Genomic DNA, 61,049 nt, shown 5'->3' with positions numbered 1-61,049 from the left:
CGATTTCCATGCATGCATATTAGATAACTTGCAGTCAGACAAATTGGTTTGATCTGTCAACAAGGAGCTTAATTAAGTATTAACGTTCATGACCAGAATTCAAGGAGATAAAAATGTATGATAAATATATACACCAGTGAACTGTACCAACGCAGAGGGTGAAACAGAACTGATTGTGTGTCTGTCTCCCAGTTATTTAGCTCCAGGCCTCATTGACCTCAAATCCAGTGAACAAGGGGCCTCTGGGCTGCCTAAACAAACACAGGAAATGATTCGACGATGAGCATTCAAAGATGTTCTCGAGTCCAATTCCCACTGACCTCTTGCTCTAATAAACATCTTTCCATATCTATTGGTCTGTGTGCTAGTGTGTCTTTTAATATCTCCCATCTCCAAATATTATCCTCCTCCCATATTATCCTCCCAGAGACAGCCGTTTTGAACATTTTGAACACTGTACCCGGTGTCACACACATTATAGGGTCCTCTTCTGACACCATCAGAGTGAGTGTATTACCTGGGTAGTCAGTAGGCTCATGGTGTGTCACCTCCATTGCCCCCTTCAGTTCAACCTCCTCCAGTGCAACGCGGCAATCTCTTCTGTGAAGGAAAGACCACACTTATTAGATGACATCGCTGACATTATAGTTTAATGTGTAGTGGAGTCCAAAACGTGATTTTCCTATGTTTAATATATATATATTTCCACACTATGCGATTGGAATAATAGTGTGAAAATTATGATAATGTCCTTTTAGTGTCCTGAGTGGCTCAGTTGGTAGAGTATGGAGCTTGCAATGCCAGGGTTGTGGGTTCAATGCTCACGGGGGACCAGTACGAAAATGTATGCACTCACTACTTTAAAACGCTATGGATAAGAGAATCTGTGAAATGACTCAAATGTAAATGTTATCACACGCTGATCTGTTTCACCTGTCTTTGTGATTGTCTCCACCCCCCTCCAGGTGTTGCCCATTATCTCGTGTATTTATACCTGTTTTGTCCTCCTGGTTTTTGACCCTTGCCTGTCCTGACCCTGTACCCACCCGCCTGACCTCTCTGCTGACCCTGGCTGCCGTCCTATACCTTTGCCCCACCTCTGGATTACCGATCTCTGCCTGACCTGACCCTGTGCCTGCTTGCCGTCCTGTACCTTTTCCTCTGTTGCTGTAATAAACATTGTTACTTCGACACAGTCTGCACCTGGGTCTTACCTTGATACCTGATAAATGTGTATGAGTGTATAAGCTGTTTGAAAAGACCGGTAGTGCTGCTGTCCTTGGACCACAACGGTTTGATCCCCCGTTACGCCAATAACTCTCTCGCCTGTATCCCCCAATAAACATTACCATCTCATATTCTGATATGCAACTGTCAATAAAATGTCAAAATACCCGAAATAAAGTATTTCAGGGAAACACATGACATGGACTAACCAGGTGAAATCTAGGATCCTTTATTGATGTCACTTGTTAAATCCACAATCAGTGTAGACGAAGTGGAGGAGACAAGTAAAGAAGGGTTTTTAAGCCTTGAGACAATTGAGACATGGATTGTGTATGTGTACCATTCAGAGGGTGAATGGGCAAGACAAAATATTTAAGTGCCTGTCACGACTTCTACCGAAGGTGGCTCCTCTCCCTGTTCGGGCGGCGCTCGGCGGTCGGCGTCGCCGGTCTACTAGCCATCACCGATCCCTTTTTCCTTTTCTGTTTGTTTTGTCTTTGGTTCTTTTCCACACCTGGTTTCATTTGCGTTAATTTCTGTGTGTATAATTGTAACCTGTTGCCTGCCTAGTTTGTGCGGGATTAGTCTTTCTTTGTGATGTGCTCGGTTGGATTTACCGTTATTTGTTTTCACGGTTACGTAAGTGTAGTGTCGGAACTGTGTTTGTTCCTCCGTGCGTTTGCACGGGTTCTCTGTTACGAGGGCGTCGTCCTTTTCCATTGTGCCATTCCAGTGTTGGTGGACTGTCTTATTAAAACACGCTTCTCAGACATCCCTGCTCTCCTGCGCCTGACTCCTACACCTGTCACCTAGACGCACCTCATCACAGTGCCTTTGAACGGGATATGGTAGTATATTGTGTCAAGAACTGCAACGCTGCTGGGTTTTTCACGCTCAACAGTTTCCCGTGTGCATCCAAAATGGTCCACCACCCAAAGGACATCCAGCCAACTTGACTCAACTAAGGGAAGCATTGGAGTCAACATGCACCAGCGTCCCTGTGGAATGCTTTCGACACCTTGTAGAGTCCATGCCCCGACCAATTGAGGCTGTTCTGAGGGCAAAAGGGAATATTACGAAGGTGTTCCTAATGTTTGGTATACTCAGTGTGGTGTGCAATATTGGTTATGAAGCCGGAAGTGTTCATAAGATCAGTAACTTATGGTGTTTTATCATCGTGCTCACCTCTTGGTGGAGTAAAATCTCCAAAATAAAAAGGCGGCAAAGGAGAGCACCAGCAACAGGGCTTCCCCAACTCCTACATAGAACAGGGACTGCTGGGCAGACATTTCACCTGCTATTGAAAAATCCACAAAGGGATCATTAGTCTTACTACTTGGAGCTTTCCAACGTTCTACATTCACATGAAATATCGTCTGGATTCATTCAAGCTCCGAAGGTACATTAGGGCAAGCCAGACGCTACAGTAGCAATACGATACGATAACACTCCAGCTTCATTTTCACTCTTGGAATTTATCTGACTTTCTTCACTACATTGTAGTGAATGTGGTATATCTTCTGCTTGATAAAGATGGCACATTTCACTATAAATACTGTCCTTTAGATATTGATTTCTTTAACAGTTTGCCAATTACCCTATGTCCTTCACTCAGATAAGGCCAAACTTACCACGAATGCTCATTGGTTGAATTGCAGAGGACGTCACCCATGTCATCACCCATGGGCCCAATGAGAATGGACCTCAGGATCCTCCAGTTGAGCAGGTCAGTGATGTTGTGAGTCTGATTGTCCTGGATGCTCCATGGTGTCCAAATGATCTTCGCCACAGGGTGAGAGTCCACCACACACTCACACCTCACCTACCCATCATTCACAGATCAGAAGGAGATGGGAGGTACATAGCCGGTGCATCTAAAAGAGAGGAAAATAAATGGAAAGAGAAAATGACAAAACGACTATGGCAAACGTCCATATATAACATGGTTTATAAAATGGTTACAGAAATGTATATGGCATAATGATACATACACTCAACATTCAGAGCCGTGATGTCTGAACTCCACTCTCCCATCTCGTTCAGAGCAGAACAGCGGAACTGCCCCACGTCTCTGGTCACAGAGAGACTCAAACTCCCAGAATCCTCTCTAAGCAGGACTGACTGCTCCCCGAACACACGGTACCACCTGTAAGAGCTGACTGGGAGGTGACCGTGACCCAGACAGGACAGAGTGACCTTTCTCCCACCAGAGGCCGGGCTGGGAGCAGGCTGATGGATACATTAGTGTGTGGTGCTGGTGAAGACAAAACATTGAGGAAAATACAGGCATGTTAAAAATGTATTCAATAGCTCTCACAGTGACATAATCTTCAAGTACATTTATGCCATGTGTGTTGTTGGCCAGACAGGTGACAGACACATTTTCATAGGTGCCCTCTGCAGCCCAGATATCCATCACCATGTGGTTCTGGGGGGAGGTGGTTGAGTCAGAGCCAGGAAACAGGGGTCATCCATCCACCATCCACAGCACTGTGGCCCTTGGTCAAACTCGGGCCTGAAACCTGCAGATGACTTGGCCAGTGTGGTAGGAGCAGCTGGAGTTTGCCAATATAGATGGCTTGTCTGGAGAATGAAAATATGTTCAGTGTTAATTCCATTAACTATGAATAAAAGTTCACATTTAGGCCTACTTCATATTAAACAAAATCTCAGTCCATATTTTGGCAGTAGTAGTCAATGCGCTCCCCTCCATGGTCTGCAATTTGTAGTGGTGGAATAATTCTGGACAAACACATTTTCTCTTTTTAATCCATTTTTTCCATTGGAATAGATTTGATTTCAAGACACTAAATCCACATATCCATTCAGTAAACCTCAGATCAACCTGAAACTCATACTCTGCAGTGACCACAAAACTAGAGGAGGGCTTGGACCTCCCCAGAGGGTTGATAGCTGTGCAGTGGAACGCATTCTCGTCTGGGTGCAGGTCTGTGACCGCAGTGGTCTCTGTGCTATGGTTCATTGGCATGACCAGGCCATCTCTCAGAAAGTACCACAGGTAGGAGCTGGCAGGAGGGTTGGCATCACTCACACAGAACAGGGACAGGTTAGTGCCAACCTGGACCACAGTGTTTCCCCCTGAGACACTCACAGACCTGGGGGCATCTGAGAGAGAAGAGGTACAAAGGAAAGATGCTGGAAATATCACAGTGAGCCTTTAAATGGAGTTCATCGTTCGTTATTGATGGGGGAATTGCTCCTAATTTTCAAATCTGATGTTCCTATGTCCCAAGTTGTATCACAGAATGTTCCCAGCCTAAAAAGCAAAGCTCCTACTGCGATACTGAAACATCTGCTGTGCAGATCTAGAACCTCACTCAAAGACCTCTGTTAGTTGATGTAATGCTACAATTTAAATGATAAGATACACAGTGAATAGAAACAAATTGAACAGTAAGAGTAGAGCTGAAACTCACAGCTCACGTCGAGCACCACCGCCCCTGCAGCTGTCTGGCCTCCTGGATGTGTCACGTTACACACCCATGATCCTCTGCTCGGGCCACAAACGAGATGGTGGAAAGGACGCGCAATCGACCCTGTTTCTCCTCGGTGTGGTACCCCTGGACCACCTCCCTCTGGTCCCCAAAAGAGAGGGAGGGGAGGAGGGGCAGGTGTGGAGGACAGTACAGGAAACAGTGATGTTGCCCCCCTCCTGCTCTTCACTGACTGACAGCTGTAGCCTTGGTGCTGTATCTGGATATAACAAGAGACACTAAGTCTAAGACACTAACAATGGGTTCACTCATTGTGTTATCGGTCATTCCTCGCAGCAGTCTGCTAACATCTACATAATGTAACCAACAAAAACTACATTAAGACACATTTTCTTTTGGATTCGTGTTTTTATAATATTTGGTTAATTTAAAAAATCTCAATCCATTTTCAAGAGCCCTTTGTCACGTTTTGCATAATTCATTACCTGGAACCTCCACTGAAAGAAGGCAAAGACAGACTTGTTGACCTCATCAACCCAGGGGTAAATGTCCTCTCCGTTATCTTCTAATATCATTCCATTGATCATCAGGCAGCAGTCTCCATCAGAGGCCCTTCCCACCAGTTCAGTTCTACCACTGTAGAGCTCTATGATATCCACTGGTTTGGTGTGGCTGAAGATGACTGGATATTTACCAGGCAGCTTGGAATACTGGTACCAGGTGACATTAGTGGGCATGTAAGAGTTGGGGTGTGTGAAGGAACAGGGGATGAGGATACAAGACCCCGTCAGGCCAGATATCTGATTAGGAATGGTCACGGTCCACTCCTCAGCCACTACCAACACACACCGCAACACTGGACAGAAAGAGAGAGGGTGAAAAGAAATGAGAGAAAGACAGACATTTAATGAGCATTGCTCGATAGCTGAATGCTGTCATATGTGGCAAAATAATAAAACAACTTCCAGAAAACATTTAATTTGTGGGCTCAAATGTATCAGCAATTTGTGGTGATATTGAGAATATAAAGATCCAATGTACATTTATCTTATCTTGTAACTCTATTACAAGGTATAATTTGACTTTTTACTAAGTTACAACAGCTTGACAGGCGTCCAAACATTTCACCATGTTCATTGTTGAACTTAGGAAGCTCTTTTCAAAGAGCAGAAGATAGAAATGGATTTGAAAGTGGTTGTCAGACATGACCATGTTTATATGTACCAGGGGCACAACCATAAGTAACCCTTAAAGACACTAAAACAGGCCCGTCTTTAAAACCAGAACAGAGTGGTTATATGAACTGTAATAATCCCCCAAGTTATGAAACTTGTAAATTGGTGGAAAAAGAATTTCTTAAAATATCAATTGTCAGGAGTTGCTTAAAAAGTGTTGAAAAAAAACTGGATATTGTGTAACTGACTGAACGGCATTGCAATCACATCGGACTGAACGTACAAACATTAATAACACCTTCCTAATATTGAGTTGCACCCCTTTTTCCCTCAGAACAGCCTCAATTCGTCGGGGCATGGACTCTCCGAGGTGTCGAATGCGTTCCACAGGGATGAAACTGGAAATAGGGATGAGTTGAAAGTAGTACAGAAGGAAATTAAAGGTCTGATCGGGAAAGGCAAACAAGAATACAAACTGAAGCTAGAACGCAAACTGCAAGGTGGGATGGTGTGAAGAAGATAACAGACTACAGCACCAGGGGACAACTACAGAGTGATGAGGGAAGGGACAGAGTCACTGAGTTTAACCAGTTTTTAACCAGATTTGATGAGAATGATTTTTCAGTAGAGCAACAGCAGATAGGGGGGGGGGGGGGGGGGCTGGATTCTGATCTGGGAAGCACTGAGCCCATGAGCATCTCGGAGGAACAAGAGGTGAAGCAGTTGAAAAGGATCAATCCCCGTAAGTCAGCAGGGTCTGATGGGGTTAAAGCCAGAGTACTTAACGTATGTGCTAATCAACTGGCGTTCAAACTGCAGTATATTTTCAACCTGTCCCAAATACTATCAGATATTCCTACTAAATAGAGAACAACCTGCATGGTGCCCATCTCAAAGAAATCAGGAGGCACTGCAATGAAATCATTTAGACCAGTGGCTTTGACATCACAAGTCCTGAAAACCTCTGAACTGTTTTTAATATCCTGAAAAAAGGTGACTGCTCCCGTACATATACATATCCGATCTGATACTGCCTGGTTCGGTCTTACAAACTGTCGTCAATTGGTCAGGTAGTTCACAATCCATTTGATTGTATGTGGATTTACGTGAATGTCCTTTAGCTTTTGGGCCAGCAGGTGGGGTTGTATGGTATTGAAAGCACTGGAGAAGTGGAAGAACATTGTTCTCACCACACAGCCTGGCTTCTCCAGGTGCTCATATACTCTGTGGAGGAGACCGAGCAGAGCATCTTCAACACCCGTTTTGGGGCGGTGGTCAAATTGCAAAGGTTCCAGATGGGCTGCCGCCTCAACTCATTTTTACTCTTTAGACAAATGACTTCACACACAATGAACTGAGCCACTTACAGAAATTCTCTGATGACTTTGCTATAGTAAACTGTGTCATGTGGGGGAGACGATGCTCATCATAGGGATATAACGGAGTCCTTTGTGAAATGGTGTGAGGCCAATTACTTGGACTTGAATGCACTGAAGACCAAGGAGCCAATGGTAGATTTTAGGAAAAAGAAAGATGTTTTTAATCCAATTTCTATTAATTGTGAAGAGATTGGCCCTGTTGACTCTTATAAGTACTTGGGTGTAATAGTGGACAACAAACTGAACTGGAAGGAGATTCCTCAGTGTCTACTAAAAAGCCCTAAGGATGCTTATATCTTTTAATGTATGTGACAAAATGCTTCAAATGTTCTATAGCAGTGTTGTGGCGAGTGTAGTGACCCATCCCATTGTTTGCTGAAAAGGGAATTTAGCTAAGGAAGACTTAAACAACCTTGACAAAATAAGTAACAAAGCCAGTGCTACAATTGGCTGCAGCCTGGAATCAATGCAAGACATGTTCTTAAAAAGGCTGCAAGTAAAAACACATGATCATGGACAATGACAAACACCCACTCCACAGCACTCTATTGCTACACAGGAGCAGCTTCAGTAGCAGGTTCATCCTGCCCAGATGTTCCAGAGGTTAAGACGGTCATGAGGCTTTTTAATGAGTGTAATGGAATAACTTTCTTATGCAGTCTTTCTATCAGAAAATGTTGTTGCCGGTTTTCCCAGAGTAGGATAGAAAACAGAATTTGAATCAGACTATTCTTTTAGGTATACTATCGTTGGTTCATGTGCCTTTGTCTTAATGTGTTTCTATTTTTGATCATGTGTTGGTCATGGTTGCAGGTTCTGTCATTGATGATGCATGCATGCTGTGATATAACAATTTCCCAAGTTGAGATTAATAAAGTAACTCTACTCATGCTGGCTCATGTTGACTCCAATGCTTCCCACAGTTGTGTCAAGTCGGCTGGATGTCCTTTAGTTGGTGGACCATTCTTGAAACACATGGGGCACTGTTGAGTTAAAACCCTAGCAGCGTTGCAGTTCTTGATACAAACCAGTGTGCCTGTCTCCTACTACCATGCACCGTTCAAAGGCACTTAAAGCTTTTGTTTTGCCATTCACCCTTTGAATGGCACACAGACACAATCCTTGTCTCAAGGCTTAAAAATCCTTCTTTAAACCAGCCTCCTCTCCTTCATCTACACTGATTTAAGTGGATTAAACAAGTGTTATCAATAAAGGATCATAGCTTTCACCTGGATTGACCTGGTCAGTCTGTCATGGAAAGAGCAGGTGTTCATTATGTTTTGTACACTCAGTGTATCTATACAATAGACACTGTCATTTTCATAAGATTTATTGAAAATAAATATCAGTACAAAGTTTGCTGATCACAGAGATTGGCGTTCGGATAGACATGTATATTCACTTTGGTTGAAGCAGAAACACAATTTTGATTAAGAAACACCATAGTCAATTCTGCAGTTACAGAGAGCAACATATCCCCATATTAAATCAACCTCACATACATAAGAGCTTTTCACATTAGTGATAAAATAATATTAAGAATATAAAATATGAAAACATTTATGACATAAAATATTGCACATCACAGTGAAAATAACAGTTTTATTCCGTTTACACAATTGTGGCAGTTCTCACAGGGGGAGGAGCGACAAACGTGGGGAGAGGGATTGACCGCTCAGCCGGAGCCTGGAAAAGATATCAGATACAAAGCATGGCTGGTAAATCATTTCTGAATAGACATCTTGTATGTCACTCTCCTACATTTCTATATAACAGTTCTAACCCAGTAGCAATTCCACAGGGCCCATATTCACAAAGCGTCTCAGAGTAGGAGTCATTCATTATGGTTTAAAAGGCTAAACTGATCCTGGATCAGCACTCCTACTCATCTATGTTTTGTGAATACGTGCCCCGATGTGTACTTCAGGTATTTTGTAAGTGTATGTCATGACATGTCAAGGCGGGGTGAATTACCGCCTGTGATGTTATTTTGTTGTAATCAGGCAGTGGTTTGAATCCTCCAGTCAGCAGGTGGTTGGGAGTGTTTACGTCTGGTTGGGTTGATGCCACCTGCATGGGGCAGGGGCGGGGAGAGTTCTACAGTACTGGTAGGAACATGACATTTGTGCAATAACACATTTTCCCAGTTACTGACATTACCTTCTCTACTGCTCTGGGTGTAGGATATCTGTTCTGTTGACCTATGAAACAGAAACACAATTTTAGAGTGAGAACCACTTGATTCCGGATATGATAATAAAAAAGGAAGGAAGATCAGGGGATTGAGTGTTGTGCTCCTACGTTTCTTCCTGCAGCAGTAGACACAGAGGTATATGAGGCCGATGAGGAGGAGGAGGAAGAGGAGGCCACAGGGAATCCCGACAGCGAGGCCTATAATCTGTGGTCTGCTCAGACCACCTGTCACACCAGCACAGACACAGTACAATCTGTTAGAGCAGCACTCACAGAGCCTACTCTCCAATGATGCGTCAAAGGCAACATGGAAGCATAATGTTTACTATAAGTTTGACTTTACCAGTATCATGTAGAAGTCTACTTTTATGTTAACATCCAGCTCATTCCCCAGTCTCTTGCAACAATACATCTTATAAAGAAATGAATTCATTGCTTCACATGGAACAACGCCAAGCCTACTAGTAAGTGGCAATCAGATTAGCACCCTCCAAACAATCTGAATAGGAATATTATCCAAGTCAGTTCAAATACCGGGTCCAATTCTCTGCACCGCTGATGGTTCCCCCTGAGTTCTGCCAGCAATGGGGATGACCCGGAAGTAGTATGTGGATTTGGGATCCAGAACAGAGATATCAGTGCTCCGGAAGGAACCGGACCTCTGCTGAATGCTCCGGAATCCCTCTGTGGCTCTTTTCCTTCGGTTGCCATTTTTAGTGACAGTCAGGAGGTCTGGTCCGCTCATCTGGATGTCAAAGCCTTCAAAGCAACGGAGGGACAGAAACCAGTGTTGAGCAGTACTTAAAGGGATGTTCCATATAATTTTACATTAACTACAGCCAAGATGCATGTAAAACCAGGTCAAATGTCAAATTGTATCCCAAAGCTGTCACTACAGAGTAGTATTATACAAGGTTCTCAGCCAACTGCTTGAAGACAGACTTATAGACCCAAAACGACATAAAAGGAAAATGGCAACAAGAAAGCAGGCTCATTTTAAAAAATTGGTTAAGGCCTATTAGGCTACAATATCAGTTTCTCACAGCAAAGCATTGTGCACTCTAGAACAAAGCTGGATAGTCCAGATGGTCTCAGAATTAAGCAATATTTACAGTACACCCCCATCTACTGTTTGGATTTGCATCTTTCCCCAGCAGCAGTATTGGTGAGGTCTAGCAATTCAGCAGTGAGATCAAAATAATTTTAACAAAAGGTTGGAAATTGGGGAGGTTCCCATGTTGTCAAATAACAATGCCTAAATTGTGGAAAACACTATTCTTAGGTTCTGACAATATTGTTTTTACAGGAACATTTGTGAGAATAGGTACGTCGGCAGCTTTACCTGTAATCACAGAGGTGGGAGGGACCTCCCAGGTCATTGTGATGATGGTTCCATTTTTATTAGGGAAAAGACTGGAATCTGAGATGGTGGGGCCTGGAGAGGGGTGAGAGGAATACTATGGAGCTTTGTGTAAAAAAAAAAAAAAAAAAATGTTTTTCTTTACACAGTCTAAGACCCCATTGTGCTGCTTCAGTCTAGTAACTCTAGTGCTCTAGAACTTTCAGGTAACATCTGATTCTCCAGTAATTTTAATACAGTACAACTCCTTCCCAGTGCTCAGCACAGAGATCACATGATGCATGTTTAACCACATTCTGTAACTACTGTAGAGCGTAAAACACTACTATAACAGTGGATCAAAATCTTACATAAAGTCTTTCAAATTTCACGGTGACCCACCAAGTAAACAAAACCATGTATTTCGCTCTAACTCTATCCATGACCCAAGAGAAACAGGCCGCTAACCACCACATGAGAAACTGGTCGATGACATACCCAGTAACTGAGTCTTTTTTCCATTGATGCCCAGTGGGTTGCTACAGTTACAGGTGTAAGTGTAGAGCTGAGCGGTGCTGGTGTTAAAATCATGGATGCTGAGATGCGCAGTGTCCACGCTGATCTGGTACTGCAACCCATTGGCTAAGAGCTCGGTACCTTTGGACCATGTGACCGTAGCCTTGGGTGTGGCCTGGCTGTTGCAGTGGATGGTGACCACTATTTTACCCTCTCGGTCCACTGTGGTCAAGACCATCGGTAAAAACTTTGCAGGACCAGCTAAGGAGTAATGAGACCACTAGTTATCCTGTGTGATCCTCAAACATTGTTTGTTGTGCAGACCTGCAAAATGCCTGGACCTTACATAGTCTAGTATGGAATAAGTAACTCACTGGCAGTAATATTGCACTGTGTCTGATGGAGGGGGTGATTGGCCCTACAGATGACCATTTTCCCATTGAGGTCCTGAGAGGCAGGCATGGTCAGGTTGAAGTCTCCAGCACCGCTGGTGGCGTTAGTCAAGGCAGGAAAGGACAGCAGGGCTTCTGGGGTGCCTCCTGGCCACCGGCAGTGGAACTGCAGGTCGACATTTCCGTTCACTGCATTGACCGAGCACAGTGGGCTGGCTGTCGGGCTCTCTGTGATGGTAGGAAGACAAGGGGCGGCGGGGTAATTAGAACACTTGCACGCTAAATAAATGCAAAAAGCTTATTGGTTTGGCGCACACACACAGGTTGTGTAGCACAGGCACAAGGATCCATCCAGATGTTTCAAGACCCCTTACGCTAAGATCAATGATATCAAACAACACAAAACATGTGTACCGTATTACCCCCTCAACAGACGCTAATACTCTACCATAAACGTTGACCGTCAAGTTCTTCTTGCGCTGCGCTCCAGTGTTCACATTGACCAGCACACAGGTGTATATGCCCCCCTGGCTAGTTTGGACATTGGTCAGATTGAGACTTCCGCCCTGGGAAACGGGCAGGGTCTGACCCCCAAACATCCAGGAGGCGGAGGGTTGGGGAACCCCCTCGGCCTGACAGGAGAGAGAGAGGGAATCTCCGGAAACAAAGAAGGCCTGGGACGGACTGGCTCCAAGCACGGGCTCGTCTGGTCCATCTACGGGAGACGACAGGTAGTGGAAAGGGAAGTCAGGTGACCATTTAAGGGCATATCGGTGTCATCAAATGGCTGGTTAAAGTGGATGTCATTTGTGGTAGCATTTTTTGTTCAGTGTAGAGTAGAAGAGTAAGAAAGTGAGGAGGACTATTGCCATTTCCACATGCGAGTTCCATATAGAGGAGTTGAAGGAAATAAAGACGTGCAGTGGCAATGTGGATTTGTGAGACAGGGAAACATGTTGTTGCTTTCAGTAAAGGATTAAGTTAAAGGATTCAACTACAAAACTAGAGACATGCAAGTAATTACGGGTGCACAAGACAGAAAATTGAGCTGTTAACTAATAAAGTAGAATAAAAAGTCATGTTCAGACTAATGCTTCGGACAAATAAGGCGAGATTCAAATACTCCTTCTTACAGAGAACAGTTATTTTCCTATGAAATGTGACATTGCTGAAAGGGTTGGTCAGGACCAAGGTGTATGGTCCTGTGTCGTTCCGGTTGGGCTGATGGATGACCAGGCTCTTCTGGCCCACTGTGTAGTGAGAGTTGTTCTGGATCTCCACACTGTTAAAGTACCACCTCGACTGGTCGGCCTCACCCTGCAGTGTGCTGTACTGCAAAGTGAACTTTTCGGCTCCCTCTTTGGCATCGGCAGGCTCTGTGTTCACAGACACGTTCTGGATGTAGTCTGAAAGCAGAAAGGAGAGCAACGGTTAGGGTAAAGGACACAGATGGATGGACAAACCATATTGCTTCTCCATGGTGAGGACAATGTAGCTGCATACTTCCTTGAACGGGTAAAAGAAACTTACACGTGATCCTAACATGACTAAACTCTACATGAAGTCTAATATTCAACTAAAATGTGTAATATTCAACTAGGTGTCCTCAAAACGAGAATATCTATTGAAACTGCTTTTTAGTAAAGGAATGTGATTAATCTGGGTCTGGGAAACTGGCACCAACTGCCCAATACTCACCATAGACCTTCAGCACAAATATGGCTGAGACAGTTTTTAATCCAGACTTGACTATCTCCACAGTGTAGGTGTTACTGTAAACAAATGACACATTTTGGAAGGTGAGGGACCCATCGGTCTTAATCTTCAGCACATCACGGTAAACGGTGGCTATGTCTGGTGCAACACTGGAGCCAAGGGTCCAGGTAACCACAGGTAAACTCCCCATCTTCCATGTGACCACAGCGTCAGGTGCACCACTGATGGTCACTACCAGAGTCACATTGCTGCCAACAGTGGCGTTGACAAGTGAGGGTCCCAGGGGAGAGATGGTCAAATCACAGTTTACACCTGTAGTTGATCATGATGAAGCAAAGAATGAATGGAAATGTAAACATTAATACAAAGTTGATTAAGGGTCACAAATTGTAACTAAATCCTACACAGAAATAGGATCTCAATCATCTCGTGATACATTCTATATGGTCACAATTTATTGGGTAGTTAATTAGGTGAATCAATAATTTGTTTATTGTATAATGTATAGGTTTACAATATGGTGTAGGCCTATTGAAAGCAGGCTAGTTTTGTTTATTGGCACGTGACATACAAAATTAAACAACATGATAAATTGAAACTTACCTCCAATCACAAATATCAATAGAGTTAACTTAAAAATGTGCCAATTGTGGACACCAAACTGGTGCGAGGACATATTTGTTTAACTTCAAAGAGAAATCCACGAAATCCGAAACCATAAATTGCCCACAGCGTTCACATAAAAATATTCCACATTTGAGCTTTTTAAGATACCACCAAAAAAAATCTGGGTAGAGTCCTTGTGAAAGTTCGATGGACAACTGATGTAATACAATCGCTCCTGCGTTGTGTCCTCTATTGCACTCAACCTTGCTTCACTGTCGAGCTGTCCGGGCTATCCGTCATCAAGATTCGAGAGCAATTCACCTGTGTCGATGTCAAAGCCTTGACTGGTAAAATATTGGTAAACGTGGGCTTTACTTTTACAGGCAAACTTTCAACAAACAATGCAAAGGTGACTGCTTGTTGAGCTTTGAGGTGTGACAGTAATTTACTATATCAATATCTACGGGTAAACTAGTCTAGAATGGCATATTCAACCAAACAGTAATGTGAGAAAGAGGAATATGATTTATTGCGCAGTCACCTAGACGTTGACACAAAATAAAAAGGTGTAGGCTGGTGATTTACCAGTGTTTCAGGTCTATTGTAACAGAATGATCTGATTAATGAAAGGTAACCGGTTGGACTGCATTCTTTCCATCGCCTATTGCACTTGTCTTCTGGGAGAAACCAAATATCTCCCCGCCTTAACAACCGGAGTTGTTGTTCACAAAGCAACACGGTTGGGCTGCCTAGCTCTCGCCTATCCTTTCTTTGGATTGGTGGACATCTCAATATTGTAATCTATTTTGAATATTCAAAGCGGGTTGTTGACGTCAACCGCCAGTATTTATTGTGGGCGTTATGCTACTAGCTTCATGCCATGAATAGCCAGCCATTGAGACAACTCCGATTGAAAGTGTTTTTTTTCTCAAAGTTGCCGGGATGTCACGTTTCCTACTTATCGGTACACTCGTAATTTCAGATTTAGTCATTTCTATTTGATCAAAAAAACATAATGTTTTTGTTGTTGACCAAATTCGACACTCATTAAACTCAATACAAAAACGCCACCTGCTGGAGGGAGAAATATTTCCTGCCGAGTTTGGACTCTTCCTCTCTGGAGAAACAACCTTGGTGTCTGGTCCCAATTAATGCGGAGTGGGACACTCACACACAGCTATTACAGTGATTGGTTACCACTGAAATAGTTTAGTTCCATTGAGGGAGTTCTATTAACCTGAGCTGCAGTGCACCCGTCAATGGCCCATGACTTGAACGGGCAAAAGCAGAGGGAGGAGCACCCTTCTCAAATCGAACAGTAATCTGTGCCACATTGTCAGGTTGTCAACAAGGCAGCACAGTGCATCATCTAGAAACATACATCTCTTTTCCATAAAATATGTTATGTTGGAATTTTCAAACAAGTTGTTTTCATTGAGAAGGCATTTTTTATCAAAGGTCATTACTCCCACGTGCCACTAGCCTAGGCTGCACAACTTTTGTCTTGAGCAGACTTCATCGTGGCTTTGAACAGCCCTCTGGCTCACGCCCGGGAGGCAGACCGGTTCCAAAAGAAATGCAATCACTTTTCACCTGGTGCAAACTCCTCCCACTGGCTAAACTGGGACAGATAAGCACATCCTCTCATTATAAAAGTACTTTTGCTACACAGTTAGGTACCATTTAACAGAGTACCATCTTTCTCAGGGATTTAGGGGGTTCGGAACATGCCCTCTAATGACTGGATGTTTGTTGCCAAGTACTAGCTACTCAAGAGACTATCTTAAAACCAAAACAATGATGTGGAAAGACAGAATACAACAACATAGAATGACAGTGGAAAACAGCAGATGTAGATATGAAAAAGATACCTTTAATGTTATGGTAGGATGCTGTACAATCTAAACAGAAGAGGCGCTTATGGTAAAAAGTCAACTTTGTGTGTTTTTTAAAATAATTTTCCCACATCTACTGAGAGACACTGTCCAACCGGAGCTGCCACCCAACTCAGAAATAATTATATTTATATAAACTTTATACAAACCAAGTCAGTAGACATATCACAAACCCTGAATACACATTCAGCTCTGCAACTTTGGGTTCTTATTTACACATAGTATCAAACTCAAACTGCATAGCCCAGATGTGTCAACGTAGGGTTTCGTGATAGGGTTTTCATAGGTCCATGTTACAGATGAAAATGTTATTGTGACACTCTTGAATGTACAGTGCAACACTTACAGAAACATGGGTGAAAGAAAGTTACTGACTTATATCACTGGCTTGGAAGTTGTGCATTTTTTTAGTCTAGGTCCTCCATACCTAGTTACCTATACTCACAGAGAAGATACATGAATTACAATACAGATGTACCATGTGAATTAAATTCCACAACAACAACAGACCCTCTTCTTCTTCACCCTCTGGGCTGTGTGGGTTCCTATAGGACAGTGTTTCTCAGTATCCCTTTATTCCAGGTCAGTAGGCTACTATCATGGAAGTCAGAGTTAAACAGAGGACCGGGTGGCGATGGGTTCTGCATTATGCAACCAGTCCTCCACGTTTGCTAAATTACTTTGTTCCATCTCTCAAACAGAGACCTGCAAAATGGAAGGGGAAAATTACATATTACAGCCAAATAGAGACAGAAACACTGAGCTTGGTCAAGTACGGCGCACTATGGCAAAGGTCTGCGTTTACAGTTGAGGCAATTTGGTGGAAGAAGCAGATGATTGTACAATCTTCACTATTCCTCAAAAATAAACATTTCTCTCACCATTCACAAGGGTAAGTTGTTACATGAACATGAAATTCATCAGTGCTCTGACATTTTCTAATGTGTTACAAATATTATCTCAAACAGTCATACTGTTTTTAGGTATTGAGACTCACCCCTCTGTGTGTCCACTGCACTCCCCCTTTGACTCCCACAGGGCCTCTAGATTGTTCCGTTAGCCTTGAGTTTGGCGACCAGGTCATCCACCGTCTCCACCTTCACTCCGGCCAGTCTCGTTGGGGGCTCGTCCACCCTCAACACCTCCAATCGCGACACCATGTCCACCCCCAGGTCTGCTGGTTTCATGTTGGCTATCTTCTTCTTCTTGGCTTTCTGGTAGGTGGAGGGAGAAGGAGATGAGAAATTAAAGTGCTATGTGTGTGTGTGTGTACACTTTGTGAGGAAATATACATTGTGTGTATTACCATGATGTTGGGCAGGGTGGCGTATCTGGGGGTGTTGAGTCGAAGGTCTGCTGTGAGGACGGCTGGCATGCTGATTTTGATGGTCTCTAGACCACCATCGATTTCCCTCACCACCTTCACCTTTTCCCCATCGATGGTCACCTCAGAGGCAAATGTGCCCTGCAGGAATGGGAGGTACTACATTTAGTAGATGTCATAATCCACATTGAGATGAAATATTATCTGAAATTATCAAATTAATTTACAACTAAAACATAGCCTTCTTTCCTATGTTACCTGACAACTGTAACCCCGTTGTAGGCCACGAGGCAATCCAAGTGTGACATCTGGTGGTTTAACCAAGTAAATACACCCTAATTTTGCCTTTCATTTGGCCTTTGGTCTACTTTCAGTGCAGACTGTTGACTGTAGTGACATAATCTAAGGCCTGATAGTTCAGCTGGTCTCTTCACCTGACATTACGTCAATATGCTAATGCTTATAAAGACCATGAGAAAAGGTCCTGATCTGGACTACAATGGTATCCAAGTCAGCACTTAACAGTAAGCAAGGCCTCTATGCTCTGAGATCAGTTTAGTGATTCCTGCTGAGAAAAAAGATTAGAACAAGAAGAAACCACTACTGACCTGAGGCCAGTCTAACAAGGCTGCCGTCATCTGACCTGTCTGGTTACAGTCATCGTCAATGGCCTGTCAAAAAATACCAACACAATCAGTGAGCATACATGAGATCATGAGGTTCGATTTCAAAGTCAACTGGCATTGGTGTGGCAGTAGCGCAATCTATTGCATCGGATGACCTGTTTGCCCAGGATGACGAGTGAGGCCTCCTCCTTCTTGGCTAGGGCAGCAAAGATCTTGGAGATCTGCAGGGGTCCCATGGCCTCGTAGTCTTTTCCTGAGACCTCCACGTGGATGCCGCGGTCACACCCCATGGCCAGTGCAGTACGGATGGTCTCCTACACACACACACAATACAAATGCTTGAGCGGTAGGGTTCTCAAAATTATATAAGAACACCATCTGAGAACAATGACAGAATATTACAATCATTAGCACAGTCAAGTTGGAGGTGACCATCTGAAGAATCCTTCTTACAATAGAATGAAAACATACTCATGAACACTATCCTAATGAAGAAACAAGATCCAAAGCTTCCCTCCAAATGTTAGCTATTGAAGGCCTGTTAAGGAGGATGTAGCCTAATGATACAGAACGTTCGGATAGAAATGAAGCCTAAAACTACAGGATGTTAAGATATAAATTAATTGAGTAGAACAGATATGTATAATGTCATGTAGAAGGAAAATGTTCTGCATCGTTGAATACACCCGACTCCAAAATGGTGTCGCCAGAGCATTCCGTCACTCTTACCGTTACTTGCGTGGGCCCACAGCTGACGGCCACCACCTCTTTGATGAACTTCTTCTCCTTGAGTTTGACGGCCTCCTCCACAGCGATCTCACAGAAGGGGTTCATGGAGTGCTTGACGCCATCTGTCACCACCCCGCTGTGGTCGGGCTTCACGCGGATCTAGGGGAGAGAGCAGGGTTGTCTTCATTAGGCACCAAACAGAAAAAAACGAACTGAAAAAGGGTGGGACTACCTGAACTCCAATAAGAAATGCTAATTCAGTTTCAAAGAACTTTGCCCTACTGAACATAAGTGAATACTGGATAGTCACTCAGAAGGGTCAGAGAGAGACAGACAAAGACAGAGGCTGGAGACATGAAGTGCATGCAGTCAATGTGCCGGAGTTAAGTGTGGGGACACTGTGCAGTCTGGGCACTTGGAAATAGTTGCTGTGGGCCCAATGTAGGTGTGCTCTCAGAGCTTTCCAATTGAATATGTGAGGCAGTCAACCCAATTCTGGAACACTTTTGAAAGCCTGCCACTAACCCAATAGTATTGAATAGCCATGGTAAATAAACCTTTTAAAAGGCCAAAATTCTGTCTTAAGTCGATCCCATATACATTAGTCACCTCATAAATATATGACTGGCCAAGACTGTGTCTCGCTCACACACACACCGCCCTCATGCCTCCCTGTCTGATAAGAGTTGAGGCAGCATTTGGGACTGGGGAGGGTACAAACATAGCTTAACCGAGTGCATCGAGAGACAGCTACAGGGATCTAGTTGGGTGCAGCTGAAGCAGGAGTGCTCAGACTAGTATGAAATAACTGGTAATAGATATGGTGTTAAGCTTCCTTTACAAAAAAATATTACCTTGGAACTATCTGATAGGAGTGGCTTGGATAGTGATAGCCTACTATCTAACTGTCCTGATGCTTTGACACCTAGTTGATTTTATGTTTTTAAATCCCTCTGATGAAGCCTGAATGATGATTATACATGTAGCTTAATATTTGCAATACATTGTCACAACACAGTGACAATGTATTGTTAGCTAGCTTTCTTTTTTAATGTTGACAGTCGTTTATCGTTTTACCAATTCTAGAAGTAACGTTAGCACGCTAGACAAATTAAACGTAACTGTTACCTAGACAACCCTGTAATGACCTTGGTATTTTCCTTGCAGTTATGGTTGTTAATTGACATTCAAACAATGAATGCTAGCTTGCTAAGCTAACCCTTCATCCATCTACCCACCTTACGTTAGCTAGCTACCATAGCCATAGGAAGTATCGAATGGAAATTCTGCACGTGAAATGTTGAATTGCTTTAAATTAGAAGACAGTGGGGAAGTAGCTACCTTGACAGCATAGTCAATTACACGTTTAACTCCAACAAGAACCCGCGACATTGTTAGCGATTCTTCGGTTCAGCAAATGTACAGTAGCTAGCTACCCAGTCACCACAACGAACCTGCAACCAAGAGACTAGTGTTCTGCTAGCAGCACAAATGATAACGTCACTTCGGTATGGTAATGATGAAACCTTTCAAATAAATGGTTAACTCATTCAAAAGACATTGAATTGTAATCAATAGCCACCTCCATTGTGACAACAAGAAAATGCAATGAGTAATTTATGAAAACAAATCCCAAAAATGTTTTTAAATTATTTATTTTTATACCAATAATGAAAAAAGACAACATGACACTGGGGGCTATTGTGTCCCCCCCCAATGCAAGACACCGTAATAGACTGTACATGGGTTACATATTGGCTCATAGAGATAACTTTTCTACCTGTTTCAGCTAAAGTGGGGTTGGAAATATTCAGTAGGGTCTCTACTAACCAAATATTATGGTTCGTTTTGGAGTGGGACAGTGTTGTACATACCCAGCAGGACTTCATTCTCAGCCAGCAGCAGTCCCCCTCCAAAACTACACATATTTGGTTGGTAGAGACCCTACTGAATATTTCCCACCCCCACTTTAGTTTAGACAGGTAGAAAGGTTTTCTCTCTACAAGCCAATAAGTATCCCATCTACCGTGCAGTGAAAGGAGTGTGTGGAGTAAGGAGTCACCAGTACTCTGTATTAAACCAGTTGCCCAGCACAAGACCAATTAAAGTTTTGCAGACTCTATTGAGTATTTCCAATAACATATATTTGTATTTTATTAAAAGTGTATTTCTTTAAATATAGCCTACACAATAAGTTTCAACATACTGGGATAAATAATTTAATATTGCAAATAAAATACGTCAAATTAGCAATACATTTTTTCAGAGTGGGTTGCAATGATGTGAAAAACCGTTGTACTATACTTGTGATTTAAAAAAAATGAAGTTTGCGTGTCTCTGCAGGGGGACTGTTATTTTGAAAAAGAAAACCGCGATCATACTGCCAGCATAATATCCTGCTGCTAGAAGAACGGTAACGCAGGAAAGGTCGGAAAGATTTTAGAGCGATTCCGTTGAAAAGAAGGCGGGTCTAAACGGGACCGCCCATTGTTGGAACCAATTAAAATTATGTGAAATTGAAGACTGTCAGCAAAAGTGACCTGTAACCAATCACAGAGAACAAGCTGGTGCTCCTACTATTTCAGTCGGACACAAAGCCCAGGAAATGTGTTCCACTCTTGGGTCAACTAGGGTAAAGGTCATGGTGTAATTAAAGGAATACAACAGGTATTCGGTGCAAATACAACAAGCCCTTAACCAACAATGCAGATTTTTTTTTAAAGTAAGTAACAATATATTTGCCAAAAAAGTTAAAATAAACGAAAGTTAGAAAAAAGTAACACAATAAAATAACAATAACGAGGCTATATACCAGGGGTGTCAAACTCATTCCACGGAGGGCCTAGTGTCTGCAGGTTTTTGGTTTTTCCTTTCAATAAAGCCCTAGACAACCAGGTGTGGGGAGTTCCTAACTAATTAGTGATGTTAATTCATCAATCAAGTATAAGGGAGGAGCGAAAACCCGCAGACACTCGGCCCCCCGTGGAATGAGTTTGACACCTGTGCTATATACTGTGGGTAACGGTACCGTGTCAATGTGCAGGGGTACAAGTTAGTTGAGGTAACTGAGGTAATATGCTACGCTACAGGACTGTTTTGCTAGCACAGACTGGAATGTGTTCAGGGATTCATCCAATGACATTGAGGAGTATACTACCTCAGTCACCGGCTTCATCAATAAGTGCATTGACGACGTCGTCCCCATATGACCTTACGTACATATTCCAACCAGAAGCCATGGATTACAGGCAACATCTGCACCTGGCTAAAGGAAAGAACTGCAGCTTTCAAGGAGTGGGACACTAATCCGGAGGCTTATAAGAAATCCAGCTATGACTCAGACGAACCATCAAACAGGCAAAGTGTCAATACAAGACTAATATTGAATCCTACTACACCACCTCTGACGCTCGTCGGATGTGGCAGGGCTTGCAAACTATTAGGGACTACAAAGGGAAACCCAGACGTGAGCTGCCCAGTGACGCGAGCCTACCAGATGAGCTAAATGCCTTTTATGCTCGCTTTGAGGCAAGCAACACTGAAGCATGCATGAGAGCACCAGCTGTTCCTGACGACTGTGTGATACCGCTCTCTGTAGCCGATGTGAGCAAGACATTTAAACAAGTCAACATACACAAGGCTGCAGGGCCCGATGGAATTCCAGGACGTGTACTCAGAGCACGAGCGGAACAACTGGCAAGTGTCTTCACTGACATTTTCAACCTCTCCCTTACCGAGTCTGTAATACCTACATGTTTGAAGCAGACCACCATAGTCCCTGTGCCCAAGAAAGCGAAGTTAACCTGCCTAAATGGCTACCACCCCGTAACACTCACGTCGGTAGACATGAAGTGCTTTGAAAGGCTGGTCATGGCTCACATCAACACCATCTTCGCGGAAACCCTAGACCCACTCAATTTCGCATACTGCCTCAACAGATCCACAGATGACACAATCTCAATCGCACTCCACAATGCCCTTTTCCACCTGGACAAAAGGAACACGTATGTGAGAACGTTGTTCATTGACTACAGCTCAGCATTCAACACCATAGTGCCCACAAAGCTCATCACTAAGCTAAGGACCCTGGGACTAAACAGCTCCCTCTGCAACTCGATCCTGGACTGCCTCACGGGCCGCCCCCAGTTGGTAAGGGTAGGCAACAACACATATGCCACGCTGATCCTCAACACTGGGGCCCCTCAGGGGTGCGTGCTTATTCCCCTCCTGTGAAGGCATGGCCAAGCATGACTCCAACACCATCATTAAGTTTGCTGACGACACAACAGTGGTAGGCCTGGTCAGCGACAACGATGAGACAGCCTATATATGGAGAAGGTCAGAGAACTAGCAGTGTGGTGCCAGGCCAACAACCCCTCCCTCAATGTGAGCAAGACAAAGGAGCTGATCGTGGACTACAGGAAAAGGAGGGCCGAAAAGACCCCCATTAATGACGGGGCTGCAGTGGAGCTGAGTTTCAAGTTCCTTGGTGTCCATGTCACCAACAAACTATCATGGTCCAAACACACCAAGACAGTCGTGAAGAGGGCACAACAACACCTTTTCCCCTCAGGAGACTGAAAAGATTTGGCATGGGTCCTCAGATCCTCAAAAAGTTCTACAGCTGCACCATCAAGAACATCCTGACCGGTTGCATCACTGTCTGGTATGGCAACCGCTTGGCATCCAATCGTAAGGCGCTACAAAGGGTAGTGCGTATGGCCTAGTACATCACTGGGGCCAAGCTTCTTGCCATCTAGGCCTTCCGTCAGAGGATGGCCACAAAAATTGTCAAAGATTTCAGTCACCCAAGTCATAGACTGTTCTCTCTGCTACCGCACGGCAAGCGGTAGCGGAGCATCAAGTCTAGGTCCAAAAGGCTCCTTAACAGTTTCTACCCCCAAGCCATAAGACTGCCGAACAATTAATCAAATGGCCACCCGGACTATTTACATTCAACCCCCGTTTGTTTTATCTATGCATAGCCTTTTTTGTTTTTGTTTGTTTATTTAGTAAATATTTTCTTAACTCTATTTCTTGAACTGCAATGTTGGTTTAAGAGCTTGTAAGTAAGCATTTCACGGTAAGGTGAAACCTTGTGGTATTCCGCGCATGTCACAAATAAAATGTGATTTGAATATATACATTTAGATAGGGATAAAGTGACTATGCATAGATATTAAACACAGAGTAGCAACAACTATGTAAGATTATGAATTGGCCAATATAACGTGGATAGGGTTCAATAACACTTCATAGTAAAACATTTTTTCATGGGAATAGAAGTCTGGTTCAAACATCGTAGGCAGGTAATCTAAAGATTGTCTGTAGCAGTGGAGGCTCCTCAGAGGAAGAAGAGGACCATTCTCCTCAGTGAATTTCATAAAATGTTAAATGTTCTAACATTTAAAAAGTTATAATTTTTAAATAAAATTATACTAAATATAATAACGTCACCAAATATTTGATTAAAACACACCATTTTGCAAAGATCTACATTAGCCTCAACATCCCACTCTAGGGTAGCACCATGGTGTAGCCGGAGGACAGCTAGCTTCCGCCCTCTGGGTACATTGACTTAAATGCAAAACCTAGGAGGCTCATGGTTCTCACCCCATTTCTGGAGGACGTCCTCCAGCCTATCGAGTTTTTGCAGCATGAACTGACATGATGTCCACCCAATCAAAGGATCAGAGAATGAATCTAGTACTGGAAGCATAAGCAACAGCTAGCTAGCACTGCGGTGTATAAAATGTGGTGAGTAGTTGACTCAAAGAGAAAGATAATAGTTAAACAGTTTTGAATTAATTAATTTCTTCCAAAATGAAGAGAGAATTTTTAATTTTGTATTATTACTTTCAGTTTCACTTACTTAGCTAGCAAATGCAGCTAACTAGTTTAGCCTACTGAAACACCCTGCTTAAACAGAAGGATGCTGTGTTAGCTAGCTGGCTATGACTTTCCAACACAGCACTGGAACTCTTCCAAGTTAAGGTAAGCTTTTGGTGTTACACATGTATTGCCACCGGTGTAACTGCTGACTGACTGTACACTGTAACGTTACTGCACGATTGTAGCGGGTTTACGAACGCCTTGGTTCTATTAGCTATGCTGACTATGACGTTACTTTAGCTAATATGGTGACAACGATGTAGAATGTGTGTAGCGGTTTGGCTTGGAAATGTTTTTTTCGCATGGTCACACAGCTGAGCTGATGTGTTGTGCATTGAAATCCACAAGCAAAGGGAAGAGGTGAGAGGAGAGCGCATAGATGCAAGAAGGAATACAACGTGTTTACACCTGATCAGGGGTGTATTCATTCCGCCGATTCTGTTGAAAAAAGTTTCTTAAAATATCTGACGTTGTCCAATAGAAACGTTCGTTTGCAACTGTTGGATTAATGATTACATCCTATATCCGCTAGATGCAGGCAAGAGTTTGCAAGGCGGTATTGAATGTCACTGTATGTTCGTGTCATTGTCTGTCAACTCAAATGTGTCTCTCGACTTGTGTGCACCTACTTTGTAAACGTTCATTCATAGGCTAGGTTGTAGCAACCTCATGATGGGTATAGGGACATTTTGAGTATCATGTAGTAGCCTAAACCTATCGCTGTTACATTGAACTTGGTGAATGGAATATGAATGAGAATCATCCAAAATGCTGTAATAGAAATACAAATCTTCCTCCCTCATCTTAAACGGCACTGGTCAGTTAAAATCATACCTGAAAATATATACTGTTTGGAGGCCTCGCAGACTTTGAGAAAACACTATTTGGAACCAGAAGCAAAATCAAGCCCATGATATACAGTATATCCTGAGGAATGGAAGAGTGAGTTGGCAATGGCATTAAAGATGCATTGAAATACCAATGTTTGCCATAAGCGGATCAAGAGAGGTCAACCCAGAATTTCAGTCCCCACTGAAAGGCTCCAGGGCCTGGTTTCCAAAAGCATGTTATGGCTAAGTTCATCTTAGAACCAGGATCCTATGGTTCTAAGATGAACTTAGCTACAACATGCTTTTTGGAAACCTGGCCCAGGCCTTTAATAGGCCCAGAACACAGTTACACACACAATTTCAGCTGCTTTATCACTAGGGAACTTTGTTCTCTGGCAAACTCCTAAGACTGAGCTACTGTAGATCATATTTAGGGAAGCTGTCAAGAAAATGATCATGCTCACACAATCTAAAACGTATTAAATCATATCAAATATGCAACATGTTCCTTGGTGGTCAATAGAAAATATCAGTGGAAGAAGAATCTCCTACACATATCCTCTTAATTTAGCTATTTAAATTGAACTATTATATATCAACCACTGTCTCTAGGTAGACTTTGCACACGATTTTTATTTTATTGATTCAATGTTTACAAAATGCTCAATGCACCACAAAATGGTGCATTTATTTAAAAGGTAGTCATGTGGTTAAAGCAAAAACCCGGATTCGATCTCAGCTCTCACCTGAGCAAACCAACGTGATCAGCAGCATCATATGTCACATGAGCTTGATTTGTACTCCGAACACAGTTTCTAAACCATCTTTGTTGTAAATATCAGACATGAATGTAGACAGAAAAAAATGATCAGAGGTGTATTTGTAATGATACAAATGTTGGCACGCAATGGATAGAATGGAATCGAGAAGGTTGAAATTCATTTCAAACAGGGGCACATCAAATCAACATTTCAGTGTAGCCTACTGTACATAACACATTTCTACATACTCCTCTTCCAAGATCAAAAGTTGAACAAAAATAGATGCAGAGCAGGGCGGGGAATTAAATTCGCTAACACCAACAGTCCACTCCATATTTTGTGAGACACGACGCACGCTGGTATACTGCAGAGGTTTTGAGAGGATAAAAAACCGAGCGTGGGAAAACATTTACCGAAATTACTCGACGAATTACTGTGCCATAACCTTGCAACGAAACAATTCCAACAGTCCAAGTTGCTATCCTGACGACACAGACTCAATTTAGCAGTGCAAGTGGCGCGAGTGAAACCGTGAGAACGAAAGCTTCGAGAGCGACATAAACCCCAGCCAGCGGCAGCGGTCTCCATTTTAACTTCGAGTCCGATCTATGCCTCACGTGTCTTGGACTTTCTCTCTCACATGACCCGAGTGTTTGTTCCCGTGATCAGCACTTCCATCTACGCGTCTGTGTCAGTGAATATCACATTTTATTCCAACCCTGATGGATATGCACCTCGAACAGAGTCTGGACACCGCGACAAGGTAAAACAATGCCCGCCACTTCCTCTCCATCATGTACGGACGTCTCCTCTAGCAAGCGAAGGCCTGGCCTCCATTTTCTAGAGAACAGCTTGCTTGATTATCTGTAGTATAAACTAGATACAATAAAGTGGTTTATTTTAGTAATATTTTTGCACAGTTAAGCTAGCAAATCCAATTAGGAAAGGGTTACAGTATAGCAAACGATTGCAGCATTTCATGCAAACACGGTTATCTACGGTAGTGAATTTACAGTAGGTAAGTAATCTAAATCTTGCTAGTAGTAACGCTAGGCAGCTAACTAACTTAGCTAGGGCTATCAGTTTCGGTAACACTGAACTAACATTCGTTCACTTGCTAGATAACGTTAACGTTAGTTAGAGACACAAAGTTAACTTGATAGCTTACAGCTAGAATGTAAGTTAGTTGCTATATCTATTTTTGGACTTGTAAATTGAATATGCACTATGTAGAAATCGCTCTGCCACAAAACAAGCAACTATAGTGTAGAGAATCATTGTACCATCTAAACCACAGTGAAATATATTTTCCATAACCAAACATATTGTATTTTCAGCTGTTTGAAGCAGGTGTACAAAACCGAAAGTAAAAGACTCAAAAACGAAACTTAAGACCGGGAAGAATAGAAATGGCACAGAGAGAATAGATCTGCTGCTTCATAGACTTCCTTTCAATGAGAGTGACACATCTATAATGTACTATTCTATGTGAATTTGGTCAGGTCATATAAGGAAATCGGTCAATTTAAATAAATTCATTAGACCCTAATCTATGGATTTCACATGATTGGGAATACAGATATGCATCTGTTGGTCACGGATACCTTAAAAGGTATGGGTGTGGATCAGAACCAGTCAGTATCCCCTCTCGCACCTCTTCAATGGCTGTGCGAAGTTCCTAGATATTGGCGGGAACTGGAACACGCTGTCGTACACGTCGATCCAGAGCATCCCAAACATGTTTAATGGGTGACATGTCTGAGTATGCAAGCCAGGGAAGAACTGGGACATTTTCAGCTTCCAGGAAGCAAAGGGTGGCTACTTTGAACAATCTCAATTGATTTAGATTTATTTAACACCTTTTTTTTTTTTTTGGTGACTACTACATTCCAATAATGTTATTTCATAGTTTTGTTTTCACTTATTTTACAATGTAGAAAATAGTACAAATAAAGAAACCATGGAATGAGTAGGTGTGTCCAAACTTTTGACTGGTACTGTGTGTATATATACATACAAAAAAAGTGCATATAATATGTTAATGTTTTCAGTTAAAATCATAAAATTCCACGTCAATTCACGATGTAGAATAATGATCATATGACGTAGCCTATGTATGACAACTACGGCCGGGTAATGAAGTTAGATCTACCTCAACCCTTTACAGACATGTTATTCAGTGTCGATAGCAACAATGTACTTTTTAGAGAATAAAAAAAAAAAAAAGTGACGTATCAGAGGCGTCTGTAGGCCTACCATTTCAGACAGTAGAATTCTGCTCCGGCATAGAATTATCTGTATTTAACCCTGACAACAATAAACTTTGCTGATTTAATGTACTGATGTTTGTTATGGTAGGGTAGCTAGATGTGTTTTCTTTCTACTAAATGTCTTGGTAAGCCACAGTATTTGACAAACATTAAAGTACTTTTTTTAGGGGAGTGTGGTCTATATTATTTGATTGACAGTTCTGGTCGCCTAGTGATGGACATTAGTCCCGCTTCATATCTCCAGAGAAGGTTTTGTGTCAGCATTTTAATAAGCCGTAGTGTAGCCTACCCTAAAAGACAAACAAACAGCCGAGGCACTTTCAAGTGTAATTGATACAGGCTAGGCTATTCTACGTGCAACAGACCGAAGACTGAACACACGCTTGCATCATTAGCCATGAGAAAGCGCAGGCAGGGCAGCGCCCAAGAGAGAGGATGGGGCAGGCAGAACCGTGCCTATATGATCTCTTGGTAATCTGCATCTCGCAATGTCTTGTCTTGCATGCCTCTCATATTCACTAAAGTAGCCTAAAGTTTGCCACTTCCTCCCTGTTTTTATTTAAACTACACAACTTTCCCCAGGCTTTTTATTTTTCTATTGTCTAGTTGGGCTATAACAGGGAAAATAATGTTTTGTGATAACTGCCCTGTGATTTTAATTATGTGGAGGGGGGGGGGTTCGGTTAGGGATGTTGTTTAATGTTAATGATCCCAACTTCATGTAAATGTTTCACACCTTCACACCTAATATATGCGTATACACCTGCTCTGACAGCTATGATCCCATATTGATATCACTTGTTAAATCCACTTTAATCAGTGTAGATGAAGGGGAGGAGACGGGTTAAAGAGGGATTTTTAAGCCTTAATACAATTGAGACAAGTATTGTGTATGTTTGCCATTCACAGGATGAATGAGCAAGACAAGATTTAAGTGCCTTTAAATGGGGTATAGTAGTAGGTGCCAGGCACACTGGTTTGTGTCAAGAACTGCAACACTGCTGGGTTTTTCCATACTAAACAGTTTCCCGTAGTAATAAAGAATGGTCCACCACCCAAAGGACATCTAGCCAACTTGATTCAACTGTGGGAAGCATTGCAGTCAACACTTGCCAACATCCTTGTGGAACGCGTTTGACACCTTAGGTGTCCCTAGTGTTTGGTGTACTCAGTGTGTGTTTTTTTTTTTTTTGCAGCAGTGGCAAGAATGTAGCAGTAGTGGGCCACCACTGCTAAATGAATAGAGGGAAACACTCCCCATTTATTCTTGAAGAATTAAACATACTTAATTTAGAACATCTCGTCCATGTGGATGCTAGGTGAATTGCAACAACACTTTGAATATAAACAACTCTCCCCCTTCCCTTCATCACATTTCCCCACAACTCTGTGAGGAGGTTAATTATGTCCCAAGGATCCCAGATATCATACTGTAGACCATGGTGGTTACCTCCCCAAGGATTCAAGATTGCATAGATGATGGTGGAGACTATTTTACTTTAAGTTCACCAACTTCAAACCTCCATGTTTTTTTTTTTTTTTGTTATTGAAAATGTATTGTCCTGCGATTTAGATGATTCCCTGCAGAATGATTCCCTACAGTATTCAAATTGTGTGACGAGTGTAGAATTTTAGCAACCAGGAAATGACAGAGCGATTTCTACATCGGTCCCTTGCTCCAGTCTGCCATTGTTCGTTGTGCTTGAGGAGTCAATGACTATGCCTTTTAATGACGCCGATGTAAGGGAGGGAGCAGTGGTGTAAAAATACTGCTTAGTTTGTTAATGATGTCTGAGTGTTGGAATATGCCCCTGGTTATCCATAAATAAATAAAACAATAAAAAGATGCCGTCTGGTTTAGAGGTCGCCCGATTATGATTTTTCAACCGATTTATTAGAGGACCAAAAAAGCCAATACCGATTAGTCGGCCAACTTTAAAAAAAAAAACAAATGAAAAATTGTGTGTGATAATGATAATTACAACAATACTGAATGAACCATGAACACTTTATTTTAATTTAATACATAAATAACATCTATTTAGTCTCAAATAAATAATGAAGCATGTTCAATTTGGTTTAAATAATGCAAAAACACAGTTGGAGAAGAAAAGTAAAAGTGCAATATGTGCCATGTAAAAAAAGCTCATGTTTCAGTTCCTTGCTCAGAACATGATAATATATGAATGCTGATGGTTCAATATTCCCTAAGTTTTAGGTAGTAGTTATTATAGGAATTATGGCGCATTGACTATTTCTCTCTATACCATTTGTATTTCATATACCTTTGACTATTGGATGTTCTTACAGGCATTTTAGGATTGCCAGCCTAATCTCGGGAGTTTATAGGCTTGAAGTCATAAACAGCACTGTGATTCAAACATTGCTAAGAGCTGCTGGCAAACGCAGTAAAGTCCTGTTTGAATGAATGCTTACGAGCCTGCTGCTGTCTACCACTGCTCAGTCAGACTTCTTTGTGAAATATCAAATCATAGACTTAATTATAATATAATTAACACAGAAATGCGAGCCTTTGGTCATTAATATGGTCAAATTCCGGAAACTATCATTTCGAAAACAAAACATTTATTATTTCAGTGAAATACGGAACCGTTCCGTATTTTATCAAACGGGTGGCAATGCTAAGTCTAAATAATGCTGTTACATTGCACAACCTTTAATATTATGTCATAATCATGTAAAATTCTGGCAAATTAATTACGGTCACAGTTAGCAACGAGCCAGGCGGCCCAAGCTGTTGCATATACCCTGACTCTGCTTGCAGTGAACGCAAGAGAAGGGACACAATTTCCCTAGTTAATATTGCCTGATAACATGAATTTCTTTTAACTAAATATGCAGGTTTAAAAAAATATATATACTTCTGTGTATTGATTTTAAGAAAGGCATTGATGTTTATGGTTAGGTACATTTGTGCAACGATTGTGTTTTTTTCACAAATGTGCTTTTGTTAAATCATCACCCGTTTGGCGGAGTTGAAGTAGGCTGTGATTCGAAGATAAATTAACATGCACCGCATTGATTATATGCAACCCAGGACAAGCTAGTTAACCTAGTAATATCATCAACCATGTGTAGTTAACTAGTGATTATGTGAAGATTGATCGTTTTTTTTATAAGATAAGTTTACTGCTAGCTAGCAACTTACCTTGGCTCCTTGCAGCCACAAGGTCCTTTTGACACTGCACACGCGTAACAGGTGGTCAGCCTGCCACTCAGTTTCCTTGTGGATCGCAATGTAATCGGCCATAATCGGCATCCAAAAAGGCACATTTACCGATTGTTATGAAAACTTGAAATTATTTATTCTTTCACTTTTATTTTTTATACTTAAGTATATTTTAGTAATTATATTTACTTTTGAAACTAAAGTATATTTAAAACCAAATACTTTGACTTTTACTCTGGTGTTTTACTGGATGACTTTTATTTGAGTCATTTTCTATTACGGTATCTTTACTTTTACTGTATGACAATTGGGTACTTTTTCCGCCACTGCTGGCAATTCGCCAGGTCACTAACATTTGTACTCCACTGCCATTCCCTACTCTGTTAACCTTGTCTGCTAGACCTTGCTTGCCAATATTTAGGATTGTTCCTTGTTTATGTCTTCCTAGTCACGAAAAACAAGAGGAAGAGGTCGTCCAATTAGAAGGTAAGAATCTATGTTGGGATGTGTGGGTTTCGGATGCACGTGTGCCATTGTGCGTAACTTCACCATTCTGACTCTTTCACACATTTCAAAGTACTGACATTTCAGACATCCTCTTGAAAAACCTGCTTCTTTAAAAACAGACCAAAGAACAGACCAAAAACACACGCTTAAGTGTCAAATAGTTTTAGGCCTAGCTTTTTTTGTTGCAATAATGCTCCTTGCCTCACTCATTTCTCATCAATGGATATCTGAGTGTTATTTTTCTCTTCCGTCCTTCTATCGATCCTCTCATTCCACTGTCCTTCTCTCAGGAGACGGGGAAGGGGAGCAGACTGCTGTCACCATAGGCGGTATTCAGCAGGCCCAGGCATTCGCGGACCACAACATTCAGTACCAGTTCCGCTCTGAGGGTGGTCAGGTGGGTGTCCTGTGAACAGTGTTTTGCTGATTTTAGAAACATTTAACTATCTGAATTCACATAGGTTTGTTTTTGCTGTATGCGGTCAGTTTACTGCATCACTCACTCACACTAGAACAGGGATGGGAAACTCCGGTCCCCAGGGCCAGAGTGGTGTCATACTTTTCCCCTCATCCATAGCAAACACAGCTGATTTTAACAAATTGTATTCTCAACTGAAGATCATGATTAGTTGATTATTGGAGTCTGGTGTGTTAGCTGGGGCTGGACACCCAATCAGGCCCCAGAGGACTGGTGTTGTCCATCCCTCCACTAGAGAATCAACTGTATCACACAATGGAAAACCCTGCAATTCAACACTAGCCTCTCTGTTGAATTGAGAGCCTTGGGGGCGTTCGCTCTGAACCCAGACAATAGAACCGGCCAGGACACCGATATAGGCCTACAGGTGTGGATGTCAAATTGGTTCTTAATTGTGAATGTTTACGTCTACGTTTTTGTGGATGTTCACAGTAAATGTTATATCTTCATATAAACCATTTTTTTGGGGGGGTGAAGGAAAAAGCTAGTTAGAGCTGGTCCTTTCGCTGCTCATTTGGAGTTAACAGAGCTGGTGTGAGTGATCATGTGATTCCAATCCCCTTCCTGGATTGGCATGCGGCTGGTGTCACATGTTAGTCAGGAGGCGAGTCACACGATGAAGGGGTACAAATACTGATTATTTTGAAACGAACATGTGTTTTTCTGGATCTGGCTGTTTTTATATTGAATTAGGCAACATTCTGCCATATAAGCATAAGTTGGATGTGTAGATCTCTTATAGGCCTAGTGGTATCATTCAATGTGCAAGGGCTTAACTACTATAGCCTTGGGTGTGAACATCAGTATGAGGTAAACAACCTGCAAGTACTGAAAACACAGGGACATTAAAATGACCGTGGTCAGGCTAGAAGGCATCCCAAGCTCTTTGTTGTAGATAGAATTAATGACTCTGGTTTCTCTCTCTCTCCATCTCTCTGTCTCCCTCTCTTCCTCAGGTGACTTACCGCGTTGTCCAGGTAACTGACCAGCAGCTGGAGGGGAGAGATGACGGGGGAGGGCAGGTTAGCGTGGTCTCCACGGCCGCCTTCCCCGGCGCTCCTCAATCGGTGGCCCAGGTAGGTACCAGGAACCGAGGCCGCTACTGTCACCCCTTACAATAACATAGTTCCCTAATGGCTACGGAGCCTGACATACTTCAGTGTGCCAAACTATTGATCGTTATACAAGTTATCTGTATATTGTTGTTGCGCAGGAATCAGGACACTTTTATTTATAGATATATATTATATATCACTTGTTGTAGTTAATTATTATCAAGTAATATCCGTGTTGTAAGTTAGTTGTCAGTAGGGCTTGCTAACCCTTCCCACCTTGTCCCCTATCAGGCTGTGATCCAGAACCCTTTCAGTAATGGGGGTAGCCCCGTGGGAGAGACGCTGGGAGGGGAGACGCGCTTCGCCTACTTCCCAGCTACGGCTGTGAGCGACGGCACTGTGTCTGTGCAGACCACCTCCGACCCCACACAGGCCGGGGGTGAGTCAGCTCTACCTCTACTTCTAACGCTAGGCTAGCATTCTTCTGAGGGCAAAATACTGTCCCTCGCTTTTGGTTCAAGTCCAAACAGACTTAAAGAAGAATAACCACTTATCAAATTGACATTTTGAGTACCATGACCCCGGTGCTGACTGAGAGAGATTAACTGTTCATCCCCTCAGCCACAAGGTTGGTCTCAGTGCTAGTCAGTGTCACTCAGCAAATTCTCCCTTAAGACTTTGTCACAGAGGTCTCCAACCTGCCCCATCTCTCTCTCTCTCTCTGTCTCTCATTCCCATGTCATCTCTTCTCCCACAGGTCAGTTCTACGTGATGATGACACCACCTGACGTCTTGCAGACAGGCACACAGCGAACCATAGCCCCGCGCACACACCCCTACCCTGAGTGAGTATCAACCACACTGCTTCTTCCTCTCCTCCTATGTCCCTCATTTTAGGGGGACTCTGAAAGGAGAGCCCATGCACACAGCAGTCTGAGCCACTCCAGATGTTAAAAACCTACCTACGCAGTACTTAAGTTCATCTTCCACAAGCATGTCAGACATGTTTTGCAAGTAGGAGCTAGCCTATACGCCTAGGTGTTATGCGATAATTTCAACCTTTCATCAATAGTGACCTGTTAAGAAGTAATTTGACTGGATTTTTCTAGAGCATCTAAGAGTTGGTTTACTTTGAGTCTGAGATGTATCAGTTAGACTGGAAAACTAAAAGTCACTGATATTGACTATTGAAGAAAAAAAAAAGTAGATTGACTTTTCTCTCCAAAAATTGTAAGTAAAGTTGCACTGCACCCCCCCCCCCCCCCCCATTCACTTTCAGAGATTTGGGTTGAGCAAGAGCATGACCTGGGTCAGACAGCACTGTGTGTGTGGTTTCCTTGAACACTCAGCTGTTCTCGTGGGATGGGTGATGTGATCACAGGGTTGTTGTGTCCCTGTCCTTGTTGCCCTGGTTTCCCCCTTCCTTGTCTACTTCCTCCTCATTTTGTTTATCTCTTTCAATCATCAATATCATTATCATGTGATTAAGCTATTTTCCTCGAACCACTCTGAATGAGTAACACTGAATCAAAACCAAACTGTTAAATCTGGTTAATCCATTCTGAAAATCAATATAATCTCTCATGCCAAATGGATGATTAATGTTATGTGTGTCAGTGAATGAATTTGACATTAGTGTTCTGGTTAATTTAGGAAATGAATTTAAATGTGCTTATTATTTTTCAATGAAGACCTACTGCATGCCCAGAGCCAAGGGGTGTGAGTAAATTGTAAACATGTCCATAAACTAAACATATAATCTAGAAGGGCGGAGTGCCAGGCAAGTGTTTGAATATAAAACAAGGAGTTGTGTGTTTGTTATGAGATTGTGTTTCTATGGTTCTGCACATAAGGGAAATGGTTTGGAAGAATAGGTCAGTGTTTTTTTGTTTTTTTTGACATAATGCTGTGCTTGTTTTGCCATCCAGAACGAATGCATGATCCTCTGAAATGTAATTTGTGTTGGACTGAGTGGATATCCCTTGCCTTGCAATTTCCCTGCCTCTATGTGATGAACTCTTATTCTCAGGCCTGTAGAAAAACATGGCGATTTTGCGCCTCTTATACTATGAAAAATCAATTTTACAATCAACTTTAGGTAAAGGGGATGGCCATCAATTTGCACACAGCAAGGTGTTGGGCTATGGGTTTGTTATTAGGAGTGATCTTGACTCTTCCCAAGTTCTTTAGGCTGCTTGGGGCTTTTGTGTGGGGCGTTCGTACAAGACTATCCCAGTTGTATTTCTAGTGTCGGGCTGCAGTGATTCCCCAGGTCTCCTTGGCTACCAGTAAAGCTTTTATCTACTTCACTGTTAAATATACAGTCTTAAAGGGCTGGATACTGCTGCAGTATGTGCTGTTGTCTAGGGAGGACTTGTTTTTCTGTGGTTTGCCATTCTATTCCCCGTTTCCATATGTTTTTCTTGTGTGTGTGTGATTTTTAATTTGTGTATTTTAATTTATTCTTACATCAACAACGCATAAACTAATCCATGACTGAACATATTTGATCTGTGCAAATAATAAATGAAATTAAATGAAAACTTCCACCGCTTACCTGCCGTTCGCAGAGACGAAACCGAGATGCTGCAACATGACGGTTTAAACTGGTGAGGACAACTTCCACATCCCCCCCCTCCCACTGTAACCAATCAAATTAGGCCTAGATCATATACCACAAAGAAGAAGGAACAATCATTCCCTTTAGTACAATTCCCTGGTGATTATGTTAAACCCTTGATGTGATTGAGCTACATTTAGCATTGGAAAATGTGTACTCTTTGATGATAGTCCTGATGCAGTATTGCCATGAGTTGTTTTCAGTTCAGTTCTGTAAGACCTTGAAGAGCTAGTTGAAAGTAAAAACAGCCCACTTTGTTTTAGCTTGCTTTTAATTGCTTTTACTCATTAGATGCGGAAAAAGGTAAGTGCACTGTGCGAACACCAGCCGTTTTGGTTTAATTTATGACACAATTCATTAGACGGATTAAAGCTTTGTCAAAGTAAGTGCTGTTGAATTGTATTAGTTTACTGCCACGGCCCTGCGCATCTCGTCCCCAGTGCCTTTATGAGCTCATCTGGCTGTCACGTATGGGGAACTTAATTAAAGAATACCTCGGGGAAGACACACACACACACAGGAAAAACAGTTGTCATTAGCCATACTCTGGACACCAATGCGACAACATTGCAATTTAGGATTATAATGATGCCCGCGCCTTAGACTCCCTGGGGTATAGCGGGGAAGGGCACGTACACCTCCAAGAAATCTGCCTGTCCAGACGGCCGTCAGACAATCAGTAATTCCAGTCACTGCGTCTCGCTCTCAGCACCCAGGTGGTGTTATTGCCTCATATACGGCTGCTTCAGATCAGCACGGCTGCCCAAGGCAGTGCAGGGCGGCCCGCCCCTGCAGAGTACGGCTCTGGTGTCTGAGTGGTATGTAATTGTAAAAGGGTCAGGTGCTTTGAGATAGTGGTTCTGGTGGGGGATTTCTGCGCTAGATTAGTTGCGTGGAGCGCTGTAGTTTGAAGATTATTTTTTCTTTTAGTGTGAAGAGTTGCACCTGTTTTGTACAGAGGTGGCCTGAGGACTCCCGGGTTTTGAACATGGGTGAAATGTGCTATTTGTTTTTGTCTGTAGGAAAATGGATGGCCCACGGACACCCAGAGATGAGAGGAGGAGAGCTCAACACAATGAAGGTGAGCAAAGGGAAGGGCCTACATAACCCACAATCCTCCCTGTTTAATGTTCTCTGAGCCAATCTTTTTCTTTACCTTTTATTTAATTCGGCAAGTCAATTAAATTAAGAACAAATTCTTATTTTCATTGACTGCCTAGGAACAGTGGGTTAGCTGCCTTGCTCAGGGGCAGAGCAACAGATTTTTACCTTGTCAGCTCGGGGATTCGATCTTGCAACCTTTCGGTTACTAGTCCAACGCTCTAACCACTAGGCTACCCAATCTGTCTTAACCATGCAACTCTGTGCTTTACTTCTGCATTCCAAGATACACTACATGGCAAAAGTATATGGTACTTTTGTATACACTCTAAAATCATGGACATTTAATATGGAGTTGGCCCCCCCCTTTGCTGCTATAACAGCCTCCACTCTTTTGGGAAGGCTTTCCACTAGATGTCGGAACATTGCTGCAGGGACTTACTTCCATTCAGCCATGAGGATTAGTGATGTTGCGCGAATAGGCCTGGCTCACAGTCGCCGCTCTAATTAATCCAAAAGGTGTTAGATGGGGTTGAGGTCAGGGCTCTGTACAGGCCAGTCAAGTTCTTCCACACCGATCTTGACAAACCACTTCTGTATGGACTTTGCATTGTGCACTAATTGTCATGCTGAAACACTAAAGGGCATTCCCCAAACTGTTGCCACAAAGTTAGAATGTCATTTATTGCTGTAGCGTTAAGATTTCCATTCACTGGAACTAAGGGGCCTAGCCCAAACCATAAACGGGCCCAGACCATTATACCTCCTCCTCCAAACTTTAAGGTTGACACTGTGCATTCGGGCAGGTGGCGTTCTCCTGGCTTCCGCCAAACCCAGATTAGTCCGTCGGACTGCCAGATGGTGACGCGTGATTCATCACTCCAGAGAACGCGTTTCCACTGCTCCAGTGTCCAATGGCGGCGAGCTTTACACCACTCCAGCCGACGCTTGGCATTGCTCATGGTGATCTTAGGCTTGTGTGTGGCTGCTCGGCCATGGAAACCCATTTCATGAAGCTCCTGATGAACAGTTATTGTGCTGACGTTTCTTCCAGAGGCAGTTTGGAACTCGGTAGGGAGTGTTGTAACAGAGGACAGACAATTTTTAGCACTTGGCGGTCCCGTTCTGTGGTTGAGCCGTTGTTGCTCCTAGACGTTTCCACTTCTCAATAACAGCACTTACAGTTGACCGGGGCAGCTCTAGCAAGGTAGACATTTGACGAACTGACTTGTTGGAAAGGTGCCACGTTGAAAGTCACTGAACTCTTCAGTACAAGCCATTCTACTGCCAATGCTTGTCTATGTAGATTGCATGGCTGTGTGCTCGATTTTTATACACCTGTCAGCAACGGGTGTGGGTGAAATAGTTGAATCTACTTATTTGAAGGGGTGTCCACATACTTTTGGCCATGTAGTGTATGCAATATCTAGTTGAATTTATTTTTAAATGAGTTGCACCTTTATGTTTTGTTTGTTGAAGCCAAAGCCACATTAAGTGGACAGTAGATACTTTTTTCTAAGACTCTTCTCAACTGGAGGAACTTTTTGGGGAATTTCATTTTGTATATCAACCAACCACTAGATGCTGCTCTTGAACTGTCGGTTGTTCCCACAATGTCACATGTCTAGCTAAGTGACTATTCAAGGTATACAGAGAAAAATATCCATGTAGACACTACCCATATGTATCCCTATTGTTCCTCCTTTCTCTGAACCTGTTCTGTGTGTCTTAACAGTTGAGAGGCGGCGGAGAGACAAGATCAACAATTGGATCGTCACGCTCTCCAAAATTATCCCTGACTGCAACATAGACAGCACCAAGACGGGGGCTGTAAGTCACTCTGTAAGGCACTCTCAGCAGCTTTGTCCTGTGTGTGTGTGTGTGTACACATTTTAATATATTTGTGAGGACATATTGCCGGTCCTCCCTTTTTATAAAGGCTATATTAAGCTTAGGGGTTAGGTTAAAATTTAGGGTTAAGGTTAGGCTTCGGGAAAATAAGTTTTTGAATTGGAACTAATTGTGTTGGGGGGGGGGGGGGGGGGGGGTTGTTTGCATTCAGTTAGACGTGTATGTGCATGCACGAGTATTGGTATTTTATTAGGATCCCCAATAGCTGTTGCGAAAGCAGCGGCTACTCTTCCTGTCGTCCACACAGCAGGATGTCTTAATTGACTCCTCTCTCCTTCCCCCAGAGTAAAGGGGGCATCCTGTCTAAGGCGTGTGACTACATCCGAGAGCTCCGTCAGAATAACCAGAGGCTCCTGGACAGTGTCAAAGAGGTGGAGAGAGTACAGGTGGACAACGAGCTCTGCAGACAGCAGGTAAAACAGCCTAGAAAGAAGGCTATCACAAAGAATCAGAGGCCTAGCCTGGACCCGGATCTGTTTGTGCCATCTTGCCAACTTCTCTGGTCATTGTCAGGCACAACATAGGAGTTGGCAAGACCGCACAAACCGATTTTGGGACCAGGCTATCACATAGCATCACATTCCTGCGAACAGAAAGGGTTCATGTTTAAACAAATGAAGGCGTTTGATTACGTTTAACGTTCATTTTACGTCTGATGACCGACGTGCCGTTTTTACTTCAAAATTAAGTTATAGCATATATTTGCATGTAGAGTGTTTTGCCTTTTCATTCCTTACTGAATCCCGAAGCATCGTTCTTCATGTCCTCATTCTAATGCTCAGAAGTGAAGTCTCCAGTCCTGTGGGGGAGAGAGAGGCAGTGAGTGTGTGATAGCCCAGAGGAGAAACTGGGATGATAGTACAGTACCTTGAGATTTAAAACAGATGGATGATGTGGCCAGAATTGTCTAAAACTTTTGTTAAAGTGTATACAACAAACATTTCTGTCTAGAATCATTGAAAGAACAGGTGAGGCCTAGAAGTTGACGTTGTATTTTGCTAAGTTTCTTTTAATTCATTGATTACATTGAGGACACCCATTTTGTTGTTCGTCGGGCGGACATTGTTTGTTGTTGTTTGTCTCAGATCGAGGAGCTGAAGAATGAGAATGCTCTTCTCCGAGCGCAACTCCAGCAGCACGGCATCGAGAGCGTGGGCGAGACGCCGCCACAATGAACGAGGGAGACGGAGAGCAGGATGGCTAGAAGGAAGAGGAGGACGAGGCAGACTGGAGATGACACGTAGGAGCAGAACAAAACGAGCGAGCTACTGACGAATCACTCCTTTTTCACAGTCGCAGACAGTTAGACAGTCTTCCCTGGCCTCGTCTTTGAGGCTGCATCCGAGACTCTTGGCAGGCTCCTGCTGCTTTGTTGGCTGCACTTGACTGATCCAGGATCAGTCGAAATGACAAAAGAAGCCACCATGTAGAACATAGACATGTCTCAGAGAGAGAAGAGGTCACAACCACCAGAGAAACCCTCTACTAGCCCAGAGAAACCCACTGCACAACTCCTCCCTCCCTTTCTATATTTATTTAGTTCTTCACCTGTGGACTGTGACGTTGGATATTTTGTTGTTGAGTTTTTCTTTTCCCATTCTCTTCAGTCATGTTTTATTTTAGTCGGTATTTGTGGTTGAGAGTCATATTACAGTTTTGTTACATTAGCGGTTTTTAATTTATTAGTTTGTGTATTGTTAAAAATATGCCCAGAAAGACTCATTTAGAAAAGCTCATGTATCCTAGAGGAATAGATGATGTATGAGTGAGTGGTAGGCTACCAGCCAGTAGAACAGAAACATGATACAAATAAACAGCTGCAATGCAGAACTATGTGAATGAATGCCTTGATAGTTGCCAATATTATTAGGCGTTTTCAAAAGTGACACCGATATACAGTGACCTCAAAGTATTGGGACATGACACATTTTTAGTTTTGGCTCTGTACTCCAGCACTTTGAAATGATATAATGACTGAGGTTAAAGTGCACACAGTCAGCTTTAGTTTTGGGGTATTTTCATCCATATCGGATTAACCGTTTAAAAATTACAGCACTTTTTGTACATTGTCCCCACCATTTTAGGGGATCAGAAGTATTTGGATGAATTCACTTGTGTAATAAAGTAGTCAAAAGTTGAGTATTTGGTCCCATATTCCTAGCATGCAATGATTACAAAGCTTGTGACTCTACAAACTTGTTGGATGCATTCGCTGTTTGTTTTGATTCATTTCTATTGGGCACACAATAATCTGAAACAATGGTAAATAATGCATTGTGTCATTTTGGAGCCCCTTTTATTGTACATTAGTTTCTAAACACTTACATTAATGTTGATCCTACCATGATTATGGATAATCCTGAATGAATCGTGAATAATAATGATGAGTGAATCTTAGACGCACAAATATCATACCTCCAAGACATGCTAACCTCATCATTACGATAACGTGAGGTTAGCATATTTGGGGGGGGTGTATGATGTTAATGCCTCTAACTTTCCCACTCGTCATTGTTCTCTATTCATTCAGGACTGTCCGTAATCAAACACAAGCAAACAAACTGCAAATGCATCTAAGAAGTTTGTAGTCACAAGCTTAATGTAATCATTGCGTGCTAGGAACGTGGGACCAAATACTAAACCTTTGAGTACTTTACAGCACTTTTTATATATATATATATTTTTTTTGTTTTTTACATAGTTCCCCCCTGATTTTTAGGGAACAAAGTATTGTGACAAATTAATTTGTATTAATTTCTAAACAGCACCCGATATTGATGAAAATGCCCTCAAATTAAAGCTGACAGTCTGCACTTTAACCTCTGTCATTGTATCATTTCAAATCCAAAGTGCTGGAGTACAGAGCTAAAACGACTATCTCAAGGATGCAATTTTGGTGTCCCCAGAGGAATAGCTGTGCTTTGCCCAATATAACAGTTTTACAGTGCTTGCATTAACAGAGCTGTTGTTTAAACCGAGTCAATGCAACATTATATAAATGTGTCATGTTGAAGTAAAGCCAATGGCCACTGGTGTTAGTGGGAAAATAAATGGTAATCAATAATTAATTTACTGTGTACGCTGGCCCTTTTCTACAATTTATGCAATTTAATACACAATCTTTAAGGCTGGTTTGAGACTGTGGCCGGGTTCGATTATAGAGCATTTGATAGACCACTGATACGGCCTCAGAGAGAGAGGTTCAGCTCTTAAAATGTCCCCTGACATATGAAGTGAGTGCAAATGTATATGATTCGGGGTGGAACATCACAGGTTGCATCTGAAATCGCACCCTATTATGTAGTGATTTATGTAAGGGGATAGGGTGCCATTTCAGACACTCCCAAGTTTTTAATTTCAACATTGTGTCACGTTACTCACTCGAGAAAGAGAAAGCGCATTTGGTTCACTGCTGAGTTAAATTTAACGGCTACAGAAGTCTGGATGTTTTTTTTGCGAATGTGTGTGTGATGTATCTGTGTCTTGATATGTGTAAGAATAACCACAAGTATCATGTCTAGCTTTTGGCTTTTATTTTTGTAACCAACACATCAAATGGAGATTTAATGCACCCAGGGAAAAAGACTCTGGAGAGAATAAATTAACCAACTCACTGCTCAAGATAGAAACCAAGAACAGAGAAACTTCCCGTCCTTGCACTTTTATCTGTGTTCTGACTTTCCTCTCCTTGCAAACGAATGGATGCTAATAAAGACTTGGAAAACATTTTAATCTCAGACACTTTTTCACTCATCTAGGACAATAACGAAGTTGAAATGCGTTCAACGTGCCAACAGGCAAGTTGATGATGATACCAATGTTATTGATGACTGGATTTGCATCCAAGTATTTTGTCCTGAATTTGGGGAAATGGGAATAGGTCAATTTGTGTTTTAGACCCTGATCAGGGAGTTTTAGGCATGTACTGTCTGGCTCCGGAATCAGCAAAGCACTAATACTCAACCAAGTGAAAAGTCATGTATACTCTGATTCCACCTCGACAAGCTCTCCTACTCTGTGACCTTGTGCTTTTGTAAGTGCAGAATAAAATTGTTGTCCTGTTTTGCTCGAAACTGTCTCTTAGAACTGTTGCTCATCAGCTGAATATAGCCAAAGTTGACTGGTAATGTTTATTTTGCAGTTGAATTCTACAAATTTAGTGGGAAGTGAGCACGGTCAATTATGGTGGAAATAAGTAATAAGGTAGCGAAAGGAAATTGTTGGCTGTAGATCTTTTTTCTTTTTTTTTTGAAATATCAAAAACAAAATTTACCAGCCTCTATCCCCTGTAGCAGATGTGCTATTCTCAGGTTAGATAAGACTTTTTATAAGTAAAATGGCAGAAAAATAAATAATTGACTTGCTAATAACCTTGTCAGCATGTGTTCTGGCTCATTGTCTTTTCCCATATACAGAATGTCTTCCCTTCTAATGTATTCATAACTGTTAAAATAATTTGGATTAAAATCCCGATCAAAAGGATAAAGGTAGGCCTACTAATAATGTACATTAATAAAAGGTTGAAGAGAATTAGTGATAGACATTAAGGGCACATGGGTGAATAATGTAGCCTGGGTGCCAGTCTGTTTCTGTTCTTGCCAACTCCTTTTGTAATTGTCAGGCCAAAGCAAACATGTTTGACACTGATAGCAATGGAGTAGACAAGCACAAACTGATCTGGGCCCAGGCTATGAATAATGATAAAGGTAGAAAGAGCAGTTCTCATAAGCTGCAACAGATGTTTACCCTCCGTAATTATACTGTACTAAAATACAAACTCAACATGTAACAATTTCAATAAGGAAATCAGTCAATTGAAATGAATTTATTAGGATCTATGGATTTCATATGACTGGGCATGGGCGCAGTCACTTGGGAGCCAGGTCCAGCCAATCAGAATACTTTTTCCCCACAAAAGGGCTTTATTACAGACAGAAAAACTCTTCCGTTTCATCAGCTGTCCGTCCGGGTGACTTGTCTCAGACGATCTCGCAGACGAAGAAGCCGGATGTGGAGGTCCTGGGATGGCATGGTTGCACGTGGTCTGCAGTTGTGAGAACAGTTGGACCTTCTGCCAAATTCTCTAAAATGACATTGGAGGCGGCTTATGGTAGAGAAACTCAATTCTCTGGCAACAGCTCTGGTGGACATTCCTGCAGTCAGCATGCTAATTGCGCGCTCCCTCAACTTGAGACATCTGTGGCATTGTGTTGTGTGACAAAACTACACATTTTAGAGTGGTCTTTTGTCCCCAGCACAAGGTGCTCCTGTGCAATGATCATGCTCTTTAATCAGCTTGACAAAGGAGAAATGCTCACTAAAGGGGATGTAAACAAAGTTGTGCACAAAATTTGAGAGAAATAAGCTCTTTGTCCGTATGGAACATTTCTGGGTTCTTTTATTTCAGCTCATGAAATATAGGACCAACACTTAACATGTTGCATTTATATTTTTGTTTAGTATAGTTATAAAACAAACTGTGACCCTTGGTTAACATGCTATGAACAGTACCAATAGCCCAGACAAATGACAAAGTTCATAGTCCTCATAGCTTTGTGACCCTCTACTGCTCCAAATTCACTGCATTAGTGTCAGAAATGAGATGCTGTGACCATGAGCGTGATGTTATCGTGTTTGAATGAAAGTCGAGGCACAAGACACCAGTGAGTGTAGTGACAGTGTGGCAATAATAACATAATGTGTTCACTTTCAAAGTCCAGTTAACTTCTCCCATTAGGACCAAATTCACTGTATTATCCTCGCTCTGGAAGTACATCCATGGGCATCAACTTTCTTTCAAGCTTGTGCACTGATCCAGTGCCTTAAGACTTATTTTACCCCCCAAAAATGTGTAGTATATTTTGTTGTTTGAAAACACAAAACACAAAAGTAAACTACATGGCCAAAAGTATGTGGACAAATGCTCGTCGAACATCTCATTCCAAAATCATGGGCATTATTATGGAGTTGGACCCCCCTTTGCTAATATAACAGACACCACTCTTCTGGGAAGGCTTTCCACTAAATGTTGGAACATTGCTGCGGGAACTTGCTTCCATTCAGCCACAAGAGCATTAGTGAGGTCAGGCACTGATGTTGGGCGATTAGGTCTGGCTCGCAGTCAGTGTTCCAATTCATCCCAAAGGTGTTCGATAAGGTTGAGGTCAGGGCTCTGTGCAGGCAGGTCAAGTTCTTCCACACCAATTTTGACAAACCATTGCTGTAGCTACCTTGCGTTGTGTACGGGGGTATTGTCATGCTGAAACAGGAAAGGGGCTTCCCCAAACTGTTGCCACAAAGTTGGAAGCACAAAACCGTCTAAAATGTTGTATGCTGTAGCGTTAAGATTTCCCTTCAATGGAACTAAGGGGCGTAGCCTGAACCATGAAAAACAAGAGTATTATTTCTCCTCCATCAAACTTTACAGTTAACACTATGCATTGGGGCAGGTAGCGTTTTCCTGGCATCCGCCAACCTCAGATTAGTCCGTCGGACTGCCAGATGTTGAAGCGTGATTCATCATCACGCCAGAGAACGCGTTTCCACTGCTCCAGAGTACAATGGCCCCAAGCTTTTACTCCACTCCAGCTGAAGCTTGGCATTGCGCATGTAGCCAACATTTGCCTTGATGACAGCTTTGCACACTCTTGGCATTCTCTCAACCAGTTTCATGAGGTAGTCACCTGGAATGAATTTAAATTAATAGGTGTGCCTTGTTTAAAGGACATTTGTGGATTTTCTTTCCTTCTTAATGCGTTTGAGCCAATCAGTTGTGTTGTGACAAGGTAGGAGTGGTATACAGAAGATAGCCCTATTTGGTAAAAGACCAAATCCATATTATGGCAAGAACAGCTCAAATAAGCAAAGAGAAACGACAGTCCATTATTACTTTAAGACATGAAGGTCAGTCAATACGGAACATTTTAAGAACTTTGACATTTTCTTTAAGTGCAGTCGCAAAAACCATCAAGCACTATGATGAAACTGGCTCTCATGAGGACCGCTACAGGAATGGAAGACCCAGAGTTACCTCTGCTGCAGAGGATAAGTTCATTAGAGTTACCAGCCTCAGAAACTGCAGCCCAAGTAAATGCTTCACAGAGTTCAAGTAACAGACACATCTCAACATCAACTTTTCAGAGGAGACTGCATGAATCAGGCCATCATGGTCGAATTGCCTCAAAGAAACCACTTCTAAGAGACTTGCTTGGGCCAAGAAACACGAGCAATGGACATTAGACCGGTGGAAATCTGTCCTTTCGTCTGATGAGTCCAAATTTGAGATTTTTGGTTGCAACTGCCATGTCTTTGTGAGATGCAGAGTAGGTGATCGGATGATCTCCACATGTGTGGTTCCCACCATGAAGCATGGAGGAGGAGGTGTATGTTTGTGCTTTGCTGGTGACTGTCTGTGATTTATTTAAAATTCAAGGCACACTTAACCAGCATGGCTACCACATCATTCTGCAGCGATACGCCATCCCATCTGGTTTGTGACTATCATTGGTTTTTCAACAGGGCAATGACCCAAAATACACCTCCAGCATGTGTAAGGGCTCCTTCAAGACTATTGGAAAAGCATTCCTCATGAAGCTGGTTGAGAGAATGCCAAGAGTGTGCAAAGCTATCATCAAGGCAAAGGGTGGCTACTTTGAAATATCTCAAATATATTTTGATATGTTTAACACTTTTTTGGATACTACCTGATTCCATATGTGTTATTTCATAGTTTTGATTTCCTCACTATTATTCTACAATGTAGAAAATAGTACAAAATAAAGATTAACCCTTGAATGAGTAGGTGTGTCCAAACTTTTGACTGGTACTGTACATGTAACGGATGTTTGGGGGCACGGGTAGACTGGCTGTTGTTGGGGACACTGCTGTAGGTGTACGCACGGTCGATGTAGGTGTACGTACACTTACACTCTCTGCAGCAGCAGTGGGACACGGTTTCTTCATTGTACACTAGTGTGCACCATAATGGCAGTGGTACACCCTGCAGGAGTCTTCGGGGTCAGCAATGGACCGGCCGTTGCTCAAGTTAATGCTCTTAATGAATTAATTCTCCATCTTTGGAGCATTGGGGCACTCCCTCGTCCTCTCACAAATCATTGAGCCGTCATTGCAGGTGCAGTTCCAGCAAGAGTCTCTTGGGTCAGGGAATGAAAGGTCAAAGGGAAAGGGGGATACCTAGTCAGTTGTACAACAATGCATTCAACTGAAATGTGTCTTCCGCATTTAACCCAACCCCTCTGATTGGCCGTTGTTGAGGACTTTGGTTACATTCTCCACAGCAGTGTCCTGGTGGTGTGTAAGGGTTGTTGCACAATGTATAACAGTGTATGTCTTCGCAGAGAAGCGTGCCTCTGTAACAAAACCCACATGAGACAGGAAACTGTTCCCTAACCCTGGCTCATATACAGGCGACTTTAAGATATTCAGAGACTTTGTCGCCAGCGGGTACAGAGAACACAGTAACAGTTAACCTCAGAAGGACCAGGATCTTCATCCAAAGGATCTCCATCTCCACAAACAGAGAGTATCAAAAACAGTCTCCAAGTAGAATTTTTGGGGTGACTATTCTTAATTATTATTTGGTGAATTCATTAATAAATTATCATACATCATATTAGTCTCTAGATGCATGTATACATCTATTTACATAATCAGATGTACAGCACATAAAAAATACATATTTAGCGCAAAAGTCACGTAACGTTAGACAGTTCACATTCTCTATTTACATCTTTATATGAAAAATCCAATGAATTGAACAAGTAACCCTAATATCTTATCACCAGTAAATTCATCATAGCTATGAATCCCTGTATTCATTTAAATTTGCACGGTCCGTCATTCAACACTCACAGATGGACAGATGCTGCTGCAAAATCACCACGATCCTTATTAATACTGATGCATCTCATTTTTCTCCTCTGCCACACGATCTCACCACCTCCACACACCTCCCCTACTTCCCCCTCCTTCCCTCCCTCCTGTCTCTCGGCCAGTCTGACAGCCGCCAATCAAACACACACAGCCAGCCAGGCGCCTGTGTGCCCCCTGCTCTGTTTGAAGTGGTTGATCTCTGATCCCATGTACCTCAGATTGAGACATACTCTCTCTCTTTCTTTCCCCACAGTTGGGATGGTACTCTAACAGACCGATGCAAACAACTGACTTATTCAAAGAGTAGCAGCCGTACAGGGTTTGAGTTATGGTATATCGGACAACCCCATAATAAGCCTTAAAAGGTTCAACATAGGTACCATGTTAAGAATCAACATGGTCTCATTAGATATGACAAAATAGGGATATTTAACCATTGTAGTTATTCAGTATGTCACCAAGGCTGACGTAATATCGTGCTGTTTTTACCAAACAAATGTTGTTGTTTTTCCTTTAAAAAAAAGTGTGGATGTTGAAAGTTGAAAACTGATTGGATTTGCAAAAAGTCATCAACGTAAGGGAATTTCGCTTTTTTTCACTCAACTTTTAACCTAAATTCAATGACAGGGTGATCTTTTTTGTTGACTTCACGTTGTGAATGTAAATCAAAACTAGACGTTGAACTGAAGTCCGTACCCAGTGGGATGTCATCAAGGCTGACGTAATATGTCATAAATGCACATAAACATTTATTGTAATAAATGTAGCAATACTGTAATAAATATAGTTATGTCACTTATTTGTTATTTTATAGTGTATGAGTAGAACTATGAATCCTCATATGGTTATTTGTTTGAAACAGCCTGGGTGCGTTTCATATCATACATGAGATTCACTTCATTTCCACTAGCTACCTCTACTATTCTTTTTCTTGTATGCCTTAAATAGCACTACGCAGCACAACTGTCCTCAATTCTTCGAGGAGAATCTGAACAGGATGTCTTTATAATTACAATGCTTACCCAGTGAGAGTTGCTGGCTAGTAAATAACATGCATGGTTGACTCCAACAAATGCCACAGTCCTCAATAGGCTCTTGTACTGTAGGCCCAATGAATAACCCTTAACACTCAAGAGTTAGAAAACACTGCATGAACGACTGTCTCTCCTTTGTGTGCGGAGATGTTCTCTACCTTAGAGAAATTGCATTTCAACAACAGGTATGGTCTCCAAACTCAGCCTGTCCAGCTCTGTCAGTCTGAGGCTTGTTCGTGTCAAGAGTGCAAGGCAGAAGAGCTTTAGTGATTCACACTTCCCCCAGTACCTCTATTCTCCACAGACTCTGATCTAGCTCTACAGTAAGCACTACAGGAGACATCTTTTCTTATTTACAACAAGAGACAGAGTAGCCAGTCACTGGTGAGAAGGACAAGTCATGTGCTCACGGGGACCGACAAGACAAGTTCTCTGCGTCGCTTATGTGGTTATTTCAGTTCTTCTCTGGTAGGTTCTGCTAGACAAATGGGAAGCAAGATGGTCCATTTCTCAATTGAACATTTAACTTGGTCCATATTACTCTGCTAAAAGGAGACTGGAATTTCCCAAGAAGATTCACAGTGGCACAGAATCTGCACTGGGAAAATCCTAACCCCTGTACTAACTGTGTCTGTCTTGCTAGTACAGCCTACTAAAACAGTCAGGGAAAACACTGCCCCGTGAGGCAGATAATGTCACAGCGAAAGGAGGACTAATTGAGCAGAGTTGCTATAGTCAGGTTTAGGACAGAGTCTTTGAATACTAAATTCTACTAGAGTTCATTAGCATACTGTTTACGTTTTTTCCCTCAATAATGAGCTGATAGTGACCCAGTTTTACATGAACAAATTAGCCACAGCAACCGTGCAAGACGACAGGCTTTCTGGTAGGTCTGGAGAAGGTGGGGGGGTCGGAAGAACTATGACGATTGGGTTTTTGCGGAGTTGGCTATTTCAGTAGTAAATATTATATTTCGGGAACTTTTGGGTAAAGTGCAAAAACAAATAAAGTACATATGAGGTGGTGAGAGTGGGGAGGGGGGAAACGGAGGTAATTATGATGACATAGTGGGGGGAAACAATGCCAATGTCCCGGCCCAGGAGGAGCGAGTGGTGGACTGGCGCCTGTCTAGCTGACTGTCTCAGTGTCTGTCCCACTGGAGCCAAGCTCTGTTTGACCAGAAGATTCCCAAAGATAGTGCTGGCGACTGGTGTCACTGGCAAAAACCTCCTACCTTTCCCCCGCGTTCACTAATACTCAGCAAATTAAGCTTGCTGGGTGAATTCCAATGAGGAGTCATTCGTGGTTATATTTGTTGACACTGATGTTCCGGTCACCCAAAGTCAACAAGCGATGGCAAAGAGTTATCTATATACGAGACAGACTGACGCAGGGGTCCCTACAACATGTTATTTCACTTAATACTTTGGGATGATTTTGGCAATAAGGAACTTTATCTACCTTCCCAGAGTGAGATTAATTGTGAAGACCATTTTATGTCTCTGCGTGCAGTTGGAAGTAGATAAAGGGCCTCATTGTAAAACTCCTGAAGTATCCCTTTAAAGAGACAAGTTGGGCAGAGCCAATAAAATACTTATTGAATGGATTAAAACCTAATAGTATAACGATATAATATCCAACAAGTTGAGCCCTTGAGTGAACGTCCAATTAATTATTATTAGGCTATTAACCACTTATCAACTCATCACAGACTCTTTGAGGATGCAAATTATGCATTCACAGGCTTACAATTTGCAGTATGATTTTGTGTACATGAAATATGAAATACACTGAGTGTACAAAACATTAAGAACACCTGCTCTTCCCATGACATAGACTGATTAAGTGAATCCAGGTGAAAGCTATGATCCCTTATTGATATCACTTGTTAAATCTACTTCAATCAGTGTAGATGAAGGGGAGGAGACAGATTAAAGAAGGATTTTTAAGCCTTAAAACAATTGAGACATGGATTGTGTACATGTGCCATTCAGAGGGTGAATGAGCAAGACAAAAAAGTACCTTTGAACGGGGTATGGTAGTAGGTGCCAGGCACAACGGTTTGTCTCAAGGACTGCAACGCTGCTGGGTTGTTCATGCTCAACAGTTTCCCGTGTATATCCAGAATGGTTCAACACCCAAATGATAACCAGCCAACTTGACACAACTGTGAGAAGTATTGGAGTCAACATGGGCCAGGATCCCTGTGAAACGCTTGCGACACATTATATAGTCCATTCCCCGATGAATTTGGAAGGTGTTCTTAATGTTTTGTACACTCAGTGTAGCAGCATAGCAGGATATTAAATGTCTTTTTTTTTTCAACTACAAAATACCTTTATGAAACAATTCAAGTGTGAATCACTATTATATAGCCTGCCTGACCTTTTGAAGTGTATTTTTCATTAGGTCTGATAAACACAACATAATGCATGTCACATATTATTGTCATATTCTTCTATTTCTAATAACACTTTAAACACCTGAATGAAGTCCTCAATTTGCACCTCTCTTTTCTTTTCTACTGTTTTACTGTTCCTCTTCTTTCAAATGAATTTTATTCTGTTCGACTGCAGGTTCCTCACATTACATGTCAAATGAAAGCGTTGCTAATTATATGTCAAAAGAGGGCTAATTATTCCATTGGAAGGGTTATAATGAAGTCCTTTAGACAGAGGAATAGATACTGTAATGGCTCACTCCCTCATGTGGAGGGATTTCCCAGGTCAGACAAAGGGCTGTGCAGCCAGCCATGCACTTCCAGTAACTGTTCGTCCATGACTCCTGCTGTTGGGTAATTTCCACAATTCTTTCAGATTTCTACTGAGAAAATAAATGATCATCAATTTTCAGTTATCCACCCTAAAGGAAAGACAAAAAAAACTATACAATTTCCCATTTTTGAAAACGGGAAAGTGGATTAGGTAATATGTGACTGGAATGCGCTCCATTGGGAGGGGGGGGGGGGGGGCAGGATTGCACAATAGTGGCCAAAGTGTGTATAAATACCAGTGCACCGCAGTCTCAACACATGACAGAGAAGTCCCTCAACCGCTGACATCAAAAGGACAATCAATCAACTTTGGACTCGTCTAGTGCATTGAAAATTGTGCATTGGAGAGCGTCGCTTTTTGGGAAAATTGAAGAGTTCTGATCTTCTTCATAAACTGTCACTTCAATTCCAACTGATTTCAACAGGACTTTTAAATAGGCTAGAAGCTTCCTAACAAAACCCGAGAATGAAGGCCTTCAGTGTTGCAGTTGCAGTGGTGGTCGTCCTCGCATGTATGTTCATCCTTGAAAGCACCGCTGTTCCTTTCTCCGAGGTATGTCTAATTCTCCAACACCAACCCGCTACAAACACGTGTGCATCGATTTTACAAGTTGGTCATTGCTCATTTGTACATAATGTCTTTGCAGGTGCGAACGGAGGAGGTTGGAAGCATTGACAGTCCAGTTGGGGAACATCAACAGCCGGGCGGCGAGTCCATGCATCTGCCGGTACGTTCAATTGACTGAATGAATTAAGTAATTACCTTTAGCAAATTAACATCTAAGTGGTTACGTTTCACCCTTGGAATTGAATTAGCCCACTAGCGCTAGTTGTTAACCGTTTGATTGTGAGCCGTTAGAGAGGGCTTCAGGGCGAGCAGTGCACAACGTGTTTGTGAAGTGGAGACTTGGACAGAAATACTTACCATATGCTTGTTCCCACCTTTTTCATTTTCTTTTCTTGGCGGGATACAGGAGCATTTCAGGTTCAAGCGTCAGAGCCATCTCTCCCTGTGCCGTTGGTGCTGCAACTGCTGTCACAACAAGGGCTGTGGCTTCTGCTGCAAATTCTGAGGACCTGCCTGCACTATAACCTTCTTATTAACTTATTGCCTTTAATTTCCCCCCTATTCTTATACATTTCTTTTGGACTCTGTAGAGAAGATGCAATCTCATTGACGTCTTTATCACGGCACAACCTCAGTCTTGTACATAAACGTTTTGTATCATGTTGTATATCTATTGTATAGCCTAATGACACAGGAAAAAGACATAGCCAGTTGAAATAAGTGGGGATTTTTCTTTTCTATGATGTAAATTGTTTTGTACATTTTCTAGTTTGTACGTGTTTGCAATATTTTCATTCTAAGATGTTGTTGTTGTAGCTATGATAAGGATTTGTCAAATCACTTCTTATAGCGACACCTTTTTATATAAATAAACACAGTCTTTGAATAACAAACATGGTTGTTTCTGAATTATGAATCTGCTATAGATGTGTACCCTGTGGCTAAATGTTCAGGCCTGACAGCCAGAGGCTTATTCAAATTAGCCACGTGGCTAGTAGTTCACCCTGGGGTCTGGGAATGGAATCTGAGGTGCCTTCAGAAAGTATTCACACCCCTTGACTTTTTCCACATTTGTTGTGTTACAGCTTGAATTTAAAATGGATCAAGTTGAGATTTTGTGTCACTGGCCTACACACAATACCCCATAATGTCAAAGTGGAATAATGTTTTTAGAAAAGTTTACTTTTTTTTTTTTTAAAGCTGAAATGTCTTGAGGTAATAAGTATTCAAACCCTTTATTATGGTAAGCCTAAATATATGCAGTATTAAAAATGTGCTTAACAAGTCACATAATAATTTGCATGGGCTCACCGAGTGCAATAATAATGTTTTAAACCCCCTAAAGTCGATGTCCAAGCCCCAACGGAAATCCAAGCCCCCACGGGGGGGAAAAATAGCATAATAAAATCCCCATAAAAATCTGTCAGTTTAAGCTAGAGATATGTTTTTTTGGATGCACCTCCATCCACTAAATCCGCCGATGTCGCACTTCCGCATGTGTGGTGAAAGGTGACAGAGCTATAGCAGTGTTTGTCAGACCATGAGACATCCCGAAAATTGGTCTTCTTACAAAATCCTCTGTTGCGAAAACTTTGGCCTTCAAACTATTATGACCCATCGATGGAAAGATGAGACTCTCACAAACATGATGATTTTCTCAATTTTTCTCAACAACCCACATAAGCGTCTTGGGACTCGTCTGAAGTCGGTACAGCCAGTCTGCCAACTTCTGTCTGTAGCGTCTGAACCGTTTGGGCTAAAATGACCACTTCATGGAAGGTGAGACTAACAAAAACGTACATGTTGGTTGCTTTAAGCTAGGACGCCCACAGGCCTCACGGGACTCATCTGAAGGTCCCCAGGTACCAGGTGATTTTTTTTTATGGAAGTACTATATATATGGAGATTGTTTAGAGCAAAAATAAGAGGTTAAATACATGTAAAAATATATACAATTGAAGTCATTAAAACTCATTTTTCAACCTCTCCCCAAATTTCTTGTTAACAAAATATAGTTTTGGCAAGTCGGTTAGGACATCTACTTTGTGCATGACATAAGTCATTTTTCCAACAATTGTTTACAGACAGATAACTTGACTTATAATTCACTGTATCACAATTCCAGTGGGTCAGAAGCTTACATACACTAAGTTGACTGTGCTTTTAAACAGCTTGGAAAATAACTGGCTTTAGAAGCTTCTAATAGGCTAATTGACATCATTTGAGTCAATTGGAGGTGTACCTGTGGATGTATTTCAAGGCCTACCTTCAAACTCAGTGCCTCTTTGCTTGACATCATGGGAAAATCAAAAGAAATCAGCCAAGACATCAGATAAAACATTGTAGACCTCCACAAGTCTGGTTCATCCTTCAATTTCCAAACGCCTGAAGGTACCACATTCATCTGTTCAAACAACAGTACGCAAGTATAAACACCATGGGACCACTCATCCGTCATACCGCTCAGGAAGGAGACACGTTCTGTCTCCTAGAGATTAACGTACTTTGGTGTGAAAAGTGCAAATCAATCCCAGAACAACAGCAAAGGACCTTGTGAAGATGCTGGAGGAAACAAGTACAAAAGTATCTATATCCACAGCAAAACGAGTCCTATATCGACATAACCTGAAAGGCCGCTCAGCAAGGAAGAAGCCACTGCTCCAAAACCGCCATAAAAAAGCCAGACTACTGCACATGGGTACAAAGACTGTACTTTTTGGAGAAATGTCCTCTGGTCTGATGAAACAAAAATAGAACTGTTCGGCCATAATGACCATCGTTATTTTTTGGGAAAAGAGGGGGATGCTTGCAAGCCGAAGAACACCAACCCAACCGTGAAGCATGGGGTGGCAGCATCATATTGTGGGGGTGCTTTGCTGCAGGAGGGACTGGTGCACTTCACAAAATAGATGGCTTCATGAGGAAGGGAAATTATGTGAATGTAATGAAACAACATCTCAAGACAGTCAGGAAGTTAAAGCTTGTTCGCAAATGGGTCTTCCAAATGGACAATGACTCCAAGCATACTTCCAAAGTTGTGGCAAAATGGCTTAAGGATAACAAAGTCAAGGTATTGGAGTGGCCATCACAGAGCCCTGACCTCAATCCTATAGAAAAATTGTGGGCAGAACTGAAAAAGCATGTGCGAGCAAGGACGCCTACAAACCTGACTCAGTTACACCAGCTCTGTCAGGAGGAATGGGCCCAAAATCACCCAACTTATTGTGGGAAGCTTGTGGTAGGCTACCCGAAACATTTGACCCAAGTTTAAATTGTTTACGGCAGTGCTACCAAATACTAATTGAGTGTATGTAAACTTCTGACCCACTGGGAATTTGATGAAAGAAATAAAAGCTGGAATAAATAATTCTCTCTATTATTATTCTGACATTTCAAATTATTAAAATAAAGTGGTGACCCTAGCTGACCGAAGACAGTGAATTTTTACTAGTATTAAATGTCAGGAATTGTGAAAAACTGAGTTTAAATGTATTTGGCTAAGGTGTATGTGAACTTCCGACTTCAACAGTATACACTACCGTTCAGAAGTTTGGGGTCACTTAGAAATGTCCTTGTTTTTGAAAGAAAAGCAAATTGATCAGAAATACAGTGTAGACATTGTTAATGTTGTAAATGACTATTGTAGCTGGAAACGGCAGATTTTTTAATGGGATATCTACATAGGCGTACAGAGGCCCATTATCAGCAACCATCACTCCTGTGTTCCAATGGCACGTTGTGTTAGCTAATCCAAGTTTATAATTTTAAAAGGCTAATTTATCATTAGAAAACTATGTTGCTATTATGTTAGCACAGCTGAAAACTGTTTTCCTGATTAAAGAAGCAATAAAACTGGCTTTCATTAGACAAGTTGAGTATCTGGAGCATCAGCATTTGTGGGTTTGATTACAGGCTGAAAATGACCAGAAACAAAGACCTTTCTTCTGAAACTCGTCAGTCTATTCTTGTTCTGAGAAATGAAAGCTATTCCATGCGAGAAATTGCCAAGAAACTGAAGATCTCGTACAACGCTGTGTACTACTCCCTTCACAGAACAGTGCAAACTGGCTCTAACCAGAATAGAAAGAGGAGTGGGAGGCCCCGGTGCACAACCGAGCAAGAGGACAAGTACATTAGTGTCTAGTTTGAGAAACAGACGCCTCACAAGTCCTCAACTGGCAGCTTCAGTAAATAGTACCCGCAAAACACCAGTCTCAACGTCAACAGTGAAGAGGACACAGCTCCAAACTATGAAAGAACTATTTAGTGAAGAAGCAGTCAGCTGGAATTCTGTCTATAATGCAGTAGCCAGCACAGTCACCGGATCTCAACCCTATTGACCGTATGGTACGTAAGAAGTGCCCATCAAGCCAATCCAATTTATGGGAGGTGCTTCAGGAAGCACGGGGTGAAATCTCTTCAGATTACTACAACAAATTGACAACTAGAATGCCAAAGGTCTGCAAGGCTGTAATTGCTGCAAATGGAGGATTCTTTGACGAAAGCAAAGTTTGAAGGACACAATTATTATTTCAATTAAAAAATCATTATTTATAACCTTGTCAACGTCTTGACTATATTTCTATTCATTTTGCAACTAATTTCATGTATGTTTTCATGGAAAACAAGGACATTTTGAAGTGACCCCAAACTTTCGAACGGTAGTGTAACGGAATTAGTCCTCCTCATCTGACGAGGAGTAAGAAAGGTCGGACCAATGCGCAGCGTGGTAAGCGTCCATTATATTTAATAATCCTGAACACGACAACAATACAAAAATAACAAAGTGAATAGAATAGAAAACCGAAACAATCCCGTAACGTGAACAAACAGACACGGAAGACAACCACCCATCAAAACACAACAGAAAACAGGCTACCTAAATATGGTTCCCAATCAGAGACAATGACTAACACCTGCCTCTGATTGAGAACCATATCAGGCCAAACGAAAAAAACAACAACATAGAAACACAAACATAGATAACCCACCCAACTCACGCCCAGACCATACTAAAACAAAGAAAATACAAAAGAACTAAGGTCAGAACGTGACAGGTAGTGTTTCCTGATCTTTCTTATATCTCTCAGATATAGGACAGACAATTCAGAACAAACTTCCTTTAGATTTATTTTGGGGACTATCTGTTGTTCCATGTAGTGAATATGTTATTCATTGCATTTGTACGGGCTAATAACAATAAGGCCCAACATTTTTTTTCCATCAAATATTTTTTTAAATATATTTAAGGCTACTTCAAGGGGTCTTAAAATATAATAGCTAAATTATCCTCCGTATTAAAACAAGAGTTTTTCAGGATAAACAATTTACGGAATGGAGCTAAGCACAGGTAAAATCCTAGAGGAAAACCTGGTTCAGTCTGCTTTCCACCAGACACTGGGAAATGAATGTACATTTCATCAGGACAATAACCTAAAACATAAGGCCAAATCTACACTGGAGTTGCTTACCAAGAAGACAGTGAATATTCCTGAGTGGCCGAGTTACAGTTTGACTCAAATCTACTTGAAAATCTATGGCAAACCTGAAAATGGTTGTCTAGCAATGATCAACAAACAATTTGACAGAGCTTGAAGAATTTTGAAAATAATAATGGGCAAATGTGGCAAAATCCAGGTGTGGAAAGCTCTTAGGGACTTACCCAGAAACTCACAGCTGTAATCACTACCAAAGGTGCTTCTACAAAGTATTGACTCAGGGGTGTGAATACTTATGCAAATTAGATATTTCTGTATTTAATTTCAATACATTTGCTAATATTTCTAAAAACATGTTTTCACTTTGTCATTATGGGGTATTGTATGTAGATGGGTGAGTGAACAAAATATATTGAATACATTTTGAATTCAGGCAGTAACAACAAAATTAGAAATAAGTATGAAAAACTTTCTGAAGGGACTGTATTTCAAAATAGGGATATTTAACAACTCTGAATGGCACACATTCCATGACATAGACTGACCAGGTGAGTCCAGGTGAAAGCTATGATCCCTTATTGATGTTACTTATTAAATTAATTTCAATCAGTGTAGATGAAGGGGAGGACACAGGTAAATGTTTTTTTAAAGCCTTGAGACAATTGAGACATTGATTGTGAATGTGTGCCATTCAGAGGGGGAATGGGAAAGACAAAATATTTAAGTGCCTTTCAACGGGGTACGGTAATAGGTGCCAGGCACACTCATTTGTGTCAAGAACTGCACCTCTGCTGGGTTTTTCACGCTCAACAGTTTCCTGTGTGTATCAAGAATGGTCCACCACCCAAAGGACATCCAACCAACTTGACACAACTGTGGGATTGGAGTCAACATGGGCCAACATCCCTGTGAAACGCTTTCGACACCATGTAGAGTCCATGCCCCGATGAATTTGCAACTCAATATTAGGAAGGTGTTATTTTTTTGTACACTCAGTGTAGTCCATATTACTCTGCTAAAAGGAGACTGAAATCGGATTAGTATATGCACTTTGAAAATCCTATCTCCTGTATGAACTAGGTATGGCTTGTTAGTACAGCCTAAAAAAACAATCAGTGCTCAACACTGCCCCATGAGGCAGAGAATGTCCCAGCAAACAGGGGACTAGTTGGACAGAGTTGCTGTAGTCGGGGGCAGGGTCTTTGAACACTGAACACTACTGGAGTTCATTAGCATATTGTTTACCATTTTGCAAATAATGAGCTGATAGTGACCCAGTTCTACATTAACAAATTAGCCACAGCAATCGTACAAGCCAACAGGCTTTCTGGCTGATCTGGAGAAGGTGGGGGTTGGAAGAAAGCTGCCGCTAGTTTCTTTTTTGCCGGTTGGCTATTTCATTAGTAAATAATTTTCTTTGCTTAATTTTTGGGACATTTTGTGTCAAGTGCCCAGACAAATAAAGTACATGAGAGGGAGGAGGGAGGAGACAGAGGTAGTTAGGATGACAGAGGGGGGAAACAGGGGGCCAATGCACCGGCCCAGGAGGAGCGAGTGGTGGACTGGCGCCTGTCTAGGTGACTGTGTCTCTGTGTCCTGCCCACTGGAGCCGAGCTCTGTTTGACCAGAAGATTCCCAAAGATAGTGCTGGCGACTGGTGTCACAGCAGAAAGTTCCTCCCTCACCCCCACTTTCACTACTATTCAACAAATTAAGTTAGGTGGGTGGATTCCAATGCGAAGTCACTCGTGGCTATATTTGTTAACCCTGATGTTCCAGTCAACCAAAGTCAACAAGCGATGGCAAAGGGTTCTCTATATACAAGACAGACGGGCTCAGTGGTCCCCACAACATGTTGTTTTGCTTACAGGGACAAGTTGGGCACAGCCAATAAAATAATTATTGAATGGATTCAAATGTAATAGTATAGTATCAAACAAGTTGAGCCCCTGAGAGCACATACAATTTGTTATTATTAGGCTATTAACACTTATCTCAGACTTTTTTGAGGATGCAAATTAGGAATTCAGAGGCTTACAATTTTCACAGTATCATTTTGTGTTAATGAAATGTGATATAACAGCCTTACATGAAATGTGTCATTGTACTTTTTTATTTATTTTTTAAATACCATGTTATCCAGAGCAACTTACAGTAAGTGTATTAACCTCATACTTTTTCCCCCTTGGGAATTGAACCCACAACCCTGGCATTACAAGCAACATGCTTTACCAACTGAGCCACACAAGACATTTCAGTTGCCTACACGTTCAAATAAATCATTTTTTTTCCTCAACTACAAAATATCTTTGCCTAATAATTCATGCATGAATCACTATTATTTCATACGGTCTGATGAACACTACATAATACAATACCTGCCACTTAATAATATAATATTCTTGTATTCCTAATAACACTTGAAAAAACTGAATGAAAGGTGCCACAGAGGAATTTTGTTCTTTAATTTTTGCATTGCACTGTAATGAAAATGTCCATAATATATCTGTGGGAATAGTAGAAAGATATTGTTTCACAGTATTACTTACAGTGTTGTGATTGGCTGGGATATTTGTTAATTAATTTCTTCCGCCGGAGCGGCCTCTGTTGTCAAAATGGGAAAGCTGTTTTGACTTTGTGGCTGTGCTATCTAGTGGAAATCGGGTCAAGTGGCAGGATTGCACAATAGTGGCCAAAGTGTGTTTAAGTGTATAATACCGGTGTACCACAGTCTCAACAAAAGACAGAAGTCCCTCAACCACATACACCAAAAGGACCATCAACTAACTTGGGACTCATCTATTGCATTTAAAATTGTGCGTTGGAGAGTCTCTCTTTATGGGACAATTTAAGAGTTCTGATCTTCTTTATAAACTGTCACTTCAATTCCAACTGATTTCAACCGGACTTTTTAAATAGGCTATAACCTTCCTAACAAAACCGGGAATGAAGGCCTTCAGTGTTGCATTTGCTATCGACCTCGCGTGTATGTTCATCCTTGAAGGCACTGCCGTTCCTTTCTCCGAAGTATGGCTAATTTTCTAACAACAACTCACTTCAAACATGTCTGCATCGATTTTAGAGGTTGGTCATGGTTAATTTGTGCAAAATATCTTTGCAGGTGCGAACGGAGGAGGTTGGAAGCATTGACAGTCCA

The 61,049-nt window shown here is 41.9% G+C and overlaps 5 protein-coding genes and 1 pseudogene across 11 annotated transcripts in view; 3 read left to right on the top strand and 3 right to left on the bottom strand.

Moving 5' to 3' along the window:
* Positions 1–399: 399 nt before the first annotated feature.
* On the bottom strand, positions 400–7,819 carry LOC129858574 (B-cell receptor CD22-like; annotated as a pseudogene).
* Positions 7,820–8,550: 731 nt separating this feature from the next.
* Positions 8,551–15,748, bottom strand: vsig10l (V-set and immunoglobulin domain containing 10 like). Its single transcript, XM_055925624.1, has 12 exons — positions 13,996–15,748; positions 13,375–13,704; positions 12,810–13,082; positions 12,125–12,391; positions 11,659–11,904; positions 11,267–11,545; positions 10,772–10,864; positions 9,964–10,188; positions 9,538–9,654; positions 9,397–9,437; positions 9,211–9,306; positions 8,551–8,922 (listed from the first exon to the last, which is right to left on the bottom strand). Exons 1-12 carry the CDS (start codon positions 14,066–14,068, stop codon positions 8,848–8,850), a joined length of 2,115 nt encoding a protein of 704 aa, XP_055781599.1. The 5' UTR covers positions 14,069–15,748; the 3' UTR covers positions 8,551–8,847.
* Positions 15,749–15,851: 103 nt separating this feature from the next.
* LOC129857403 (electron transfer flavoprotein subunit beta-like) lies at positions 15,852–20,053 on the bottom strand. Its single transcript, XM_055925625.1, has 7 exons — positions 19,914–20,053; positions 18,573–18,731; positions 17,999–18,157; positions 17,826–17,888; positions 17,200–17,358; positions 16,891–17,107; positions 15,852–16,598 (listed from the first exon to the last, which is right to left on the bottom strand). Exons 1-6 carry the CDS (start codon positions 19,962–19,964, stop codon positions 16,937–16,939), a joined length of 762 nt encoding a protein of 253 aa, XP_055781600.1. The 5' UTR covers positions 19,965–20,053; the 3' UTR covers positions 15,852–16,598; positions 16,891–16,936.
* A 5,882-nt stretch (positions 20,054–25,935) lies between these two features.
* Positions 25,936–42,913, top strand: LOC129857401 (upstream stimulatory factor 2-like). 7 transcript variants are annotated; one of them, XM_055925617.1, is made up of 11 exons: positions 25,936–26,818; positions 31,964–32,001; positions 32,316–32,419; positions 33,457–33,576; positions 33,847–33,994; positions 34,313–34,400; positions 36,126–36,164; positions 37,198–37,256; positions 39,012–39,118; positions 39,472–39,600; positions 40,273–42,913. In XM_055925617.1, the coding sequence occupies exons 1-11, from the start codon at positions 26,778–26,780 to the stop codon at positions 40,360–40,362; spliced, it is 963 nt and encodes a 320-aa protein (XP_055781592.1). In that variant the 5' UTR covers positions 25,936–26,777; the 3' UTR covers positions 40,363–42,913. The 7 variants fall into 7 exon arrangements, with proteins under 7 accessions (XP_055781592.1, XP_055781598.1, XP_055781591.1 ...); XM_055925623.1 differs by having other exon boundaries at positions 25,941–26,818; positions 39,012–39,106; XM_055925616.1 differs by having other exon boundaries at positions 25,941–26,818; positions 32,313–32,419.
* Positions 42,914–52,160: 9,247 nt separating this feature from the next.
* LOC129856686 (hepcidin-like) lies at positions 52,161–53,341 on the top strand. Its single transcript, XM_055924422.1, has 3 exons — positions 52,161–52,439; positions 52,534–52,614; positions 52,861–53,341. The coding sequence occupies exons 1-3, from the start codon at positions 52,353–52,355 to the stop codon at positions 52,957–52,959; spliced, it is 267 nt and encodes an 88-aa protein (XP_055780397.1). The 5' UTR covers positions 52,161–52,352; the 3' UTR covers positions 52,960–53,341.
* Positions 53,342–60,838: 7,497 nt separating this feature from the next.
* LOC129856685 (hepcidin) overlaps positions 60,839–61,049 on the top strand; it is a 646-nt gene continuing 435 nt past the window's right edge. The window contains exons 1-2 of the mRNA XM_055924421.1: positions 60,839–60,919; positions 61,014–61,049. The exon at positions 61,014–61,049 is cut by the window's right edge and continues 45 nt beyond it. Of these exons, the coding sequence (XP_055780396.1) occupies positions 60,839–60,919; positions 61,014–61,049 (117 nt within the window). The remainder of the gene's footprint in view (positions 60,920–61,013) is intronic.

The sequence above is a fragment of the Salvelinus fontinalis genome, chromosome 6, assembly GCF_029448725.1.
Source record: "Salvelinus fontinalis isolate EN_2023a chromosome 6, ASM2944872v1, whole genome shotgun sequence".
Lineage (NCBI taxonomy): Eukaryota > Metazoa > Chordata > Actinopteri > Salmoniformes > Salmonidae > Salvelinus > Salvelinus fontinalis.
Note: the sequence above shows the minus strand (reverse complement) of the source record. Positions and strands in the feature narration are given on the sequence as shown.

Bases quoted from the DNA above. Each gene is read 5' to 3' on its own strand.
- vsig10l (XM_055925624.1), bottom strand. From the start codon at position 14,068: ATGTCCTCGCACCAGTTTGGTGTCCACAATTGGCACATTTTTAAGTTA. The intron at 13,705-13,995 runs GTAAGTTTCAAT...GATCAACTACAG, and splicing joins ATTGATATTTGTGATTGGAG to GTGTAAACTGTGATTTGACC. The intron at 11,905-12,124 runs GTAGAGTATTAG...CTACCATCACAG, and splicing joins CTTGACGGTCAACGTTTATG to AGAGCCCGACAGCCAGCCCA.
- LOC129857403 (XM_055925625.1), bottom strand. From the start codon at position 19,964: ATGTCGCGGGTTCTTGTTGGAGTTAAACGTGTAATTGACTATGCTGTC. The intron at 18,732-19,913 runs GTAGCTACTTCC...TCTCTCCCCTAG, and splicing joins TAATTGACTATGCTGTCAAG to ATCCGCGTGAAGCCCGACCA. The intron at 18,158-18,572 runs GTAAGAGTGACG...GTGTGTGTGTAG, and splicing joins GTGGGCCCACGCAAGTAACG to GAGACCATCCGTACTGCACT.
- LOC129857401 (XM_055925616.1), top strand. From the start codon at position 26,778: ATGGATATGCACCTCGAACAGAGTCTGGACACCGCGACAAG. The intron at 32,002-32,312 runs GTAAGAATCTAT...TCCTTCTCTCAG, and splicing joins AGAGGTCGTCCAATTAGAAG to GAGACGGGGAAGGGGAGCAG. The intron at 32,420-33,456 runs GTGGGTGTCCTG...TCTCTTCCTCAG, and splicing joins TCCGCTCTGAGGGTGGTCAG to GTGACTTACCGCGTTGTCCA.
- LOC129856686 (XM_055924422.1), top strand. From the start codon at position 52,353: ATGAAGGCCTTCAGTGTTGCAGTTGCAGTGGTGGTCGTCCTCGCATGT. The intron at 52,440-52,533 runs GTATGTCTAATT...ATGTCTTTGCAG, and splicing joins CCGCTGTTCCTTTCTCCGAG to GTGCGAACGGAGGAGGTTGG. The intron at 52,615-52,860 runs GTACGTTCAATT...GGCGGGATACAG, and splicing joins GCGAGTCCATGCATCTGCCG to GAGCATTTCAGGTTCAAGCG.